This window comes from Chiloscyllium punctatum, chromosome 34, assembly GCF_047496795.1.
Source record: "Chiloscyllium punctatum isolate Juve2018m chromosome 34, sChiPun1.3, whole genome shotgun sequence".
Taxonomy (NCBI): Eukaryota; Metazoa; Chordata; class Chondrichthyes; order Orectolobiformes; family Hemiscylliidae; genus Chiloscyllium; species Chiloscyllium punctatum.
Genome location: NC_092772.1, coordinates 18,919,040 through 18,991,128, shown reverse-complemented (window position 1 = coordinate 18,991,128; position 72,089 = coordinate 18,919,040). Strand labels below are relative to the sequence as shown.

General features: G+C 48.1%; 1 long non-coding RNA gene across 1 annotated transcript; it reads right to left on the bottom strand.

The window, feature by feature from the left end:
* Positions 1 to 30,727: 30,727 nt before the first annotated feature.
* Positions 30,728 to 61,323, bottom strand: LOC140458772 (uncharacterized). Its single transcript, XR_011953678.1, has 4 exons — positions 58,473 to 61,323; positions 51,956 to 52,225; positions 37,269 to 37,398; positions 30,728 to 31,870 (listed from the first exon to the last, which is right to left on the bottom strand). It is a non-coding gene; the product is annotated as an uncharacterized lncRNA (long non-coding RNA).
* Between the last annotated feature and the right edge of the window lie 10,766 nt (positions 61,324 to 72,089).

Sequence of the window (72,089 nt, the reverse complement as noted above, 5' to 3'; positions counted from 1 at the left end):
TAGAGAGTAGAATGCAAGGCTGGAGAAGTTACAGTGATAGGAAAGCAAGACAGGAGATGTAACAGAGAGAGGAAAGCATGGCCGGAGATGTTACAGAGGGAGGAAAGCAAGGCTGGAGATGTTACAGACAGTGGAGAGCAAGGCCGGAGACGTTACAGAGATAGGATAGCAATTTTGCACATGTTACATAGAGAGGAAAGCAAGGCTAGAGATGTAACCCTAACCCTAACCCTATCGCAAGGCTGGAGATGTTAGAGAGAGAGGAAATCAAGGGACGAGATGTTACAGAGATAGTAAATCAAGGCTGGAGATGTTACAGAGAGAGGAAAGCAAGGCTGGAGATGTTTCACAGAGAGGAACGCAAGGCTGGAGATGTTACTGAGATAGGAAAACAAGGCTGGAGATGTAACCGTGAGAGGAAAGCAAGGCTTGAGATGTTTCAGAGAGTGGAAAGCAAGGCTGCAGATATTACAGACAGAGGAATGCAAAGCTGGAGATGTTGTCGAGAGTGGAAAGCAAGGCTGGAGATGTTACAGTGATAGGAAAGCAAGACAGGAGATGTAACAGAGAGAGGAAAGCAAGGCCCGAGATGATACAGAGATAGGAAAGCAAGTTTGCAGATGTAACAGAGAGAGCAAAGCAAGGCTAGAGATGTTACAGAGAGTGGAAAGCAATGCTGGATATGTTACAGAGAGAGGAAAGCAAGGCTGGATATGTTACAGAGAGAAGAAAGCAAGGCTGGAGATGTTACTGAGAGAGGAAAGCAAAGCTGGAGATGGTTCAGATAGTGGAAAGCAAGGCCGGAGATGTTACAGAGATAGCAAAGCAAGTTTGCAGATGTAACAAAGAGAGGAAAGCAAGGCTAGAGATGTTACAGGTATAGGAAAGCAAGGCTGGAGATGTTACAGAGAGAGGAAAGCAAGGCTGGAGATGTTATAGACAGTGGAAGCAAGGTTGGAGATGTTGCATACAGTGGAAAGCAAGGCTGGAGACGTTACAGAGATAGGAAAACAGGGCTGGAGATGTTACAGAGATAGGAATGCAAGGCTGGAGAAGTTTCAGAGAGTGGGAAGCAAGGCAGGAGATGTTACAGAGATAGCAAAGCAAGTTTGCAGATGTTACAGAGAGAGGAAAGCAAGGCAGGAGATGTTACAGAGAGAGGAATGCAAAGCTGGAGTTGTTACAGTGAGTGGAAAGCAAGGCCGGAGATGTTACAGAGATAGGAAAGCAATTTTGCAAATGTTACAGAGAGAGGAAAGCAAGGCTGGAGGTGTTACAGAGAGATGAAAGCAAGGCTAGAGATGTTACAGAAATAGGAAAGCAAGGCTGGAGATGTTACAGAGATAGCAAAGCAAGTTTGCAGATGTTACAGAGAGACGAAAGCAAGGCTGTAGATGGTTCAGATAGTGGAAAGCAAGGCCGGAGATGTTACAGAGAGAGGAAAGCAAGGCTGGAGATGTTACAGAGAGACGAATGCAAGGCTGGAGATGTTACAGAGAGACGAAAGCAAGGCTGGAGATGTTACAGACAGACGAAAGCAAGGTGGAAGATGTTACAGAGAGAGGAAAGCAAGGCTAGCGATATAACTGAGACAGAAAATCAAGGCAGGAGATGTTTCATAGAGTGGAAAGCAAAGCCTGAGATGTTACAAAGATATGAAAGCAAGGCTGGAGATGTTACAGAGATAGGAAAGCAAGGCTGGAGATGTTACAGATAGAGGAATGCAAGGCTGGAGATGTTACCGTGAGAGGAATGCATAGCTGGAGATGTTGTAGAGAGTGGAAAGCAAGGCTGCAGATATTACAGACAGAGGAACGCAAAGCTGGAGATGTTGTAGAGAGTAGAATGCAAGGCTGGAGAAGTTACAGTGATAGGAAAGCAAGACAGGAGATGTAACAGAGAGAGGAAAGCATGGCCGGAGATGTTACAGAGGGAGGGAAGCAAGGCTGGAGATGTTACAGACAGTGGAGAGCAAGGCTGGAGACGTTACAGAGATAGGATAGCAATTTTGCACATGTTACATAGAGAGGAAAGCAAGGCTAGAGATGTAACCCTAACCCTAACCCTATCGCAAGGCTGGAGATGTTAGAGAGAGAGGAAATCAAGGGACGAGATGTTACAGAGATAGGAAATCAAGGCTGGAGATGTTACAGAGAGAGGAAAGCAAGGCTGGAGATGTTTCACAGAGAGGAACGCAAGGCTGGAGATGTTACTGAGATAGGAAAACAAGGCTGGAGATGTAACCGTGAGAGGAAAGCAAGGCTTGAGATGTTTCAGAGAGTGGGAAGCAAGGCTGCAGATATTACAGACAGAGGAATGCAAAGCTGGAGATGTTGTAGAGAGTGGAAAGCAAGGCTGGAGATGTTACAGTGATAGGAAAGCAAGACAGGAGATGTAACAGAGAGAGGAAAGCAAGGCTGGAGATGTTACAGAGAGAAGAAAGCAAGGCTGGAGATGTTACAGAGAGTGGAAAGCAAGTCGGCAGATATTACAGACAGAGGAACGCAAAGCTGGAGATGTTGTAGAGAGTGGAAAGCAAGGCTGGAGATGTTACAGTGATAGGAAAGCAAGACAGGAGATGTAACAGAGAGAGGAAAGCAAGGCTGGAGATGTTACAGAGAGAGGAAAGCAAGGCTGGAGATGTTACAGAGAGAGGAAAGCAAGGCTGTAGATAGTTCAGATAGTGGAAAGCAAGGCCGGAGAAGTTACAGAGATGGCAAAGCAAGGCTGGAGATGTTACAGAGAGAGGAAAGCAAGGCTATCGATATTACTGAGACAGGAAAGCAATGCAGGAGATGTTACAGCGAGTGGAAAACAAGGCTGGAGATGTTACAGAGATAGGAAACCAAGGCCGGAGATGTTGCAGACATCGCAAAGCAAGTTTGCAGATGTTACAGAGAGAGGAATGCAAGGCCTGAGATGTTACCGTGAGAGGAATGCATGGCTGGAGATGTTGTAGAGTGTGGAAAGCAAGGCTGCAGATAATTCAGACAGAGGAACGCAACGCTGAAGATGTTGTAGAGAGTGGAATGAAAGTCTGGATATGTTACAGTGGTAGGAAAGCAAGACAGGAGATGTAACAGAGAGAGGAAAGCAAGGCTGGAGATGTAACAGAGAGAGGAAGGCAAGGCCTGAGATGTTGCAGAGAGAGGAAAGCAAAGCTGGAGATGTTACAGAGAGAGGAAAGCAAGGCTAGAGATGTTACAGAGAGAGGAAAGCAAGGCTGGAGATGTTACAGAGATAGGAAAGCGAGACTGGAGATGTTACAGAGGGAGGAAAGCAAGGCTGGAGATGTTACAGAGAGAGGAAAGCAAGGCTGGAGATGTTACAGAGATAGGAAAGCGAGACTGGAGATGTTACAGAGGGAGGAAAGCAAGGCTGGAGACGTTACACGGATAGCAAAGCAAGTTTGCAGATGGTACAGAGAGAGGAAAGCAAGATCGGAGATGTTACAGAGAGAGGAAAGCAAGGCTGGAGATGTTACAGAGAGAGGAAAGCAAGGCTGGAGATGTTACAGAGGGAGGAAAGCAAGTTTGCAGATGCCACAGAGGGAGGAACGCAAGGCTGGAAATGTTACCGAGAGAGGAATGCAAAGCTGGAGTTGTTACAGTGAGTGGAAAGCAAGGCCGGAGATGTTACAGAGATAGGAAACCAATTTTGCAGATGTTACAGAGAGAGGAAAGCAAGGCTGGAGACGTTACAGAGATAGGAAAGCAGGGCTGGAGATGTTACAGAGATAGGAATGCAAGGCTGGAGAGGTTTCAGAGAGTGGGAAGCAAGGCAGGAGATTTTACAGAGATAGCAAAGCAAGTTTGCAGATGTTACAGAGAGAGGAAAGCAAGGTGGGAGATGTTACACACAGTGGAAAGCAAGGCTGAAGATGTTACAGAGAAAGGAATGCAAAGCTGGAGTTGTTACAGTGAGTTGAAAGCAAGGCTGGAGATGTTACAGAGATAGGAAACCAATTTTGCAGATGTTACAGAGAGAGGAAAGCAAGGCTGGAGATGTTACAGAGAGAGGAAAGCAAGGCTGTAGATGGTTCAGATAGTGGAAAGCAACGCCTGACATGTTGCAGAGATAGGAAAGCAAGGCTGGAGATGTTACAGAGATAGGAATGCAAGGCTGGAGATGTTACAGAGATAGCAAAGCAAGTTTGCAGATGTTACAGAGAGACAAAAGCAAGGCTGTAGATGGTTCAGATGGTGGAAAGCAAGGCCGGAGGTGTTACAGAGAGACGAAAGCAAGGCTGGAGATGTTACAGAGATAGCAAAGCAAGTTTGCAGATGTTACAGAGAGACGAAAGCAAGGCTGTAGATGGTTCAGATAGTGGAAAGCAAGGCCGGAGGTGTTACAGAGAGACGAAAGCAAGGCTGGAGATGTTATAGAGAGAGGAATGCAAGGCTGGAGATGTTACCGTGAGAGGAACGCAAAGCTGGAGATGTTGTAGAGAGTAGAATGCAAGGCTGGAGATGTTACAGTGATAGGAAAGCAAGACAGGAGATGTAACAGAGAGAGGAAAGCAAGGCTGGAGATGTTACAGAGAGAGGAAAGCAAGGCTGTAGATACTTCAGATAGTGGAAAGCAAGGCTGGAGACGTGATAGTGATAGGAAAGCAAGTTTGCAGATATTACAGAGAGAGGAAAGCAAGGCTGGAGATGTTATAGAGAGAGGAACGCAAAGCTGGAGTTGTTACAGTGAGTGGAAAGCAAGGCCGGCGATGTTACAGAGAGAAGATAGCAATTTTGCACATGTTACATAGAGAGGAAAGCAAGGCCTGAGATGTTACAGAGAGAGGAAAGCAAGGCTGGAGATGTTTCAGAGAGTGGAAAGCAAGGCTGCAGATATTACGGACAGAGGAACGCAAAGCTGGAGATGTTGTAGAGAGTGGAAAGCAAGGCTGGAGATGTTACAGTGATAGGAAAGCAAGACAGGAGATGTAACAGAGAGAGGAAAGCAAGGTGGGAGATGTTACAGAGGGAGGATAGCAAGGCTGTAGATAGTTCAGATAGTAGAAAGCAAGGCCGGAGAAGTTACAGAGATGGCAAAGCAAGGCTGGAGATGTTACAGAGAGAGGAAAGCAAGGCTATCGATATTACTGAGACAGGAAAGCAAGGCAGGAGATGTTACAGCGAGTGGAAAACAAGGCTGGAGATTTACAGAGATAGGAGACCAAGGCTGGAGATGTTACAGAGATAGCAAAGCAAGTTTGCAGATGTAACAAAGAGAGGAAAGCAAAGCTGGAGATGGTTCAGATAATGGAAAGCAAGGCCTGAGATGTTGCAGAGATAGGAAAGCAAGTTTGCAGATCTTACAGAGAGTGGAAAGCAAGTTTGCAGATGTTACAGAGGGAGGAACGCAAGGCTGGAAATGTTACCGAGAGAGGAATGCAAAGCTGGAGTTGTTACAGTGAGTGGAAAGCAAGGCCGGAGATGTTACAGAGATAGGAAACCAATTTTGCAGATGTTACAGAGAGAGGAAAGCAAGGCTGGAGACGTTACAGAGATAGGAAAGCAGGGCTGGAGATGTTACAGAGATAGGAATGCAAGGCTGGAGAGGTTTCAGAGAGTGGGAAGCAAGGCAGGAGATTTTACAGAGATAGCAAAGCAAGTTTGCAGATGTTACAGAGAGAGGAAAGCAAGGTGGGAGATGTTACACACAGTGGAAAGCAAGGCTGAAGATGTTACAGAGAAAGGAATGCAAAGCTGGAGTTGTTACAGTGAGTTGAAAGCAAGGCTGGAGATGTTACAGAGATAGGAAACCAATTTTGCAGATGTTACAGAGAGAGGAAAGCAAGGCTGGAGATGTTACAGAGAGAGGAAAGCAAGGCTGTAGATGGTTCAGATAGTGGAAAGCAACGCCTGACATGTTGCAGAGATAGGAAAGCAAGGCTGGAGATGTTACAGAGATAGGAATGCAAGGCTGGAGATGTTACAGAGATAGCAAAGCAAGTTTGCAGATGTTACAGAGAGACAAAAGCAAGGCTGTAGATGGTTCAGATGGTGGAAAGCAAGGCCGGAGGTGTTACAGAGAGACGAAAGCAAGGCTGGAGATGTTACAGAGATAGCAAAGCAAGTTTGCAGATGTTACAGAGAGACGAAAGCAAGGCTGTAGATGGTTCAGATAGTGGAAAGCAAGGCCGGAGGTGTTACAGAGAGACGAAAGCAAGGCTGGAGATGTTATAGAGAGAGGAATGCAAGGCTGGAGATGTTACCGTGAGAGGAACGCAAAGCTGGAGATGTTGTAGAGAGTAGAATGCAAGGCTGGAGATGTTACAGTGATAGGAAAGCAAGACAGGAGATGTAACAGAGAGAGGAAAGCAAGGCTGGAGATGTTACAGAGAGAGGAAAGCAAGGCTGTAGATACTTCAGATAGTGGAAAGCAAGGCTGGAGACGTGATAGTGATAGGAAAGCAAGTTTGCAGATATTACAGAGAGAGGAAAGCAAGGCTGGAGATGTTATAGAGAGAGGAACGCAAAGCTGGAGTTGTTACAGTGAGTGGAAAGCAAGGCCGGCGATGTTACAGAGAGAAGATAGCAATTTTGCACATGTTACATAGAGAGGAAAGCAAGGCCTGAGATGTTACAGAGAGAGGAAAGCAAGGCTGGAGATGTTTCAGAGAGTGGAAAGCAAGGCTGCAGATATTACGGACAGAGGAACGCAAAGCTGGAGATGTTGTAGAGAGTGGAAAGCAAGGCTGGAGATGTTACAGTGATAGGAAAGCAAGACAGGAGATGTAACAGAGAGAGGAAAGCAAGGTGGGAGATGTTACAGAGGGAGGATAGCAAGGCTGTAGATAGTTCAGATAGTAGAAAGCAAGGCCGGAGAAGTTACAGAGATGGCAAAGCAAGGCTGGAGATGTTACAGAGAGAGGAAAGCAAGGCTATCGATATTACTGAGACAGGAAAGCAAGGCAGGAGATGTTACAGCGAGTGGAAAACAAGGCTGGAGATTTACAGAGATAGGAGACCAAGGCTGGAGATGTTACAGAGATAGCAAAGCAAGTTTGCAGATGTAACAAAGAGAGGAAAGCAAAGCTGGAGATGGTTCAGATAATGGAAAGCAAGGCCTGAGATGTTGCAGAGATAGGAAAGCAAGTTTGCAGATCTTACAGAGAGTGGAAAACAAGTTTGCAGATGTTACAGAGAGCGGAAAGCAAGGCTGGAGATGTTACAGACAGAGGAAAGCAAGACTGGAGGTGTTACAGACAGGGGAAAGCAAGACTGGAGGTGTTACAGACAGGGGAAAGCAAGGCCCGAGATGTTACAGAGATAGGAAAGCAAGTTTGCAGATCTTACAGAGAGTGGAAAACAAGTTTGCAGATGTTACAGAGAGCGGAAAGCAAGGCTGGAGATGTTACAGACAGTGGAAAGCAAAGCTGGATATGTTACAGAGAGAGGAAATCAAGGCTAGACATGTTGCAGAGAGAGGAAAGCAAGGCTGGAGATGGTTCTAATAGTGGAAAGCAAGGCCGGGTATGTTACAGAGATAGGAAAGCACGTTTGCAGATGTTACTGAGAGTGGATAGCAAGTTTGCAGATGTTACAGAGTGAGGGGAAAACATGGCTGGAGATGTCACAGAGAGTGGAAAGCAAGTTTGCAGATGTTACAGAGAGAGGAAAGCAAGGCTGGAGATGTTACAGATACTGGAAAGCAAGGCCGGAGATGTTACAGAGATAGGAAAGCAAGTTTGCAGATGTTACTGAGAGAGGAAAGCAAGGGTCGAGATGCTACCGAGATAGAAAAGCAACGCTGGAGATGTTATGGAGAGAGGAACGCAAGTTTGCAGATGTAACAGAGAGAGGAAAGCAAGGTTATAGATGTTACAGAGATAGGAAAGCAAGGCTGGAGATGTTACAGAGTTAGGAAAGCAAGGCTGGAGATGTTACAGAGTTAGGAAAGCAAGGCTAGAGATGTTACAGAGAGAGGAAAGCAAGGCTGGAGATGTTACAGAGAGAAGAAAGCAAGGGTGGAGATGTTACAGAGATGGGAAAGCAAGGGTGGAGATGTTACAGAGAGAAGAAAGCAAGGGTGGAGATGTTACAGAGATGGGAAAGCAAGGGTGGAGATGTTACAGAGAGAAGAAAGCAAGGGTGGAGATGTTACAGAGAGTGGAATGCAAGTCTGGAGAATCTGTACTGGGTGGGCCATTTCAAATCCACCACCCAGAGGGTATCAGCAGCAGCACTGCTAATCGACATGGTTGTGTCCAAAAGGTCATAGCTGCTTGACTGGGTCTGCACCGGGTCGGGAGGGAATGACTGACAGGGAGAAATATACTTTACCTCATCTTCTCCAATCTACTGGCTGCGGACACATTGACGATGGCCATATTGGGAACAGTGACTACTGCACACAGTATTTCTGGAGACAAAGCTCCACTTTCACATTGTGAATAGTGTGTGTGTGTGTGTGTGAGAGAGAGATGCTATCACCATTCTCAACGGAACAGATTTCAAAGAGATCTAGAACTCAGCACTGGCCTGTGTGAGGTGAGGTGGGTCATTACCTATAGAAGCAGATTTGTACTCTTGCATAATTTTCACTGTCCATGCCTGGCATATGCTCCACTTTACCCTGACCATCAGGGCAGGGGATAAACCCTTGTTCAATGGGGAATACAGGATGACGATCCAAGAGCAGCACCAGGTACACCTCACAATGAGGTGACTTTACCAAACAGGACCACTTACTCACCAAATAGCATAAAGAGCTAGTGACAGACATATCTAACCAACAAATCAGACCTAATCTCTGCAATCCTGTCACATGCAGTCAGGTTGAATTGTGTGGTCATCAAATAACTCAATAGAGAAAGAGGATCCCCACATACAACTTCCTCAATGATGGAAAAGCCTAGAACAGCAATAGAAAAATTTAGGCCCAATCATTCACAATAATTTTCAGACAGAAGTATCAATGGGATGATCTATTTTAGTCTCCTCCATATGGCATTCTTCAGCTAATTCGATTCACTGTATGTGATATCTACAAACGGCTGGAGGGATTGGAGAATTCAAAGGCTGTGGGCCCTGATAACATTCCAATCGAGCTGTTCCTGCTGGGATACAGCACTGGGAACTACCTGACAATGTGGGAAACTATCCGGGTGTGGGTTCAACGATATGGTCAGTCCAGTTCTGGATAACGGTAATCCCTGGGATATTACTAGGTGGGTGTTCAGTGATGGTGGCATTGAAGATTGGAAGATATGGGTGTGTCCTGTACACACACAGACAAAACATCAGACAATCTATGACTTACCCATTGCTCTAATCCCAATCATTAAAAAGTGATGAGGATGTCATCTACAGTGGGATCAAGCAGCACTTCCTCAACGCCAACCTGATCACTGAAGGTCAGTTTGGGCTCTCATCCCTTGGGCTCATTGAACCCTGGGTTTAATGATGCACAACAAGAAAACACAGCTGAAATCTAGAGGGGAGGCGACAGTGGCTGCACTGAACATCATCATAACTGCATTTGACCAAATGTCATATGCAGGATTAACGGCAAAACTGGAGCAAATAGGAATCATCTACACTGGCTGAAGTTATACCTGAAAGAAGGGTGATTGGGGTTGGTGGGAAGCAGACATTTCAGCTCCAGGACAGCTCTGCAGCAGTTCCCCGGGAGAGGGATTTCTGAGTAAACCTGTAGATCAAAATTGGAAAGGTAAGGCAGCGTACTCCTACAGGATGATCGGGCTGATCTCTCGTTAGACGGAGACGGCTGGTGGCAGTTTAACTGGACAGTCATCATGCCTCAAATAAGGGAGAGGTTGAGTAGGACAGTCCCTTAGTCATTCCAGTCAGTGAAGGAATTAAATCCACACTGTTAGCATTAATATCTAGCCGTCCAATTGATTGAGCTAACCAAGTCCTCCCTCAGCTTCATGGGGAAGATACTGTAACATTATTCTGCTCAGATATGTTGTTAGACACCTCTGGAGCAGGTGGAACGAGAAGCAAGCTTCCTAGCTCAGAGAGAGGGACAGTATCAGTGAGCTCTCAGAGTGCTCTCTGCCCCAGGCCCAATCATAAATGACCATCCCTACACTGTAAAGTCACAACTGGGAATGTTTGCCAATGATTGGACAATGTTCAACACCATTCGTGATTTACTCAGATACTGAAGCAATCCTTATCCAAAAGCAACAAGGACCTGGAAATATGCAGGTGTGTGCTTAACAGTGACAAGTACCATTCCCATTACACATGTGCCAGACAATAATTACCTCTGACAATAGAAAACTGAACCATACCTTCCAATGTTCAATGCCACCACCATCACTGAATACCCACCTAGCAATATCCCGGGGATTCCCATTATCCAGAACTGGACTGACCATATAATTTCATTACCCATTCCTGTGAAGGGTTTATACTAAAACGTCGACTCTCCTGTACCGCAGATGCTGCCTGACCTGTTGTGCTTTTATCCAGTGCCACAATTTGCTACACATAAATTGATTGGCAACAAGAATATGTCAGGAGCTAGGAATCCTGCAGAAATAACTACCTTGTGGTTTCCGAAAGCCTGCACGCCATCTATAAGACACACATTGAATGTGTGTGTGATGGAATAGCCCCTTTTGCCTGTGTGAGTGCAGCTTCAACCCTCATCCACTGGCATTCAGTAGCAGAAATGTCTGCCATCTAAACGGTGCGCTGCAGAAATTTACCAAGGCTCCTTACAATGTACCTCCAAAACCAAGACCATCAAGAAGCACAAGGGAAGTAGACACATGGGATCATCACCATGTTCACGTTCCATTCCAAGCCACCCACCATCCTGATTGGGAAGCATACTGCGGTTCTTTCAGTGTCACTGTTTCAACGTCCCTCCATAATGCACATCTACAACACATGGACTGCAATGGGTCAATGCAGCAGTAACCCCCACTTTCTCAAGGGCAATACGGGATGGGCAATAAATACCATCCCAATCATATTCTATGAATAAATTAAAATGAAAAATATTGTCATGCCCAATGCTGGACACTGTGCTTTGGGTTTTGTCTGCTCAGGTTGGTGAAGACCAGGCAGTAACTTGGTTTTCATGAACAGCTGAAGGAAAATGATGTTTGAAACAATCTGTCCATCTCTCAGATGCATGGTCCACATACCGAGCATCACACAGACACAGACATTCATATCCCACATTACTGAGCTCTGAGATAGACAGAAGCAATTCAAAATGTACGCCTATCAGACTGTAACATGTTTAAACACACAGTGATATTGTTGCCATGAGAATGATTATGAGTGTGCATTAACAGGGAGAAAGTGAGCACTGCAGATGCTGGAGATCAGAGTCAAAAAGTGTGGTTCTGAAAAAGCACACCCGTTCAGGCATCATCTGAGGAGCAGGAGAGTCAACTATTTGTTCACAATATTAATATAAGAGAAAATAGTTGTATATTTTCAAAGTCCTCATACTTAATGATAATGTGGTCTTGGTAGTGGTAATGAGACTCATCATTTCAATGTTCCTTACTGTGAGTTGGGCACTGTTTTCATCATATTGTTGTTATAAAAGTGAACTGAATAAAGGGGGGGGGGTATATAATGTTTATTGGACAATCTAAAAGTTGGTATTAATAAAGGCTATCGAAACTTCAGCAAAGAGACTTTACTGTTCAATGTGAGAACAATGCTGCAAACATTTACACAGAGATTTCCAGCTCAAATCACACACAAGAATGTTGGGCTGGGATCATACTGTCCATTAATGGAGCTGCACAATTCTGTTTGGATACTGACATTGTAGGGCTAACATACACTGGATATGGTTTATGAGGGATTCAATGTAAGATGCCATGTGCTGCAGGAGCCTTTATAACACCTTCATTCAGGATCGGGTCTAAGGTGTAGTATTACAGAATTTAGGTGGCACACAGAAGAGATATATTTGCAAGACATCGTTGTTTACAGGTCATTGTTACAAATGGTGGACTGCGTCTGGACCAGCGCCATGTGCTAGTCCATTGACCAGTTTTCCCCACTCATATCTCCCTGTTGTTCAGGTATGTCTCTCACCAGTCTATTGTGAGGCATTGTGTGAGTAACAGCCCAGCTCCAGTTTGGAAGCTCTCTGAACAGATTATGAAGATGGCCAGTGTTTTGGAGGTCATGATGAGGCTCAATAACACTGTGTCTGAATTCAGGCTTTTTTCTCAAAGTCATTTTCGACAGCTTTGCTGCCTGCAAGATGGTGTGTTCATTGATCTGAAAATGAATCGGCTGTTTACTACAGTCACTGAATTGTGTAATAGTTAGGTGTGCACTCTGGTAATTCGAATATTCAACGGAAAAACAATGATGTTTGGTTTATTTTAAAATATGTAAGAAATAAAGTGATATTAACTCTTCATTACACAAAATGTAAAAGTGACCTGCAATATATTTCCCTCAGACTAATCAAGCAAAGGTTAACTATTGCCTCTGAAGCAGGATTCTGTGAACAGGACTATGTCCCAGGCAACTTCACCATCTTCTCTGGTAGGGTCTGTCCCACTGACAGGACACAGCCAGGCTGAGGGGGCAGCTCATTGGTATACAGTCAATACAGTGCTCAGCATTGATGCTGGATCCTATGGCTGCTAGACTGCTCTGTGGCAGGCTATGGGGAAATCAATAAAAGGGAAACATATCATTGAAAACATCAACACCGATCTGCCTGCTGCAGATACACTTCTACATTTCATATACCGGTAAGAATGGATACTGCACAATGGGAAGCAAGGGCACATTTTGCAGACACTCCTTATGATAGGAAGCCCTCAGGGCAATGACTGGGACAAACTTTAAACAAATTGAGCAACAAATGAAGAGGCATCCATGAGATGCAATGGGCCATCGGCAGCAGAAGAATCGCGCTCTGTACAACTCATACAGTCTGCACCGCCATGGCGCAACATACCGTCTAGTGTATAGTATCGATCTTGGGTCGACCTACCACCATCAGTACAATAACCACCATGGCCCGACATACCTCTCACTGTCCAATAACCATCACAGCCTGAAATACCTCGCACTGTACAGTAACGACCACAGCCTGAAATACCCCCCACTGTACAGTAACCAACACAGCCTGAAATACCTCCACTGTACAATAACCACCACAGCCTGACATCCCTCCCACTGTACAGTAACCATCAAGGTCCGACATACCTCCCACTGTACAGTAACCATCACACCCAGACATACCTCCCACTGTACAGTAACCATCACACCCTGAAATACCTCACACTGTACAATAACTACCACAGCCCGACATACCTCCCACTGTACAGTAACCATCATACCCCGAAATACCTCTCACTGTACAGTAACCATCACGGCCCGACATTCCTCCCACTGTACAGTAACCATCACACCCCGAAATACCTCTCACTGTACAGTAACCATCACGGCCCGACATTCCTCCCACTGTACAGTAACCATCACACCCCGAAATACCTCTCACTGTACAGTAACCATCACGGTCCGACATACCTCCCACTGTACAGTAACCATCACACCCAGACATACCTCCCACTGTACAGTAACCATCACGGACCGACATACCTCCCACTGTACAGTAACCATCACGGACCGACATACCTCCCACTGTACAGTAACCATCACGGCCCCAAATACCTCCCACTGTACAGAAACCATCACGGCCCGACATACCTCCCACTGTACGGTAACAGTCACGGCCCTAATACCTCACACTGTACAGTAACCATCACACCCCGACATACCTCCCACTGTACAGTAACCATCCGGCCCGACATACCTCTCACTGTACAGTAAACATCGCAGTCCGACATACCTCCCACTGAACAATAACCATCACGGCCTCAAATACTTCCCACTGTACAGAAACCATCACGGGCCGAAATACCTCCGACGGGACAGAAACCATCACAGGCCAACATACCTCTCATTGTACAGTAAACATCACGGCCCGATATACCTCCCACTGTACGGTAACAGTCACGGCCCCTAATACCTCACACTGTACAGTAACCACCACACCCCGACATACCTCCCACTGTACGGTAACCGTCACGGCCCGACATACCTCCCACTGTACAATAACCATCACACCCTGACATACCTCCCACTGTACAGTAACCGTCACACCCCGACATACCTCCCACTGTACAGTAACCATCACGGCCTGATATTCCTTCCACTGTACAATAACCATCACGGCCTGACATACCTCCCACTGTACAGTAACCGTCACACCCCGACATACCTCCCACTGTACAGTAACCATCACGGCCTGATATTCCTTCCACTGTACAATAACCATCACGGCCTGACATACCTCCCACTGTACAGTAACCATCACGGCCCGACATCCCTCCCACTGTACAGTAACCATCACGGCCCGACATCCCTCCCACTGTACAGTAACCATCACGGCCCGACATACCTCCCACTGTACAGTAACCATCACGGCCCGACATCCCTCCCACTGTACAGTAACCATCACACCCCGACATACCTCCCACTGTACAGTAACCATCACACCCCGACATACCTCCCACTGTACAGTACCCATCACACCCCGACATACCTCCCACTGTACAGTAACCGTTAAATCCCGGCATACCTCCCACTGTACAGTAACCGGCATGGCCAGACTTACCTCCCAGTATAAAGTAACCACCACACCCCGACATACCTCCCCCTGTACAGTAGCCATCACGGCCAGATATACCACCCACTGCACAGTAACCGTCAAAGCCTGACATACCTCCCACTGTACAGTAACCATCACGGCCCAACATACCTCTCACTGTACAGTAACCATCACGGCCTGATATTTCTCCCACTGTACAGTAACCATCAAACCCCGACATACATCCCACTATCACAGTAACCATCACGGACCGACATACCTCTCACTGTACAGTAACCATCACGCATGACATACCTCCCACTGTACAGTAACCATCACAGCCCGACATACCTCCCACTGTCACAGTAACCATCACGGACCGACATAACTCTCACTGTACAGTACCCATCACGGCATGACATACCCCCCATTGTACAGTAACCATCACGGATCGACATACCTCCCACGGTACAGTAACCATCACGGCTTGACATACCTCCCACTATACAGTAACCATCACACCCCGACATACCGCCCACTGTACAGTAACCATCACGGTCTGACATACCTCTCACTGTACAGTAACCATCATACCCCGACATACCTCCCACTGTACAGTAAACATCGCATTCCGACATACCTCCCACTGAGCAATAACCATCACGGCCCCAAATACCTCCCACTGTACAGAATCCATCACAGGCCGAAATACCTCCCACTGTACAGAAACCATCACAGCCCGACATACCTCCCACTGTATAGTTAACATCACGGCCCGACATACCTCCCACTGTACAGTAACAGTCACGGCCCCTAATACCTCACACTGTACAGTAACCACCACACCCTGACATACCTCACACTATACAATATCCATCACGGCCGAACATACCTCCCACTGTACAGTAACCATCACACCCCGACATACCTCCCACTGTACAGTAACCATCACACCCTGACATACCTCCCACTGTACAGTAACCATCACAGCCCGACGTACCTCTCACTGTACAGTAACCATCACAGCCCGACATACCTCCTACTATAGAGTAACCATCATTCCCCGAAATACCTCCCACTGTACAGTAACCATCACGGCCCGACATACCTCCCCCTGTACAGTAGCCATCACGGCCAGACATACCACCCACTGCACAGTAACCGTCAAAGCCTGACATACCTCCCACTGTACAGTAACCATCACGGCCCAACATACCTCTCACTGTACAGTAACCATCACGGCCTGATATTTCTCCCACTGTACAGTAACCATCAAACCCCGACATACATCCCACTATCACAGTAACCATCACGGACCGACATACCTCTCACTGTACAGTAACCATCACGCATGACATACCTCCCACTGTACAGGAACCATCACACCCCGACATACCTCCCACTGTCACAGTAACCATCACGGTCTGACATACCTCCCACTGTACAGTAACCATCACAGCCCGACATACCTCCCACTGTCACAGTAACCATCACGGACCGACATAACTCTCACTGTACAGTACCCATCACGGCATGACATACCCCCCATTGTACAGTAACCATCACGGATCGACATACCTCCCACGGTACAGTAACCATCACGGCTTGACATACCTCCCACTATACAGTAACCATCACACCCCGACATACCGCCCACTGTACAGTAACCATCACGGTCTGACATACCTCTCACTGTACAGTAACCATCATACCCCGACATACCCTCCACTGTACAGTAACCATCATGGCCCGAAATACCTCCCACTGTACAGTAAACATCACACCCTGACATACCTCCCACTGTACAGTAAACATCGCATTCCGACATACCTCCCACTGAGCAATAACCATCACGGCCCCAAATACCTCCCACTGTACAGAATCCATCACAGGCCGAAATACCTCCCACTGTACAGAAACCATCACAGCCCGACATACCTCCCACTGTATAGTTAACATCACGGCCCGACATACCTCCCACTGTACAGTAACAGTCACGGCCCCTAATACCTCACACTGTACAGTAACCACCACACCCTGACATACCTCACACTATACAATATCCATCACGGCCGAACATACCTCCCACTGTACAGTAACCATCACACCCCGACATACCTCCCACTGTACAGTAACCATCACACCCTGACATACCTCCCACTGTACAGTAACCATCACAGCCCGACGTACCTCTCACTGTACAGTAACCATCACAGCCCGACATACCTCCTACTATAGAGTAACCATCATTCCCCGAAATACCTCCCACTGTACAGTAACCATTACTCCCAGACATACCTCCCACTGTACAGTAACCATCACGGCCAAACATACCTCCCACTGTACAGTAACCATCACACCCCGACATACCTCTCACTGTACAGTAGGCATCAAACGCCGACATACCTCCCACTGTACAGTAACCATCACAGCCCGACATACCTCCCACTGTCACAGTAACCATCACGGTCTGACATACCTCCCACTGTACAGTAACCATCACAGCCCGACATACCTCCCACTGTCACAGTCACCATCATGGACCGACATAACTCTCACTGTACAGTAAGCATCACGGCATGACATACCTCCCACTGTACAGTAACCATCACAGCCCAACATACCTCCCACTGTACAGTAACCATCACGGTCTGACATACCTCCCACTGCACAGTAACCGTCATAATCCCGGCATACCTCCCACTGCACAGTAACCGTCATGGCCAGACTTACCTCCCACTGTACAGTAACCATCACGGCCAGACATACCACCCACTGCACAGTAACCGTCAAAGCCCGGAATACCTCACACTGTACAGTAACCATCCCGGCCTGACATACCACGCACTTTACAGTCACCATCACGGCCCAACATACCTCTCACTGTACAGTAACCATCACGGCCTGATATTTCTCCCATTGTACAGTAACCATCACGGCCAGACATACCTACCACTGTACAGTAGCCATTACTGCCCGACATACCTCCCACTGTACAGTAACCATCACGGCCCTAATACCTCACACTGTACAGTAACCATCAAATCCCGACATACCTCCCATTGTACAGTAACCATCACACCCCGACATACCTCCCACTGTACAGTAACCATCACACCCCGACATACCCTCCACTGTACAGTAACCATCACGGCCTGACGTACATCTCACTGTACAGTAACCATCACACCCTGACATACCCTCCACTGTACAGTAACCATCATGGCCCGAAATACCTCTCACTGTACCGTAAACATCGCAATCCGACATACGTCCCACTGAACAATAACCATCACGGCCCCAAATACATCCCACTGTACAGAAACCATCACGGGCCGAAATACCACCCACTGTACAGAAACCATCACAGCCCGACATACCTCCCACTGTATAGTTAACATCACGGCCCGACATACCTCCCACTGTACAGTAACAGTCACGGCCCCTCATACCTCACACTGTACAGTAACCACCACACCCCGACATACCTCCCACTGTATAATAACCATCACGGCCCAACATACCTCCCACTGTACAGTAACCATCACACCCCGACATACCTCCCACTGTACAGTATCCATCACAACCCGACATACCTCACACTGTACAATAACCGTCACGGTCCGACATACCTCCCACAGTACAGTAACCATCACGGTCTGACATAGATCCCACTGTACAATAACCATCACAGTCCCAAATACCTCTCACCGTACAGTAACCATGATAGTCCGAAATACCACCCGCTGTACAGTAACGGTCAGGGCCTGACATACCTCCCACTGTACAGTAACCATCACGGCCCGATATACCTTCCACTGTACAGTAACCGTCAAATCCCGGCATACCTCCCACTGTACAGTAACCGTCATGGCTAGACTTACCTCCCACTGTACAGTCACCACCACACCCCGACATACCTCCTACTGTACAGTAACCATCACGGCCTGACATACCTCCCACTGTCTAGAAACTGTCACGGCCTGACATACCTCCCACTGTACAGTAACCATCACGGCCTGACATACCTCCCACTGTACAGCATACATCACGGCACGACATACCTCTCACTGTACAGTAAGCAATGTGGCCTGACATACCTCCCACTTTACAGTAACCATTACGGCCCGACATACCTCCCACTGTACAGTAACCATCACGACCCGACATACCTCGCACTGTACCATAACCATCACGGCTTGATATTCCTCCCACTGTACAGTAACCATCACGGCCCGACATATCTCCCACTGTACAGTAACCATCAAACCCCGACATACCTCACACTGTACAGTAACCATTACAGTCTGACATACCTCCCACTGTACAGTAACCATCACACCCGGACATACCTCCCACTGTACAGTAACCATCTCAGCACCAAATACCTCTCACTGTACAGTAACCATCACGGCCCGACATACCTCCCACTGTACAGTAACCATCACGGCCCGACTTACCTCCCACTGTACAGTAACCATCACACCCCGACATACCTCTCACTGTACAGTAACCATCACACCCTGACATACCTCACACTGTACAGTAACCATCACAGCCCAACATACCTCCCACTGTACAGTAACCATCACCGTCCGACATACCTCCCACTGTACAGTAACCATCACACCCTGACATACCTCCCACTGTACAGTAACCATCACGGCCCGACGTACCTCTCACTGTACAGTAACCATCACAGCCCGACATACCTCCTACTATAGAGTAACCATCATTCCCCGAAATACCTCCCACTGTACAGTAACCATCACGGACGGACATAACTCCCACTGTACAGTAACCATCATACCCCGACATACCTCACACTGTACAGTAACCATCACAGTCTGACATACCTCCCACTGTACAGTAACCATCACACCCGGACATACCTCCCACTGTACAGTAACCAAATCAGCCCCAAATACCTCTCACTGTACAGTTACCATCACGGCCCGACATACCTCCCACTGTAAAGTAACCGTCACGGCCTGACATACCTCCCACTGTACAGTAACTATCACACCCTGACATACCTCCCACTGTACAGTAACCATCACGGCCCGACATACCTCCCACTGTACAGTAACCATCACGGCCCGACATACCTCCCACTGTACAGTAACCATCACGCCCTGACATACCTCCCACTGTACAGTAACCATCACACCCTGACATACCTCCCACTGTTCAGTAACCATCACGGCCCGACATACCTCCCACTGTTCAGTAACCACCACGGCCCGACGTACCTCTCACTGTACAGTAACCATCACAGCCCGACATACCTCCTACTATAGAGTAACCATCATTCCCCGAAATACCTCCCACTGTACAGTAACCATCACGGCCCGACATACCTCCCACTGTACAGTATCCATCACAACCCGACATACCTCCCACTGTACAGTAACTATCACACCCCGACATACCTCCCCCTGTACAGTAGCCATCACGGCCCGACATACCACCCACTGCACAGTAACCGTCAAAGCCCGCAATACCTCACACTGTACAGTAACCATCACAGCCCAACATACCTCCCACTGTACAGTAACCATCACGCCCTGACATACCTCCCACTGTACAGTAACCATCACCGTCCGACATACCTCCCACGGTACAGTAACCATCACACCCTGACATACCTCCCACTGTTCAGTAACCATCACGGCCCGACATACCTCCCACTGTTCAGTAACCACCACGGCCCGACGTACCTCTCACTGTACAGTAACCATCACAGCCCGACATACCTCCTACTATAGAGTAACCATCATTCCCCGAAATACCTCCCACTGTACAGTAACCATCACGGCCCGACATACCTCCCACTGTACAGTATCCATCACAACCCGACATACCTCCCACTGTACAGTAACTATCACACCCCGACATACCTCCCCCTGTACAGTAGCCATCACGGCCCGACATACCACCCACTGCACAGTAACCGTCAAAGCCCGGAATACCTCACACTGTACAGTAACCATCCCGGCCTGACATACCTCCCACTGTACAGTAACCATCATGGCCTGATATTTCTCACACTGTACAGTAACCATATCGGCCCGACATACCTCCCACTGTACAGTAACCATCACGGCCTGATATTTCTCCCACTGTACAGTAACCATATCGGCCCGACATACCTCCCACTGTACAGTAACCATCACGGACCTACATTCCTCTCACTGTACAGTAACCATCACGCATGACATACCTCCCACTGTACAGTAACCATCACGGCCTCACATAGCTCCCATTGTACAGTAACCATCACAGCCCGACATACCTCCCACTGTATAGTTAACATCACGGCCCGACATACCTCCCACTGTATAGTAACAGTCACGGCCCCTAATACCTCACACTGTACAGTAACCACCACACCCTGACATACCTCCCACTGTACAGTATCCATCACAACCCGACATACCTCACACTGTACAGTATCCATCACAACCCAACATACCTCACACTGTACAATAACCATCACGGCCCAACATACCTCCCACTGTACAGTAATCATCACACCCCGACATACCTCCCACTGTACAGTATCCATCACAACCCTACATACCTCACACTGTACAGTATCCATCACAACCCAACATACCTCACACTGTACAATAACCGTCACGGTCCGACATACCTCCCACAGTACAGTAACCATCACGGTCTGACATAGATCCCACTGTACAATAACCATCACATTCCCAAATACCTCTCACTGTACAGTAACCATCATAGGCCGAAATACCACCCACTGTACAGTAACTGTCACGGCCTGACATACCTCCCACTGTACAGTACCCATCACGGCCCGACATACCTCCCACTGCACAGTAACCGTCAAATCCAGGCATACCTCCCACTGTACAGTAACCGTCATGGCTAGACTTACCTCCCACTGTACAGTAACCACCACACCCCGACATGCCTCCTACTGTACAGTAACCATCACGGCCTGACATACCTCCCACTGTACAGAAACTGTCACGGCCTGACATACCTCCCACTGTACAGTAACCATCACGGCCTGACATACCTCCCACTGTACAGTAACCACCACACCCCGACATGCCTCCTACTGTACAGTAACCATCACGGCCTGACATACCTCCCACTGTACAGAAACTGTCATGGCCTGACATACCTCCCACTGTACAGTAACCATCACGGCCTGACATACCTCCCACTGTACAGCATACATCACGGCCCGACATACCTCTCACTGTACAGTAAGCATCCTGGCCTGACATACGTCCCACTGTACAGTAACCATCACGGCCCGACATACCTCCCACTGTACAGTAACCATCACGACCCGACATACCTCTCACTGTACCATAACCATCACGGCTTGATATTCCTCCCACTGTACAGTAATCATCATGGCCAGACTTACCTCCCACTTTACATTAACCACCAAGGCCCGACATACCTCCCACTGTACAGTAACCATCACACCCTGACATACCTCACACTGTACAGTAACGATCACGGCCTGACATACCTCCCACTGTACAGTAACCATCACGGCCTGACATACCTCCCACTGTACAGTAACCATCGAAGCCCGACATACCTCCCACTGTACAGTAACCATCACACCCTGACATACCTCTCACTGTACAATAACCATCATTACCTGACATACCCTCCACTGTACAGTAATCATCACGGCCCGACATACCTCCCACTGTACAGTAACCATCACGGTCTGACATAGATCCCATTGTACAATAACCATCACGGCCCGAAATTCCTCACACTGTACAGTAACCATCACACCCCGACATACCTCCCACTGTACAGTAACCGTCACGGTCCGACATACCGCCCACTGTACAATAACCATCGCGGCCCGACATACCTCCCACTGTACAGTAACCGTCACGGCCTGACATACCTCCCATTGTACAGTAACCATCACGGCCCGACATACCTCACACTGTACAGTAACCATCATACCCCGACATACCTCACACTGTACAGTAACCATCACGGCCCGACATACTTCCCACTTTACATTAACCACCAAGGCCCGACATACCACCCACTGTACAGTAACCATCACAGCCCAACATACCTCCCACTGTACAGTATCCATCACGGCCTGACATACCTCCCACTGTACAGTAACCATCACACCCTGACATACCTCCCACTGTACAGTAACCATCACGGCCTGACATACCTCCCACTGTACAGTAACCATCACACCCCGACATACCTCACACTGTACAGTAACCATCACGGCCTGACATACCTCACACTGTACAGTAAGCATCCTGGCCTGACATACGTCCCACTGTACAGTAACCATCACAGCCCGACATACCAACCACTGTACAGTAACCATCAGACCCCGACATACCTCCCACTGTACAGTAAACATCACGGCATGACATACCTCCCATTGTACAGGAAACATCACGGCCCAACATACCTACCACAGTACAGTATCAATCACACCCCTACATACCTCCCCTTGTACAGTAACCATCATACCCCGACATACCTCCCACTGTACAGTAATCATCACGGACCGACATACCTCCCACTGTACAGTTACTATCACGGACTGACATACCTCCCACTGTACAGTAACCATCACAGTCTGACATACCTCCCACTGTACAATAACCATCACAGCCCCAAATACCTCTCACTGTAGAATAACCATCATGGCCTGACATACCCTCCACTGTACAATAACCATCACGGCCCGACATACCTCCCATTGTACAGTAACCATCACGGCCTGACATACCTCCCACTGTACAGTAACCATCACAGTCTGACATACCTCCCACTGTACAATAACCATCACAGCCCCAAATACCTCTCGCTGTACAATAACCATCATGGCCCGACATACCCTCCATTGTAAAGTAACCATCATGGCCTGACATACCTCCCACTGTACAATAACCATCACGGCCCGACATACCTCCCATTGTACAGTAACCATCACGGCCCGACATACCTCACACTGTACAGTAACCATCACACCCCGACATACCTCCCACTGTACAGTAGCCATCACGGCCAGACTTACCTCCCACTGTACAGTAACCATCACGGCTTGACATACCTCCCACTGTACAGTAACCATCATGGCCCGACATACCTCCCACTGTACAGTAACCATCACGGTCTGACATAGATCCCACTGTACAATAACCATCACGGCCCGAAATTCCTCACACTGTACATTAACCATCACACTCCGACATACCTCCTACTGGACAGTAACCATCACAGCCCGACATACCTCCCACTGTACAGTATCCATCACACCCTGACATACCTCCCACTGTACAGTAACCATCACGTACTGACATACCACCCACTGTACAGTAACCCATCTCGGCCTGACATACTCTCCACTGTACAGTCAACATCACACCCCGACATACCTCACACTGTACAGTAACCATCCTGGCCTGACATACCTCACACTGTTCAGTTACCATCACGGCCCGACGTACCTCCCACTGTAATGTAACCATCACGGCCAGACTTACCTCTCATTGTACAGTAACCACCATGGCCCGACTTTCTCCCACTGTACAGTAACCGTCACGGCCTGACATACCTCCTACTGTACAGTAACCATCACACCCCGACATACCTCCCACTGTACAGTAACCATCACGGCCTGACATACCCTCCACTATAGAGTAACCATCACAGTCTGACATATCTCCCACTGTGCAGTATCCATCACACCCCGACATACCTCCCACTGTACAGTATCCATCACACCCCGACATACCTCCCACTGTACAGTATCCATCACAGCCCGACATACCACCCACTGTACAGTAACGCATCATGGCCTGACATACTCTCCACTGTACAGTCAACATCACACCCCGACATACCTCACACTGTACAGTAACCATCCTGGCCTGACATACCTCACACTGTTCAGTTACCATCACGGCCCGACGTACCTCCCACTGTACAGTAACCATCACGGCCTGACATACCCTCCACTATAGAGTAACCATCACAGTCTAACATATCTCCCACTGTGCAGTATCCATCACACCCCGACATACCTCCCACTGTACAGTATCCATCACACCCCGACATACCTCCCACTGTGCAGTATCCATCACACCCCGACATACCTCCCACTGTACAGTATCCATCACACCCCGACATACCTCCCACTGTACAGTATCCATCACAGCCCGACATACCTCCCATTGTACAGTAACCATCACACCTCGACTTACCTACCACTGTACAGTAACCATCACACCCCGACATACCACCCACTGTACAGTAACCCATCACGGCCTGACATACTCTCCACTGTACAGTCAACATCACACCCCGACATACCTCACACTGTACAGTAACCATCCTGGCCTGACATACCTCACACTGTTCAGTTACCATCACGGCCCGACGTACCTCCCACTGTAGAGTAACCATCACAGCCAGACTTACCTCCCATTGTACAGTAACCACCAAGGCCCGACAGACCTCCCACTGTACAGTATCTATCACCCACCGACATACCTCCCACTGTACAGTAACCATCACGGCCCGACAGACCTCCCACTGTACAGTATCTATCACCCACCGACATACCTCCCACTCTATAGTAACCATCACGGCCAGACTTACCTCCCACTGTACAGTAACCATCACGGCCCGACATACCCCCCACTGTACAGTAACCATCACACCCCGACATATCTCCCACTGTACAGTAACCATCACACCCCGACATACCCCCCACTGTACAGTAACCATCACACCCCGACATACCCCCCACTGTACAGTCACCATCACGGTCCGACATACCTCCCACTATACAGTAACCATCATGGCCCAGCATACCCCCCACTGTACAGTCACCATCAAGATCTCAGTGCTTTGCACTGCTTCCTCACCTAAGTCCTAGGTTCCATTCTGGCCTTGGGTGTCTGTCTTTGTGGAGTTTTCACATTTACCCTGTGTCTGCATGGATTTCATCCGGGTGCTCCTGTTTCCTCCAGACAGTCCAAAGATGTGCAAATCAGGTGAATTGGCCATTCTAAACTGCCCATAGTGTTTCATGCATTAGTTAGGGTTCAATATCGTGCAGGGGAATGGGTCTGGGTGGGTTACTCTTCTGAGGGTTGATGTAGACTGGTTGGGCTGAAGGGCCTATTTCCACACTGTAGGGAATCTAATCTAATCTCCAAGGTTCAAGTCAGGAATGTGATGGAATTAGCACTTGTCTGAATGAGTGCAGCTTCAACAGTATTCTAGTATGGACTTACTAGCAACAGGCAACACAGTTTTGTGGGGAATATCCTGTCTTACAAACTTGATTATTTTGGGGAAGTGAGACAATTGATTGATGAGGGCATGGGGCTGGATGTTGGCCGTTTAGGACATTAGCAAGGCCTTTGATATGGTTCCTTATGGCAGGCTCATACAGAAGGTGAAGTGAAATGGGATCAGCGGTCAGTTAGTAAGATGGATAGAGAACTGCTTCGTCATAGAAGACAGAGTAGTGATGGAACAGTGTTTTTGTGACTGGAGATCTGTAAATAGATTGGCGCAGTTGCAGGTTGTGAGGATGATTGCCAGAGAATACAGCGGGATATAGGTCAGCTGCAGACTTGGACAGAGAAAACACAGATATCACTTTATCTGGACAGTTGCAACGTGATGCGTTTTAGAAGGTCGAATGCAGGAGAGAAGTACAAAGTGGAACGAAAAACTACTGATTGCATCAACATCCGAAGGGATCTTGGTGTACAGCTCCACAGTTCCCGGAAAGTGGTAACCCGGGTGGATAGGGTGATCAAGAAGACGGACGGCAAACTTGCAGACAGGCATCGGAGCATGCAGTATGAACATTACCAGGTCACATTGCAGCTGTAGAGAAACTTAGTTCGGGTACATTTAGAATATTGTGTACAGTACTGGTTGCCACACCAGCAGAACGATGTGGAAGTGTTGGTGAGGGTTTGGAAATGTTTTGCCAGGATGTTGTCTGGTTTGGAGGGTATTAGCCAGAAGGAGAAATTGAACACACATGGTTTGTGTGCAGCTGGGCATCATTGGCTATGGGGCTACGTGATAGATATTTACAAAATTATCAGAGACATAGAGAGAAGGACAGTTAAAGACTTTCCCAGAGTAGAAATATCAATTACTCAGGACCGTAGGTTTTAGGTAAAGGAGAAAGTTCAGGAGATATACTCGGCAAGTTTTTTTATTGCTTTTCCAGATAGAATGTGAAAGTGACTGGAATAGACTGATAAGAGGGGAAGAAGCTAACATAGCAAGGTTTAAGAGGCATCTTGTCATAGAGAAGAGACAGCAACAAATAGAATTACATAGAATGTGTCGAAGCAAAAATCTATGTTTTAACTTTAGAAGGGCATCATGTGTCAGTGCAGGCTTGCTGGGCTGAAGGGCCTGTTCATGTACTGGACTGTTCGTTGAGTCAAGATTTGTATGCAGCAGTGGCGAGATGCTCACTGAATGATTACTGATGATCAATAACCACATTATTGTTGATCTCTCGTCATCAACTTGCAGGTTCATGTCCTCCCTTCCACTGTCGGGGAACTCAATATGGAGAATTTGACGTGAAAGTCTGAGCTGTTAACTGGTAACTCCATCTCGCCCCTCGCTCCTACGGCCTTCTATCTTGGACACCAATGTCTCAGGGGACACTGCACTAACAGAAGCTGCACGTATGCCACATCCCCGTCGTTGGCATCTGTCACATGCCAGCCTCACCATGCCATCTCAGCACATCTCTGACCCACTGATAGTACACGTGTACTTCAATGCTGCAGTTCATGGTGCACTGACAACTCTCATTGCAATGCTGCTGCAAGGACACTGTGCTCAGGGACCCACACCCAGCTCATGGTCTGCCCCTCTGGGCCTGCTCACTCCGTGTTTGTACACAGTCAATGCTGTTGCAATGACACTGTGCTCAGGGACACACCCCCAGCTCATGGGCTGCTCAGTTCTTGTTCGTACACATTCACTTTGAGCTGACTTGAATGCTCAAAGAATTATTGCCTTGCCTGACCCTGCCCTCAGCGGTGTTTCTCCTCAGCCAGAGCTACCAGGCTCACACGCCTGCTGTATTGTCATGGTGTGTAGCACAGACACAAACCAGGAAGCTTGATATCATTGTCCACAGTCAGTTACGGTGCCCCGCACAGTGAGGTGGGGGAGTCTCAGATCCCAGTCTGGGAGCTTGGACGTGGTCAGTCACAGTGCCCAGCACAGTGTGTCAGGGGAAGTCCCAGATCCCAGTCCGGGAGCTTGGACACGGTCAGTCAGCCTCTCGTGGTTGTTAGTGTCAGGATCCTTCCCCTGCGATGGGGTGAGGAGATGAATGTTGGAGAACCCTGAATCATCTTGGCTCTTTCTCTCCTCTTGTGGGATGGTTCCATCTGGAATGTGAAAATTAGCAAGAGATATTAAGGGAGATGGAAAAGGTTGGTACAGCTGTTAGTGCTGGGACAGCTGAGGGAAAGGTGGGGAGGTGCCCTGAGTGAGTGAGTGGGCAGCACTGACACCAGGCAGAGTTGGGGAGAGGGACTGAGAAGAGGTTAGAGAGAGACCGAGAGAAGGTGCTGCATTTAGGGAGAGTGGGAGAACATGCACCTTGGTGGGAGGTGGGTGCAGTAACAGAGAGAGAGTAAGGGAGAGGGCACGAAGTGCAGATGGTTTCACGTACCCTGGTGGAGGGGAGGTCACTGACCTCCTTCCTACACTGCTGGGCATTCACCCAGAAGGCTGGCACCTTACTGACCCAGGGGTCAGCCTCGGACCAAGCCGGCAGGGTGTGGTGTTGTGGCCTCCCCTGCCAGTCCTGGAGGAAGATAATGTCCCTCTCCTGCACCATGCAATCGACCAGAGCCTCAGGGGCTTGGGCACAAAGTGGGGCCCCAGGTTTACCGTGTCTGCCATGTCGAGGCCAGTTTTGGCTTGCCAATCTAAGATTGTACTGTCATTTTAATAATGGGCCCTGGAGCAGGGAGGCCGGTGCATTCTGGGATATCCAGGCAGTGGGCAGTTGTTATGATGAAGGGGACAATCATCGTGTTCGTGTCAGTTGAGAAGATAACCACGCAGGCAGGGAGGGTCGTTCATGAGGCAGATTGGGGATGGTATCATGAGAAAATGCACTTCACCTTGTGGAGAGAAACCCTCCATGAAACTGGACTAAAATGAGACTTGGGGAAAACCTTTGATTATCCAGTTCTCAGTCGTGGTCACACTGCAGCCACATCTCCACAATCCCAGTTCCATCTGACCTAGCTATTTAAAGCTACAATTTCACTGGCCTTGTTGACAAGTTCCCAGCTTCATTCTTGCCTTATTGAAGGCTGCTCTCAGTCAACTAATGTTTCTCACTCTCAATTATTGCATATCATTCTCTCCCATCATACTGAACTTTACAAAAGAAAAATGATCGCTGCACCCCAAAACGTTCCCCGACTGACACTGGATCCACTTGCCCCACCTCTTTCCCAAGGACCAGGTCCAACAGTACATGCTGTCTTGGGCTGAACACATCCTCCTGAAGTGAGCTCTCCTCCATATAATCCAGGGATACTGGCCCCTCATGACACTGCACCACAATAACCCAGTCAATATTTGGATAAATTAAGTTTCTCAGTATAACTAATCGGTAGTATTATCATCGCTGTCAAATGACCCTGCATATTTATTCTCTCCATCCTTTCCAATGGTGGCTGGCTGATACACTGTACCTCACAGTGTAAGTGTACAGTTTTTGTTCTGTAGCTCCAGCCAAATTCATTCTGTCCTTGGACAGATCCTCTTTCTCTTGGACCCCTTAACTAATGCTAATCTCAACCAGTACTTCTACCTTCATCCTTTCTCTTCCCTTCCATCATTTTGAAATCCTTTATCCCCAGCAATATTTAACACCCAGTCCTGCTATTACTTGAGCCAGCTCTTGGTGATCAGTCCATCAGATTTCCACACACCAAACTTCACCTGGAACTTCCCACACTCCAAGTATTCATGTCTATGCAGAATACCTCAAATTAAGGCTTTCTGTCTTACTCCATCTTCCACTGATAAACTTGTTGTTGTAAATTAGTACCAACTGTATCTCCCATTATTTTGAGAATCCTGGTAGTCTCCTCCACTATTCCTTTTTGGATCCCATACACACACCAAGTTAGTTTCAATTCCACCCACACACCCCAGAAGGAATTCAGTCCCAGCTCTGTCACATGTTAGCCCATCCAGTTTGTCCAGTTGCTGCCTTCAGTCCCAATGACCCAGGAATCTGAAGCCCTTCCTGCTGCACCATCGTTCCAGTCACACTCTCATCTACCTAAAACTCTGAGTCCTCTTCTCACTTGGACACGCCCTGGGAGTATTCCAGGGATTGATACATTTGATTTCCCATTTGCTAACCATCCACCGAGCTCCCTAAATTCTGATTCCCAGACCACTTCACTCTTCCTACCCATGCCATCCCTACCAACGTGGACATGATCTTTGACTGCTCACTGGCCACCAGACGAGTATCGTGCAGACACAGTAACATTCTTAACCCCACTATCCTGGAATTACAGACATGCTGACACCTTCTTCACTTTCCTGACTCCCCTGTGCCTATTGCTCCTCCTTCCTTCTCCCTCCACTCCTATACAGTTAGACTGTTTGTGGGGCCACAGACATGGCTCTGACTGCACCTTCATCAGCTTCCGAAATGGGAAACTGAATTGGGAGGGAGACGTCAGGCTATACCTGGATTCCCTGGCTGTTTCTCTTTGATTGCCTAGACCCCATCCCTTACTTATTCCAGGCTGTCAAGTCTGCAGGGTGGTCTGTTCTGTGTGTGTGCTATCCCCATAACTCTCAGCATGACAGAGTGTCTCGTCACTGTTTGAGCTCCACAACCCAGTGTTCAGAGGACATGAGCAGGTGCTCTGACTTCCCAATGTAATAGAACACAGTTTCCATTTGACAAACATGCCTTGCCATGTCTTAAAATGCAACATGTCTAGAGTAATTTACTTAATTACTTAGAATTAAGTTAACATCAGGGACATCATAATATGTTAAGTCCCTTATTACACTGTGGCTTACTGAGCGTAATTTATTATACTGGCTCAGAATTTTACATCCCCCTCATATTTCTGAGATCAATCTTTACTTCAGAAGTTAAAAAATAAATTTGCTGACTTACAGCAATTAGCTGACAGTCACTAATAATGGTGTATTTATTAGCCAATGAACATACAGCCTTTTCTGTGATGGCTCTTTGCACTTCATTCAAACTCGGTGCAGGCATGTCCCAGCAGCAGAAGGTTTTCTCCGTGACTCCCAGATCCGTGCAATCCTTCAGCTCCCACTCCACTCTGCTCCCTCACAGGGTCACCGTCTCTGTGACTCGCAGGGGCTGCAATCCTCCAGCTCCCCCTCCAGTCTGCTCCCTCACAGCGTCACAATCTCTGTGACTCACAGGGGCGTGCAATCCTCCAGCTCCCCCTCCACCCTGCTCCCTCACAGGGTCACCGTCTCTGTGACTCCCAGATCCGTGTAATCCTCCAGCTCCCCCTCCACTCTGCTCCCTCACAACGTCACCGTCTCTGTGACTCCCAGGTACGTGTAATCCTCCAGCTCCCACTCCACTCTGCTTCCTCACAGGGTCACCGTCTCTGTGAACTCCCAGGGACGTGTAATCCTCCAGCTCCCCCTCCACTCTGCTCCCTCACAGCGTCACCATCTCTGTGACTCCCAGGGACGTGTAATCCTCCAGCTCCCCCTCCACTCTGCTCCCTCACAGGGTCACCATCTCTGTGACTCCCAGGGATGTGTAATCCTCCCGCTCCCACTACACTCTGTTCCCTCACAGGGTCACCGTCTCTGTGAATCCCAGGCATGACTAGGCCTCGATCCTCAGTGCTGATTTATATCGTCCCATATTGGTGCATTCACCTCCTAGACCTGAGTGAGCCTCAAGCTCCGGCTCCATGTTGCTCCCTCACATGGTCACTCCTTCTGTGACTCGGTATTGATTTCAAGCCTCCTGCTCTGCTGTTTCTCCAACTCCAAGTCCCAGTTGGCCTTGATCCTCACTGCTGATTAATATTCTACAGCTCGCTCTCAGGGTCTCTCCCCTTGTGACTCAGAGGTCATGGTAGGCCTCAAGCCTCAGCTGAGATTTATAACAGCCCGTTCCGCACTGCTCTCTTACAGGATCGCTGTTGTGCTGGAAGACAGTGGAAAAAAGGAGGATTAGACAGAGCAGAGGATGTTAAAGTAATTGAGCGAGCTGTATGGGATGGAACAGGTTATCGGGGAGCTAGGGAGACCTGCAGCAACTAAAGAGGTTTACTGGAATATAGTGTGAGAGTTGAATACACAGAAGGCGGCAAAGGTAAGAGAAAGATAGTGGCTTGTTCATGATGGAGCTTTGTGGAGTCTAAAGGCTTTTTCTGAGCTGCTTACAGAGATGTGTAGACTTCAACAAATGCAAATTGATAGCCAGCAAGTGTTGTATGGTACTGGAGACTGTTGGATGTTACAGAGTTAGAAGACTTGCAGTAACCGGGCGGAATATAAACATTCAAGCACTGGTGTGTTCAAGGACCCTCAGGACATGAGGAGGTGCAGAGAATGGAAGCATTCCAAATAGTGGGATTGTGGGGGCTGGAAGTCATAAGATGGATAAGGAGGACGAAAAGTGCCAATTTAGCGCAGGCTACCATTGTAACAATAGAGATTTAGGAAGGGGATCTGTGCTGTCATTGATTACAGTTATATGGAGTGTTCCAGAAGCTGGAGGGGTGATAAATTTTAAAAGGGAGAGATTTTAGGTGATCAGAATTTCCAACGACTGGGGAAGTGGCTCAGGAAGGCAGCTCACCACCTTCTCAGAAACAACACAAAATCAACAAGAACTGCTGACTCCGCCATCAAAGTTCATGTCCGTGAATGAATGAAGGAATAAAAGATCTACAAGTCGCACTGAGGTCACTCAGGCAGGCCCTTTCAACAGGCCTTCACAAACCAGGAACCACTATACCCTGGAAGGACAGGAGCTCCGGGTGCACGGAAACACCAACATTTCCAAGGTGCCCTCCAAGCCATGCTCCATCCTCCCAGCACTGTGTCTGTCCCTACACCCAAAGGACTGCAATGGGTCAGGAAGGCAGCTCCCCACCACCTTCTCCAGGGAATTACAGATGGGAAGGTAATGGGGAAACTCTGCTGTTGACAGCCAGACAGAAAAATAAATCCAGCAGTGGTTGTGAAATGAAATTTCCCTGTCACAACAACATGCTGAGCATGGATAGAGGATTTGTCTGATTGGCACAAGGCAGAGAGTGTGAAGAAAAGAGTCTTTTCACGATGGGAACTGGTGATGGGGGGAGCTCCGCAGGGGTCAGTGTTGGGACTACACTCTACACGTTATTCATTAAGAGTCTGGACAAAGGTTGTGAAGGGGTACGAGAAATGGGTTTCCAAGAAAGATCTCAGGGATGGAATTCGTGTCATATGAGGAGCAGGTGAAGTCTCTGGGTCTGCACTTGATGAAGTTTCAGAGGCGGCAGGAGAATATCATTCAAACTTACAGAATACGGAGGGGCCTGGAAGGTGTGGGCAAGATGTTTCCAAGAGCAGGAGAGAACAGGTGCCAAGGGCACAGCTTCAGAGTGAAGGGAATACCCTTTAGAATAGAGATGTGGAGGAATTTATTCAGCCAGAGGGTGATGGATCCATTGAACTCACTACCTCATGGGTCTGTGGGTGCTAAGTGATTGAACATATCTAACTCAGAGATAGCCAGGATCTTGATGAGTAAGGAGATCAATGGTTACAGGGAGTAAGTGAGAGAATGGGGTTGAGAAACAATTCAGCCATAATCAAATAGTGGAATAGACCCGATGGACCGAATGGCCTAATTCTACTCCTATAAATGGACTGCACTTTTCCACAGGTTTTTAACTGTCCAGTTATCATTTCTGGCAGATCGTTTACCACACATTCCAGTACTTTCCTGATTATTGCAGTCACCTCTTGGTTTCAGATCAACTGCAGAAAGCTACACCACGGAGTAACGTGGGAATCCTGGTGGATAAATCTCAGAAAGGTGGCAAACAGGGCCAGCAGGACATAGAGAAGGTGAATGGAATGCTGGCATTGATTTCAAAGGGAATGGAGAAATAAATTAGGAAGGCTTGTAACAACTATAGAGGACTCCAATCAGCCCACACTGAGAATACTGTGAAGAGGTTTGGTCCCCTATCTGGAGGGAAAATGCCCTTGCATTGGAGGCAGCCCAGAGAAGGTTCACCAGGCTGGTCTTCAAAATGGAGGGATATTGATGAGAAGAGGTGGAGAAGGTTGAACTTGCAGTCGTTAAAATTTAGAAAATGACGCAAATTTATTGATACACCAAGGATTCTTGTGTTCTTACAGATTCGGTACTGAGATATTGTTTCCCTGAGCAAGGATCTGTCACCAGAGATAAAGGGGAATACAGACACCAGAGAAGCTAACAGAGAAAAGCTGGGCTGTAGAGACTGGAGGATGTTACAGAGTTTGGATGGTTTGACATCACTGTTGGTGGTTAGAGCTCAGGTAGGTTGTCATGCTGAAAGATGTCAGGGAGAGTTACAGGGTTATCAGTCCTGAAGGAGTTACAGAGATCAGGAGGAATATAGGGACTAGAGATTACACAGATGGGATGGTCATTGGTGCTACAGGAGATACATAGAGGGGGGATTGTCAGGTCTGGAGATTACAGAGATATTGGTGGTAGTTGGAGCTACAGGACTTTATAAAGACTGGGAGGATTGGACGGACTGGAGATTACACTGATTTGGGTGGTAGTTGGAGCTGCAGGAGTTTATTGAGACCGGGAGGATTGTTGGTGCTGGGAATTACACTGACATGGACAATAGTTGGAGCTGCAGGAGTAAGATAGGGAGGGTTGAAGAAGTTGGTTCAGTTCACACAGCCAGGGAGAAGTGTCAGGATTGGAGGAGCCAGAGATGCTGAGGGTTCTCGGGCTGCAGTCGATCAGAGAGCTAGGGAGGACTGTGAAGGCAGGTTTGCAGCATTCCCATCAGTTACACAGAGATGTGGAGTGCTGTTCTGGAGGAGGATACAGAAATCGACAGGGTTGCAGTTACTGGAAGATATTACAAAGACAGTGAGCTGTAGTATTTGAGGATGTTACAGCAACAGGAGATATTGAGGAGTTGGAGGCTGTTACAGGTGTTAAACATGCTGCAAGGGATAAATAACCTTACATCGATCAGGGGGATTGGAAGCTCGGAGACACAGAATGAGAATTGGAGTAACTGAAGAATATCACAGAGATGGGGAGTAAAATATGAGTTAGAGGAGTTATAACATGAGATGGGCTGTATTCAACGGAGGTAAAAACAATGACTGCAGATGCTGAAAATCAAATACTGGATTAGTGGTGCTGGAAGAGCACAGCAGTTCAGGCAGCATCCAACGAGCAGCGAAATCAACGTTTCGGGCAAAAGCCCTTCATCAGGAATAAAGGCAGTGAGCCTGAAGCATGCTTCAGGCTCACTGCCTTTATTCCTGATGAAGGGCTTTTGCCCGAAACGTTGATTTCGCTGCTCGTTGGATGCTGCCTGAACTGCTGTGCTCTTCCAGCACCACTAATCCAGTATATGTATTCAACGGAGTCAGGAAAGATACAGGGAGATCCAAAGAGACTACAGGTGATTAAAATGACAGTGAGGCTTCACAGGGTAGGATTGGGGTAGTTTACACAGACAGGGAGTATTTTATGCAATGTTGCTATTTACAGAGATTATGAAGTTGTATGGAATTGAGGAACAAACAAAGATATGGAAGGGTCTAGTTAATGAAAACACTTGCTGATGTCAGATGCTGAGGTTCTGGAAATTATATGGACCGAAAAGCTGGACAATCTGTCAGAGCTTACAGAGACAGGAACAGCAATACAGCCCGGAGACACTAATACAGATAGGGAGCATTGCACGCACTGCTTTAGGGATGGTAGTAAGGGAGTGTAACGTTTACACAGATAGGGGTGTAAGCGCTGGAGAAGGTTATGGAGATGATTAGATTGATGGAGAGACTAGAGGAGCTTACATTGACAGGGCTGGTGATAGCGACGGCAGAATGTTACATAGATAGTAAGTCTTGTAGAAACTGATTGGGAGAGTCACAAGCATTGGAGTTGGTTTCACGGATCGGGGGTGTTGCGGGGACCTGAGAGGATTACGCAGTTAAGGAGGATTGTAGGATGCCCATATTTTCAGAGTGTTTCAGGACTGGAAAAGGTTACACGGTTAAGGGGGGATCTTGGAGCTGTGGGCGTTCACAGAGACTTGGAGGTTTTAAGGGTTTGGGGCTGTTAATGGATAGAGGGATACATTTAGGGAAAGTAAAATGGAACGCAGAGGGAGAGTTTAGATTAGATTCCTTACAGCATGGGAACAGGTACTTCGGCTCAACAAGGCCACACCGACTCTCCAAAGGGTAACACACCCAGACCCACTTCTCGCTGACAATGCACCTAACACTATGGGCAATTTAGAATGACCAATCCACCTGACCTGCACATCTTTGGACTGTGGGAGAAAACCGGAGCACCCAGAGGAAACCCACGCAGACATAGGGAGAATGTGAAAACTCCACACAGACAGTCACCCAATTCTGGAATCGAAGCTGGGTTCCCTGGCACTGTGAGGCACCATTGCTCACCACTGAGCCACCGTGCTCCCCCAGATTGCAGAATTACATGAAGAGATATTGTTTGAGGTGCTGGGAGCGCTATCGGGAGTGGAGGAGCGAACAGAGATGTGGAATGCTGTTGCGGCTTAAAAAGGATCTGGAGGTGTTAATACAGATAAGGAGGTCTGTAGGGATGGGAGAAGTTTACTGAGGTCGTGTGGTGCTATGGGCCAGGAGTGCTTTAGTGCCTGCAGAAGGTTACAGTGATATCATGTTTTCTTGGGGATTAACGAAGGTACACAGGTGGTACTTTGATCCAGGTTGGAGGATTTTACAGTGACGGGGGCACTGTAAGTATTGTGCAAGATTACAGAAATTGGGATTATTGTACAGAGATTAGTGAGATTGGGCATGTTATCGACACTGGAGCAATTTACACATAGGGAGAGTCATCAGCATTGGAATAGGTTTCAAATATACAGCGGGAATATGGGAGGGGCAGAGGTTACAGAAATAGGAAAATTTCTGGGAATAACAAGCATTCAAGACAACAAGTTAGACCAAAAGGCATTTTTCCATGCTGTATAACTGCATCACACGACAAGAGACAGTGTGAGAGAGGGAATATAGAACAGAAAGATCCCAGGTTTCAATACCATCTCATTGAGGGAGGCCTGCTTTCCCCTGTTGAACTGATCCTCACTAAGACAGCACAGGCCTGGACTGATAACTGTCAACTTCCTATATTGTCAGAGGAAGGCTCAGTACAGCAGAGATGAAAATTAACAAGACGGTGGGGATTGAGCCTGGGACCATCATGCTCTGTGTTCATTCTTCAACACCGTATCTATGTCATGTCTTCTGGACCAAAGTTCGATCCCTTAAATACACTCTGCTCTGTCCACTGTGAGTGATCTTACCTCACTGCAGGGTTTATTGAAGGCTTCAGATCTCTCTCTCTCCATCTCTCTGGCTGTCCGACTGTCTTCAATGTGGTGATGAAGGAAACAGGAATTGGGAGTTCTGCTGAGTGAGGAGCATCCTGAGTACCTACAGGAGTCAGAGAAATGAACAGAATGGGAAATTAGACTGGTGCAGTCAGGATTACACATGGAGAATGGCACTGAGTACAACAGAGATCTGGAATATTTCAGTCTCCATCCGTGGCTTGCGCTGCCCGTCTCCCTGGAGTGGACAATTCTGTTGCCTCAGGATCTGGAGTAGCTGCAAAAGGTGCAGTCACCGGCTTCAATTAGACCCTCACAGTGAGGGATACCACATGGAGAGAGACTGTGTGATAGCACCAGAGTGCAGAAAGGCATCAGGATCAAACCACGGTAAAGAAGAATGTGCACTTGGAGCAGTACTCAGGGATGAGGGAGCTATCAGTGGGCCTGGCAATGGCCTAGTGTTACTATCACTCGACCCTTCATCCAGAATTTATTGCCTGTAGCAGGGATACCCATCCGACTGCTTAATACCTTTTAAGTAAGGAAATCTGTTATGTGCTGCCGGTCTGGGCTACGTATGAATCCAGGCCCAGAGCAAGGAGGTTGATTCTCAACTGCCCACTGGAATGATCTGCAAGCCACTAAGCTCAAGGGCAGCTCGGTGTGGGCATGAAAGGCTGGCCAGCCAGAGACAGCAACATCCCACGAGTGAAATAATAACAACACTGCAGGGAGCAGTGTCCTGACCAATCATGTCGGTAGGTTTATGGACAGGGCTTTAAACTGACAGAGAGGATGCAGGGACAGGGTTCAGGTGAAAGAAGCTTTCCAAATCCAAAGAGAAAGGTGAAGCATCAGAACAGCATAAGGATGTGACTGAATACAAGCAGAAGGGAACGGGAATGGGTCAAAGTTTAACTAAAACTGCAAACTAGTGAATTAGGCTGTGACAGCAATTTCTGGGAAAAAGTCAATTACAGTTTTTTTTGGAATTGTCAAAGTATCAGCAATAACTTGTGACACAGGAATAAATAAGAGTTGGTCACCAGAAATATTTTTTACAAGAGAAACTGTGCTGTGTTCTAAACAGGGAGGCTTACAGGAAGAAGTTTCAGGAGGCTGAAGAGGATGAGATCTGAACGAATAGACACAATTAGGAAGATTTGCTCGAAGTGCCAGAGGTAACAGAAACACCAATGTCCTGATCTGAAACAGATGGCCCAGACTGGGATGGGTGTGGAGATTGAAGATGGTTTCACAGGGAGGGTTTGGGGGCGGGCGGGGTGCTCTGTTAGAGGCGGGCGGAGGGTGATGCTGGATGAGTTTGGGGGCGGACGGGGTGCTCTGTTAGAGGCGGGCGGAGGGTGATGTTGGATGGGTTTTGGGATGGGTGGGGTGGAATGTGGAGGGTTGCGTTGTACGGTTTTGGAGGCAGGGCGGTGTGGGTCGGTGTTGGATGGATTTGGGGTTGGGGGTGAACTGCTGGAGTCGGGCGAAGGGTGAAATTGGATGGGTTTGGGACGGGCGGGGTGCTCTGTTGGAGGCGGGCGGGGAGGTGATGTTGGATGGGTTTGTTGTTGGCGGGGTGCTCTGTAGAAGGTGGCAGAGGGTAGTGTTGGATGGGTTTGGGGCGGGGGGTGCTCTGTTGGAGGCTGGCGGACGGTGATATTGGATGTGTTTAGGGGTGGGTGGGGTGCTCTGTTGGAGGTGGGCGTAGGGTAATGATTGATGGGTTTGGGGGTGGGGTGGGTGGCAAGTGGAGGGTGGTGTTGGACGGCTTTGGAGGCGGGTGCGGCGTGGGCCGGTGTTGGATTGGTTTGGGGTTGGGGTGAACTGTTGGAGGCAGGCGGAGGGTGAAGTTGGATGGGTTTGGGGGCGGGTTGGGTGGCAAGTGGAGGGTGGCGGTGGGCGGTTTTTGTGGCGGAAGGCTGGCGTGGGTTGGTGTTGGAAGGGTTTGAGAAAGGGTGGGAGGCGATGTTGAGGTGTGGGTGGGGGCGTTGTTGGAAGGGTTTGGGGCCGAGCAGCGGGGTGTTTTCGGGAGTTGGCGGTGCATGAGGGCTCACGCATGGTTTGCTGCTGCCTAGTCACCTCAACGGGGACTAGACATTACCAAAAACGCCGAGCCCCAGAGGAAAGGCATGGAATCAATTAATCGAATAACCAATTATCTGAATGTACTATTGCCCGCCCATCTTGTTCAGATAAGCAAGGTTCCTGTGGAAACATCTGGATGTTAACCTGGTGTTATGTGATTTATACCTTCACCCAATCAACCCCTGCTCGATCCTTCTGAATGGCCCCAATGTTGACCCTGTTCCAGTTTAAGACCTGAATCTGTGGACCTGTCTGATCTTTTTCCATAACTATGTTAAAATGAAGACAGTTGTGGTCACTGGACCCAAAGTGCTCTCTGACTGATACTTCAGTCACTTGCCCGACTTCGGTTTCTGAGGGGAGGTCCAGTGTTGCATCCACCTGAGTAGCATGGAACCCTGTACATCTTGATTTAGGAAACATTCTTAGACATATTTGACAAATTCCACCCCGTACGGTCCTTTTACAATCTGGGTGACCCAGTCAATCCATGGGAAGCTAAAATCTCCATCCAATACTACTCTATTATTTTTACAGGTACCGGCAATCTCACTACGCATTTTCCCCTCTTGTGCCCACTGGCTATTTGGGGGACTAGAACACCATCCCAGCAGACTGACCATCCCCTTTTTGTTTCTAACTTTTAAAAAATACGGCCTCATTTGATGACCACTTAACAATATTGTCTCTCAGCACTGTTTTTCTGTCCTCCCTAATCAAAGGGACAACTTCCCCTCCTCAATTACTTGTCCTTCTGTCACGCCTGTAGCTTCTGTATCCTGGAACACTGAGCTGCAAGTCCTGCCCTTCTCTCAGCCATGTTTCTGTTATGGCTATAATATCCCAGTCCCCAGAGCTAATCCATGGTCTGAACTTGTCTGCCTTACCAGTCAGACCTCGTGCGTTGAAATTAATGCCTTTTAAACCAGAAGTCTTTTCCCTCCCTATACTGTGCCCCGGATATCCTGGATAGGAAATTTGCTCTCGATGGCTCATGTATTTTCCCCTGTCTTATTCAGAGTCTCAACTCCCTGCCAAACTAGTTTAACTCCTGCTGGGTAACACTAGCAAATATCTTCCCAGTGATACTGGTGGCTCTCTGCTTCCAGTGCAACCCATCCCCCGGTACACGTCCCCTCTACCCCAGAAGAGATCCCAATGACCTAAGAACTGAAAACCCTACCCCCTATACCAGCGCCTCAGCGCCTCAGCCACACATCCATCTGGGCGATCTTTCTAATTCTATCCTCACTGGCACGTGGCATGGGAGTAATCTGGAGATCATTAACCTCAATATCCTGTTTTTTAACTTCTTACCTAACTCCCTGTATTTATTTCACAGGGGCCCATCCCTTTGTCTACCTCTGTCACGTGGGCCGATGTGCACAATGACCTCTGGATGTTCACCCTCTCCTTCAGAATGTTCAGTCACCGCTCAGAGACATCCTTGACCCTGGTACCCGGGAGGTAGCACACCATCCTGTGGTCTCTTCTGCAGCCACACAGTCTCCTGTCTGTTCACCTCACAACTGAGTCCCTGATCAGTATTGCGATCATTAGAGAGGATCTGGCAAACAGAGACAGGGAGGAACTCCCTGCAGTTGGGTTGATATTAGGAAGGTGGAGTATTTAAAGGTGATGCTGTGAAAACTCGGGGCCAGTGTGTTCCTTGAAGAGTGAATAGTAAAGGCAGCAAATCCAGGGAATACTGATCAAGCAATATCATGAGTTTGATAAAGAAAATACAGTTCAATAAAATCACGAGAAGCCATTCACAAGTATAGAGAGGGCAAGGGGATTGTAGAAAATGAGGGACAAACAATGGTCATGAAGTACATTTGGCAGATACAACTGAGGAAAAACCACAAGGTGTTTCATCACCATCGTTAGCATAAGAGGCTTCCCAGCGAAAGAGTGAGGCCTGTTAGAAACCAAAGGGAAAATCTGTGCAAGGAGCCAGAGGATGTAGGTGAGGTCTTCATTGAATACTTCCCATCTGTATTCACACAGGAGAAAGGCATTGTCGCCGGGGATTTCAGTCGTGATGGTGAAGTTCTAGAACATGGTAAGATCAATAAGGAGGGGGTATTAAATGCTTTCACAAGCATAAATAGGTGGAGAAATTCAGGAGGTGCTGAAGGCTTTCAAACACATTAAAATTAGAAATGTATCCCACGCAGCTATGGGAGGTAAGGGAGGAGGTTTCTGGGGCCCTGGTGGATATATTTAATACTTTGCTGGCCACAGATGATGTGCTGCATGACTGGAGGATCGCTAATGTGGTTCCTTTGTTCAAGAAGGGCAGCAGGGATAGGCCAGGTAATTACAGAGCAGATAGTCTGACAGCAGGGGGAGGGAAATTATTGGAAACAATTCTGAGGGACAGTTTGAATTCATAACTGGAAAGGCAGGGATTGATTAGGGTTAGTCAGCACGGATTTGATACAGGAAGATTTATCTGGTGAAATCAGTTCAGTTTTTTGAAATGGTGTCTGAAAATATTGATGAAGGCAGTGCAGATGATGTGGGTTCCATGGAGTTCATTAAGGCCTTTGACATGGTCCCACATGGAAGGCTGGTCCAAAAGGGATGGGCCCATGGGATCCAAGGCAAGTTGGCAATTTGGATCCACAATTGCTGGAGCGTTGGTTTTGTGATTGAAAACCATTGCCCAGCGAGTGTACCACAGAGTCCTGTGCCTTTGCTGTTCCTTAGGGGCATTAATCACTCGGATATGAAAACAGAAGGTATCATTATTAGGTTTGCAGATGACATGAAAGGTGAGGGTGTGGTCCACGGTGAGGGGGATGGACTCAGGCTACAGTCTGAAGGTTGAGGCTGGGACAGAATTTCAACAGAGTAATTTCAATTGATAATCAGGCTAGAGCACAGCAGGCAATGAGGGAAAACTGATGAATTAAGTTGCATTTATTTTGATGTAAAATGCCTGACAGGTCAGGCAGATGAACGCACGGCAGAGATGGGAACATGGGACTGGGAAATGACAGGAATTACAGAAACACAGCTGAGGGAGGGACAGGGCTCACAGATCATTGTTCCAGAGGACAGATTCAATAGGAAGGATAGAAGGGGAGGCAAGGGAGGAGGGGGAGTGGAGTTTTTGATCAGTGAAAACATCACTGCAGCACTGAGAGAGGATATTCCTGGGCATCGCCGAGTGAAGCTGTTATGGAACTGAGAAATAAGAATGAATAATCAGTTTGATATGACTGTACTACAAGCCCGCAGTCGTCAGCGGGAAATTGAGCAGCAAATATGTCGGAGATCTCAGATATCTGTAAGAAGTATAGGGATGTTAATGGTCGGGGATTTAAACTTTCCAAACCTAGACTGGGACTGCCATAATGTTTACAGGTTGGATGGGAGGGATTTGTTCAGTGTGTTCAAGAAAACTGTCTCAATCAGGACGTAACTGGCCCGACAGCAGAAAAGGATAAAACCTGACCTCCCTTCGGGAAACAAGGTAGAGAAAAGCGCTGAAGAGTTTGTGGGGGAGCACTTTTTTTTTCTCTCTCTTCACAAAAAGAGCGGGAGCAGCAGAGGAAGTAACGGCAAACAGAGGGGCAGCCGGGAAGGAGAACTGAGTATAAATACTCACCCTTTAATCACCAACGGTCATTTGAGTGGGAGCAGCGGCCGAGGAAAAGCGAACCCGGGAGACTACAGCTAAGGTAAGACAGTTTGTTTCAAAATTACTTACCTGTAGCGGGCAGCGGAAGTGAGGTTGGAGCGCATAGCTGGGCGGGAAGGTAAGTGATTAGTATTTGAGTGGGTGTGTTCTAGACCCCAGGTCCTACTTTCGTAGGGCCTCCTCTAACCGAACTTTAAAGTCCACAGGTAAGTGACTAAGTGTTATTGACTCAGTGTTCTTGTTTTTGGAGACAAAGTGTACAGTCATGGCAGCGCAGGCGGTGGAATGTTCCTCCTGCAGGATGTTTGAGGTAGGGGTGACCACCGATACTCCTGCCGACTTCGTCTGCAGGAAATACAGTCAGATCCTGATCCTCACCGAACGAGTTAGGGAACTGGGACTGGAGCTGGATGAGCTGAGGATTATTCGAGAGGCTGAGAGGGTGATCGATAGAAGCTACAGGGACATAGTTACGCCGGAGAACAGAGGTAGCTGGGTAACAGTTAGAGGTGGGAAGGGGAAGAAGCAGGCAGTGCAGGGTTCCCCTGTGGTCGTTCCCCTAAAAAATAAGTATACAGCTTTGGAAACTGTTGGGGGGGACAGCCTTGCAGGTGTAAGCTGCAGTGAAGGGGTCTGTGGCTCTGAGACTCAGAAGGGAAAGGGGGAGAGGAGGAGAGCGCTAGTTATGGGGGACTCTCTAGTTAGAGGGACGGATAGGCGGTTCTGTGGACATGGGCGAGACTCTCGGATGGTTTTGTTGCCTCCCGGGTGCTAGGGTCTGAGACGTCTTGGACCGTGTCTTCAGAATCCTTAAGGGGGAGGGTGTGCAGCCAGAAGTCGTGGTACACATTGGCACCAACGACACAGGTAGGAAGAGGGGTGGGGAGGTCATTCAAGAGCTCAAGGAGTTAGGCTGGAAGCTAAAAGCTAGGACAGACAGTGTCATCATCTCTAGGTTGTTGCCGGTGCCACGTGACAGTGAGGCAAAGAATAGGGAGAGAGTGCAGTTGAACACGTGGCTGCAAGGATGGTGTAGGAGGTAGGGCTTCAGATATTTGGACAATTGGACTGCATTCTGGGGAAGGTGGGACCTGTACAAACAGGACGGGTTGCACCTGAACCAGAAGGGCACCAATAACCTGGGGGGTAGGTTTGCTTGCACTCTTCGGGGGGGTTTAAACTAATTTGGCAGGGGGATGGGATCCGGACTTGTAAACCAGCAAGTAAGCTAGCTGTGTGTCAGGATGCCCAAGACTGTAGGGAGGCTGTGGAGAAGGTAGCACTGACAGGGACTACTTGCGGACACAGAGATGGGCTCAAGTGCGTATACGTCAACGCAAGGAGTATCAGAAATAAGGTGGGTGAACTTAAGGCGTGGATCGGTACCTGGGACTACGATGTTGTGGCCATCACGGAAACATGGATAGATGTGGGACAGGAATGGCTGTTGGAGGTTCCTGGTTACAGATGTTTCAGTAAGATTAGGGAGGGTGGTAAAAAAGGAGGGGGGGTGGTATTGCTAATTAGAAATGGTATAACGGCTGCAGAAAGGAAGTTTGAGGGGGATCTGCCCCTGGAGGTAGTATGGGCTGAAGTCAGAAATAGGAAAGGTGCAGTCACCTTGGTGGGTGTTTATTATAGGCCCCCCAGTAGCAGCAGAGATATGGAGAAACAGATTGGGAAACAGATTTTGGAAAGGTGCAGAAGCCACAGGGTCGTAGTCATGGGCGACATCAACTTCCCAAATATTGATTGGAAGCTCTTTAGATCAAGTAGATTGGATGGGGCGGTGTTTGTGCAGTGTGTCCAGGAAGCTTTTGTAACGCAGTATGTAGAGTGTCCAACCAGAGGGGAGGCCATATTGGATTTGGTACTCGGTAATGAACCGGGACAAGTGGTGGGCTTGTTAGTGGGTGAACATTTTGGTGATGGTGACCACAATTCTGTGACTTTCACCGTGGTTATGGAGAGAGATAGGTGCGCACAACAAGGTAGATTTTACAATTGGGGGAAGGAAAATTACGATGCTGTAAGACAGGATTTGAGGAGCATACGTTGGGAGCATAGGCTGTCAGGGAAGGATGTGGTGGAAATGTGGAACTTTATCAAGGAGCAGATACGACATGTCCTTGATATGTATGTACCTATCAGGCAGGAAAGAAATGGTCGTGTGAGGGAGCCTTGGTTGACGAGGGAGGTTGAATGTCTAGTAAAGAGGAAGAAGGAGGCTTACATAAGGTTGAGGAAACAGGGTTCAGACAGAGCAGTGGAGGGATACAGGATAGCCAGAAGGGACCTGAAGAAAGGGATTAGGAGAGCTAAGAGAGGGCATGAAAAATCCTTGGCGGATAGGATTAAGGATAACCCCAAGGCATTTTATGCGTATGTGAGAAACCTGAGAATGACGAGAACGAGGGTAGGTCCGATCAAGGACAGTAGTGGGAGACTGTGTATTGAGTCGGAAGAGATCGGAGAGGTCTTGAACAAGTACTTCTCTTCAGTATTTACGAACGAGAGGGACCGTATTGTTGAAGAGGAGTGTGAAACGGACTGATAAGCTCGGAGAGATACCTGTTAGGAAGGAAGATGTGTTGGACATTTTGAACAACTTGAGGATAGACAAGTCCCCCGGGCCTGACAGGATATATCCTAGGATTATGTGGGAAGCAAGAGAGGAAATTGCAGTCCCGTTGGCAATGATCTTCTCGTCTTCACTGGCAATGGGGGTGGTACCAGGGGACTGGAGAGTAGCGAATGTTGTGCCCCTGTTCAAAAAAGGGAATAGGGATAACACCGGGGATTACAGGCCAGTTAGTCTTACTTCTGTGATAGGCAAAGTAATGGAAAGGGTACTGAGGGATAGGATTTACGAGTATCTGGAAAGACACTGCTTGATTAGGGACAGCCAGCACGGATTTGTGAAGGGTAGGTCTTGCCTTACAAGTCTTATTGAATTCTTCGAGGAGATGACCAAGCATGTGGATGAGGGTAGAGCAGTGGATGTAGTGTACATGGATTTTAGTAAGGCATTTGATAAGGTTCCCCATGGTAGGCTTATGCGGAAAGTCAGGAGGCATGGGATAGAGGGAAATTTGGCCAATTGGATACAAAACTGGCTAACCGGTCGAAGGCAGTAAGTGGTGGTAGATGGTAAATATTCAGCCTGGAGCCCAGTTACAAGTGGAGTTCCGCAGGGATCAGTTCTGGGTTTTCTGCTGTTTGTAATTTTTATTAATGACTTAGATGAGGGAGTCGAAGGGTGGGTCAGTAAATTTGCAGATGATACGAAGATAGGTGGAGTTGTGGACAGTGAGGAGGGCATTTGTCGGCTGCAGAGGGACTTAGATATGATGCAGAGCTGGGCTGAGGAGTGGCAGATGTAGTTCAACCCTGCCAAGTGTGAGGTTGTCCATTTTGGAAGAACAAATAAGAATGCGGAATACAGGGTTAATGGTAGGGTTCTGGGTCAGGTGGAGGAACAGAGGGATCTTGGGGTCTATGTACATAGATCTTTGAAGGTTGCCAATCAGGTGGATAGATTTTGTAAGAAGGCCTATGGAGTATTATCGTTCATTAGCAGAGGGATTGAATTCAAGTGTCGTGAAGTGATGTTGCAGCTGTACAGGACTTTGGTTAGGCCACAGTTGGAGTACTGTGTGCAGTTCTGGTCGCCTCACTTTAGGAAAGATGTGGAAGCTTTGGAGAGGGTGCAGAGAAGATTTACCAGGATGTTGCCTGGAATGGAGAGTAGGTCGTACGAGGATAGGTTGAGAGTTCTCGGCCTTTTCTCGTTGGAACGGCGAAGGATGAGGGGTGACTTGATAGAGGTTTATAAGATGATCAGAGGAATAGAGAGAGTAGACAGCCAGAAACTTTTTCCCCGGGTACAACAGTGTGTTACAAGGGGACATAAATTTAAGGTGAAGGGTGGAAGGTATAGGGGAGATATCAGGGGTGGGTTCTTTACCCACAGAGTGGTGGGGGCATGGAATGCGCTGCCCGTGGGAGTGGTAGAGTCAGAATCATTGGTGAGCTTTAAGCGGCATTTGGATAGGTACATGAATGGGTGCTTAATCTAGGTTAGATGTTCGGCACAACATCGTGGGCCGAAGGGCCTGTTCTGTGCTGTATTGTTCTATGTTCTATGTTCTAAAAGTGGGCTTCCCCCGTCCAGAAGGTATTAGGCAAGACTGTCCAAAAATGGATTTGTGAAGGCTATTTGCAAGTAAAGGAATGTCGGGCAAGTGGGACTCATTCAAAAGAGAAATAAATTAATATTTCAGGGCCAGCATATTCGTGTTAGTGTGAAGAACAATGCTGACACAATTGGGACACACTGGATGACTGGGGATATTGAGGCTCTGGTCAAGACAAAAGGGGGCACATGTCCTATATAGCCAGCTGGATTAAGTCAATCCCTTGAAGAACATTGTGGGTGTAGTAATACTCTTAAGAGGGAAACCATGAGGACGTAAAGGGGAACTGACAGAGCTTTGGCACAGAAGGTACAGGAAAATCGAGAGAGATTCTACAAGTATATTAACAACAGAAGATTAACCCGGGACAGAATGCGACCCCTTAAAGTCATCTATGTGTGAACCCACAGGAAATGGGTGAGATTCAAAACAAACACTTCACGTCAGAACGTCCTGTGGAAAACACTTCACGTCAGAACTTCCTGTGGAAAACACACTGGGGAAGCAGGGAAATAAACAGTGATATTTTCAAACGAGTCCACATTGGAGAACAGGAGGTGCTGAAGGCTTTCAAACACATTAAAATTAGACAAGTCCCTGGGAACTAATCAAGTATATCGCAGGACATTGGGGTAAGTTAGGGAAGAAAATTACAATGATATTTCTATCACTGACAGCCACAGGTGGTGAGCTCAGAGCCTGGAGGTTGCCTAATGTTGGGCCAGTATTTAGGATTGGCTGCGACGGAAAGCTGGGGACATAAACACCAATTAGCTTGATGTCAGTGGTGCAAATGTTGTTGGAAGCAATTCCGCGGGACAGGACTTGCATACATTTGGAAAGGCAACGATTGATTAGGGAGAGTCAGCACAGCTTTGTGCATATAAAGTCGTGTCTCTCAAATTTGATAGTTTGTTGAAGACGTGACCAAGAAAATGGATGAAGGCAGAGCAGTAGACGTTGTCTCAGCATGCTCCTGCCCCACTGAACTCATCTCGACCTACCTTGACACTGTCCTATCCCCCTAGTCCAGGAACTCCCCACATACGTTCGAGACACCACCCACACCCACCACCTCCTCCAAGACTTCCGTTTCCCCGGCCCCCAATGCCTTATCTTCACCATGGATATCCAATCCCTCGACACCTCCATTCGCCATGACCAGGGCCTCCTTCTTCCTCTCCAGACGTCCCCAATAGTACCCTTCCACTGACACTCTCATTCGTTTGGCCGAACTGGTCCTCACCCTTAACAATTTCTCCTCTGAATCCTCCCACTTCCTCCAGACCAAAGGCGTAGCCATGGGCACACGTATGGGCCCCAGCTATGCCTGTCTCTTTGTTGGCTATGTAGAACAGTTGATCTTCCGTAATTACACCGGCACCACTCCCCACCTCTTCCTCCGCTACATTGATGACTGCATTGGCGCCACCTCGTGCTCCCGCGAGAAGGTTGAGCAATTCATCTACTTCACCAACACATTCCACCCTGACCTTAAATTTACCTGGACTATCTCTGACACCTCGCTCCCCTTCCTGGACCTCTCCATCTCCATTAGTGACGACCGACTTGACACTGACATTTTTTACAAACCCACTGACTCTCATAGCTACCTGGATTACACCTCTTCCCAACCTATCTCTTGCAAAAATGCCATCCCGTATTCCCAATTTCTCTGCCTCCGCTGTATCTGCTCCCAGGAGGACCAGTTCCACCACAGAACACACCAGATGGCCTCCTTCTTTAGAGACCGCAATTTCCCTTCCCATATGGTTAAAGATGCCCTCCAACGCATCTCGTCCACATCCCGCACCTCCGCCCTCAGACCCCACCCTTCCAACCGTAACAAGGACAGAACGCCCCTGGTGCTCACCTTCCACCCTACAAACCTTCGCATCAACCAAATCATCCACCGACATTTCCGCCACCTCCAAAAAGACCCCACCACCAGGGATATATTTCCCTCCCCACCCCTTTCCGCCTTCTGCAAAGACCGTTCCCTCCGTGACTACCTGGTCAGGTCCACACCCCCCTACGACCCACCCTCCCATTCTGGCACTTTCCCCTGCCACCGCAGGAACTGTAAAACCTGTGCTCACACCTCCTCCCTCACCTCTATCCAAGGCACTAAAGGAGCCTTCCACATCCATCAAAGTTTCACCTGCACATCCACCAATATCATTTATTGTATCCGTTGCTCCCGATGTGGTCTCCTCTACATTGGGGAGACTGGGCGCCTCCTAGCAGAGCGCTTTAGGGAACATCTCCGAGACACCCGCACCAATCAACCAAACCGCCCCGTGGCCCAACATTTCAACTCCCCCTCCCACTCTGCCGAGGACATGGAGGTCCTGGGCCTCCTTCACCGCCGCTCCCTCACCACCAGACACCTGGAGGAAGAACGCCTCATCTTCTGCCTCGGAACACTTCAACCCCAGTGCATCAATGTGGACTTCAACAGCTTCCTCATTTCCCCTTCCCCCACCTCATCCTAGTTTCAAACTTCCAACTCAGTTACTGTCTCCTTGACTTGTCCTACCTGCCTATCTTCTTTTCCACCTATCCACTCCACCCCCTCCTCCTTGACCTATCACCTTCATCTCCTCCCCCACTCACCCATTGTACACTATGCTACTCTCTCCCCACCCCCACCCTCCTCTAGTTTATCTCTCCATGCTTCAGGCTCACTGCCTTTATTCCTGATGAAGGGCTTTTGCCCGAAACGTTGATTTCGCTGCTTGTTGGATGCTGCCTGAACTGCTGTGCTCTTCCAGCACCACTGATCCAGTATTTGGTTTTCAGCATCTGCAGTCATTGTTTTTACCTTGTTGTCTATCCTGACTTCAGCAAGGCCTGAGACAGGGTTTATCGTCGTTCACTTGTTAGTAAGGTTAGATCACATGGGATCAGGGAGAGCAAGACAAACAGACACAAAATGGGCTTGACAGTAGGAGACAGGATGGTGGGAGAGGGTTGTTGTGCAGACTGGGGGCCTCTGACCAGCGGTGTGCCATCAGCATTGGTGCTGGAGTCACGCATGTGTATTATTGACATAAACAAGCATATATAAATTATTGTTAAGTTTGTGGATAGTAAAATAAGTGTTATATTGGGCAGTGAATACAGTTATCAAAAGTGCTCTTAACCAACTGAGCCAGTGGGTCAAGAAATTAAAGATGGAGCAGAATTCAGGTATTGGATTTTGTTAAGATAACCCAGGGACGATGAACACAATTAATGGCAGAGCTCTAGACAGTGTTGTCTAACAGAGAGAGACCAAGGGCTGCATTTACATTGTTCCTTGGAAGTGGTGTCACAGGTGGGCAGGATAGGGAAAACAACAGTTGGCACACTGGCCCTCATGGGTCACAGCATTGAGTACATGGGTTGGTCCATCATGATCCGGCTGTATCAGACATTGCTGGGACTCCAGTTGGAATACTGTGGAGAATTCTGATCTGCCTGCTTCAGGAAGCATATTCTGAAACTGTAAATGGAGCAAAGGTTGACGAAGATGTTACTGATACTGGAGCATTTGACAGAAACAGAGGGGCTGGATAAGCTGGAAAACAACATGGGTGGAATGAGATAGAGTTGGCAGATAAGGTTAAGGAGAATCCAAAGAGATTCTACAGCACACAAGTACAAAAAATCTACTAGAGAGATAATGGGGCCCCTCAAAAATCAATAAGGCCATCCATGCCTGGAAACACAGGAAATGGGAGCGACCTGAAATCAATTTTACATGTCAGAACGTACTATTGACAAAGACTAGGAAACAAACGGAAATAAATAGTGATGTCTTGAAAAGAGTCCCCATTACAGAAGAGGTGGTGCTGGAGGTCTTAGAACACAAAGGTAGAGAAAGCCCTAGGTCCTGAACAAGTGTATCCCAGAACATTGAGGCAAAGTCGCAGTGGGGACCGTGGCAGAGATATTTGTATCAATATCCTTCATATTTCCATTGGGTGTAGGTGGCTGAGGGCTGACTTTATAAAGGTTTATAAAAACATGAGAGCTTTACATAGGTTTAACATTGAAGGTCTCGACAGCAGGGTAGGGGAATCCATACCTCGAGGGCAAAAATATGAGGTGGGAGAGGAAATACTTAAAAGCAACCAATGGAGAACATTTCTACACAGAGAATGGTGCACATATTGAATGAGCTGCCGCTGAAGTGGTAGAGAAAAGTACAATTCCATCATGGAAAAGACATTTGGGCAGGTAAATGGAGAGGAGAAGGTTTGACGAGACCGGGACTAAACTCAGGCAAATGTGACTCGTTCAGGAACCGTGGTCAGCATGGACTAGTTGGATCGAAGGAATCGTTTCTGTTCTGCATGGCTCTTTCTCCAGTTATTGGAGGAGGAGACGACTGAGATAAGGCACGTTGTAGGCACTGAAGCAAGTTCCAGCAATGGATATGGTAGTATGGAATGCAGTATATTTCAAATCTGTGGAGGGACTATCAGGAAGGGAGGAGGTTACAGGGACAGGAACTGTTATAGGAGTTAAAAATTATTGAAGACACTGGTCCACGAGACATTGTATATGTACTGTTGGGGAACATAGAGCAGAAAGATCCCAGGCAGCATTCCCTCACACTCATGAGAAACTTGCTTTCCCCTCTGTCATACTGATGATCGCAAAGACATCACAGGCCTGGATTGATAATTGTGACAGTCCCGATGCTGTTTCAATGCAACAAAACTTACAGTAGGGCTGGTGATTGACCTGGGGTGTGTCTGTACTGTGCTCCCCCTCCAGAACTGTATCTAAGTAATGTCTTGTTAGCCGATGTTTGGAGCCCTCTCATTGCTCTCTGCTCTGTTCACTGTGAGTGATCTTATCTCACTGCAGGATTTATTGAAGATTCCAGATTTCCCTGCCCTTTGTCTGTCTGGCTGACCGACCACCTTCAGTGTGGTGATGGACGAGACATCCTGTAGTTGGGAAGTCGATTGAGTAAGGAACTTCCTGATTCCCTGCAGGAGACAGAGAAATAGACAGGATGGGAAATTAGACTGATGTAGTGAAGATTACACATGGAGAATGGCAGTAATTCCCACAGAGATCTGGAAAATTCCCGTCTCCATTCCTGGTCTGTGCTGCTGTGTCCCTCTGGAGTGGAGAATTCTGTTGGTTCAGGATCTGGAGCAGCTGCAAGAGTGAGAGACACTGACAGAGGCATGAATTGGACACCCACAATGAGGGATACCACATGGAGAGATACTGAGTGACATCACAAGAGTGCAGGAAGGTATCAGGATCAAACAATCATGAAAGAGAAACAGGTTTGTCTCCATGATGCACTGGTATCAGTGTTCAGGGATGAATAGCCTGTAAGCAGGTGAAGTGAAAGCCTAGTGGTGTTATTGTTAGAGCATGTATCGAAATCCTCAGCTAATGTTCAGGGGAGGAAGGTTTGAACACCACCATCTGAAATGGTGGAATTTGAAATAGATTATTTTAAAACAGTAATTGTCAATCCATCAATACCATTACTGATGTACAATAAATCCAAAAACTTCGCCTTTCAAGAAAGACATCTGCCCTTCCTCACGTGGTCTGCACGACATACCCACAACAAAGTGTTTGCCTCTCAATAACCCTCTGAAATGGTCGAGCAGGTTACTCAGCTCAGGGGCAGCTAGGGCTGGGCAAGAAAGTTTGGTCAGCCAGTGACACCCATAACCCATACTTGATTTTTTTTAAAAATCCATTCCGATGGTCCCACTGGAGCTGTGCTGGGATCAGTGTCCTGGCCAATCATGTCGGTAGGTTTATGGACAGGGCTTGAAACTGACAGAGAGGATGCAGGGACAATGTTCAAGTGAAATGAGCTTTCCAAATCCAAAGAGAAAAGGTGACGCGTCAGAACAGCATGGGAATGTGGCCGGAGACAAGCAGAAAGGAAAGATCAGTGCAACGTCGAGGGCCGAAGGGCCTGCACTGCGCTGTACTGCTCTATATTCTAAATAAGGAGGCTCACAATGGCACAAAGGGGTTTCAAAAAGCTGGAGAGATGGGATCTGAATGAAGAGACACAAACAGGAAGGTGTGCTAGGATTGTCAGGATATAACAGACAGCAATGGCCTGATCTGGAGCAGACGACCCAGACTGGGAGGGGTGTGAGGACTGGAGGTGGTTTCACAGGGAGGGAGGACCAGAGAGCCACAAGGTGTTACAGAAATGTGGAAAGCTGTAGGGTTTACAGGAGTTCATGGAGATGGGGAGGTGGGGAGGGATGCAGCAGTTACAGGCATAAGGATGTTGGTAGGATGGGGTGGTTTGCACAGACAGGAATGTCTTAGGTGAATGGAGCAGATTACAGAAATCTAGACAGTTTTATAAATGAAAAGAACAAGCAGATATGTGGAGGGCAGTCGTGACTGAAGATGTTTATAGTTATTGAAAGGCTTAGGTTCTGGGGGTTATTTAGGTATAGAGGGGGTGGTGTCTGACAATTTGACCGGGAGATAAGGACATCCATTTTGGTTGGAGACATTTTCACAGATAAGGGAGCATTAGTAACTCCTGCAGTTTGGTCAAAGTGGAAATTTTGAAGGGGAAGGTGACATTTACACAGATAGGGGTGTAAGGGGTGGAGAAGGTTATGGAGATGAGTAGATGATGGACAGACTGGAAGACCCGACATTGACAGGATGGGTGATAGGCAAGGGAGGATGTTACACAGATAGGGAGTCTTTTCGGAACTGGATCAGATAGTCACAGGCATTGCAGTGAGTTCTACAGATCAGGAGTGCTGCAGGGACCTGAGATTGATCATGTCTTTAGGACTGGAAAAAGATATGAATAGTTTAAACTCTATGTATGCTGTTTTCTTTTTCCTGAACAGAGCCTCAATATCCCTCATCAGCCAGGGATCCCTTAACCTGCCAGATTTTCCCTTCACTCTAACAGGGACATACTGGCCCTGGACTCTTGAGATCACACTTTTAAAAGCTTCCCGTTTGCCAGTCATTCATTTTCCTTCAAACAGACTCGCTCAGTTGATGGCAGTCATAATGTAGAGGAGCCGGTGTTGGAATGGAATGAACAACACTAAAAATCACACAACACCAGCCTACAGCCCAGCAGGTTTATCTGGAGGTACTAGGTTTTGGAGCGCTACTTCATCAGGGGGTTGTGGAGCACGATCATAAGGCTCAGAATTTATAGCAACAGGATAGCAGTGTCATGGAATGTAATATCAAACACATTTAGTTTAAGCCTTTCATCTTTTAGGATGATCACCTGTGCTTCGAAAGCTAGTGCTTCAAATTAAACCTGTTGGACTATAACCTGGTGTTGTGTGATTTTTAATTCACCCAGTCGACCTCGCTCGATCCTGCCTCATGGCCCCAAATCTGATCCTGCTCCAGTTTCACACTTTAATCTGTCAGCCTGTCTGATCTTTTTTCCATAACAATGTGAAAACAAAGACAGTTGTAGTCACTGGACCCAAAGGAAAGGCCAGGTAATTACAGAGCAGAAAGTCTGACAGCAGTGGGAGGGAAATTATTGGGAACAATTCTGAGGGACAGTTTGAATCAATAACTGGAAAGGCAGGAAACAATTCGGGGTAGTCAGCACGGATTTGGTAAAGGAAGATCCTGTCTGATGGATTCAGCTGAGCTTTCTTTGAAATTACGATTGAAAATGTTGATGAGGTCAGTGCAGATGATGTGGGTTCCAGGGAGTTCATTAAGGTCTTTGACAAGGTCCCACATGGAAGGCTGGTCCAAAAGGGAAGAGCCACTGGGATCCAATGCAAGTTGGCAAATTGGATCCAAAGCTGGTGGAGGGTTGTTTCTGTGATGAGAAGCCTTTCACCAGCAGATGTACCACAGGGATCTGTGCAGGAACCATCGCTGTTTATTATGGACATTAATGAGTTGGATGTGATAGCAGAAGGTTTACAGATGACATGAAGGGTGAGGGTGTTATCCACAGTGAGGGGATGGTCTCAGGCTACAGTCTGAAGGTTGAAGTTGGGACTGAATTTCAAAGAGTCATTTCAATTGATAAGGCAGACAAGAGCAGAGCAGGCAATGAGGGAAAACCGATCAATTAAACTGCACTTACTTTGATGTAAAAGGCCTGGCAGATAAGGCAGATGAGCGCATGGCATAGGATGGGAACATGGGACTGAAATATCACAGGTATTACAGAACAACAGCTGAGGGAGGGACAGGACCGGCAGCTCAAGGTTCCAGGGACAGATGCTATAGGAAGGACAGAACAGGAAGCAAAAGTGGAGGGAGAGTGGAGTTCTTGATTAGTGAAAAAAATCACTGCAGCACTTAGAGAGGATATGCCTGGGGATCGCAGTGAAATTCTCTTAGTGGAACTGAGAAAAAAGAATGAGTCATCACTTTGATATGACTGTATTACAGGCCCCCAATAGTCAACGGGAAATAGAGCAGTAAATATATCAGGAGATCTCAGATATCTAACAATAATAGGGCTTTAATGGTTGGAGATTTTAACTTTCCATACCCAGACTGGGACTGCCATAATGTATACGGCTTGGATGGGAGGAATTCATTCAGTATGATCAAGAAAACTGTCTCAGTCAATATGGAAATGGCCTGACTGCAGTAAGGGATAAAACCCGACCGCCCCTTGGGAAACAAAAGTAGGGAAAGGGACTAAAGTGTTTGTAGGGGAGCACTTTGGCAAAATCCCCATACTTCTATTAGTTTGAACATAAATGTCATGTCAGGACTTACTGTGGAGAAACTCCGGGGAAGTCAGGGAAATAAACAGTGATGTCTTCACAAGAGTCCCCATTGGTGAACAGGAGGTGCTGAAGGTTTTAAATCGCATAAAAAGTAGACAACTCTCTCGGAACTAATCAGGTGGATCCCATGGCATTCTGTGGGGGGGGGGGGGGGGAGGGAAGAGTTAGGGAAGAAATTGCGGGGTACCTTAGAGAGATATTTCTATCAAAGACAGCTACAGGTAATGAGCTTGGAGTCTGGAGAGTGACTAATGCTGTGCCAGTATTTAAGAAAGGCTGTGAGGGAAAGCCAGGGACCTAAAGACCAATTAACTTGATGTAAGTTGTGCGAATGTTGTTGCAAGCGATTCTGCGGGACAGCAGTTACATGCATTTGGAAAGGTAATGATTGATCAAGGATCGTCAGCACAGCTTTGTGCATACAAGGTAGTGTCTCACAAACTTGACTGAATTTGTCAAAGAGGTGATTAAGAAGATAGACGAAGACAGAGCAGTAGACATTGTCTATCCTGACTTCAGCAAGGCCTTTGACAGGGTTTATCGTGGTGCACTGGTTAGTAAGGTTAGATCACATGGGATCAGGGAGAGCGAGACAAACGGACACAAAATGGGCTTGACAGTAGGAGACAGAGGGTAATGGGAGAGGTTTGTTGTGTGGACTGGAGGCTCTGACCAGCGGTGTGCCATAAGGATTGGTGCTGGGGCCACATGTGCATTATTTACATAAATAAGAATGTAGGAATCATTGTTAGTAAGCTAAATAAGTGTTACAGTGAGGAGTGAAGACAGTTATCGAAGAGGCTCTTGATCAACTGGACAAGTGGGTCAAGGAATGAAAGATGGATTTTAATTAATGGATTTAGTTAAGACAAAACAGGGACGACTAACACTGTTAATGGTAGGGCCCTGTTCAATGCTGTCGAACAGACAGTGAGACCAAGGAGTGCAGTGACATTGTTCCTTGTAAGCGGTGTCACGGGTGGACAGGGTGGTGAAAGCGGATGAGGCACACTTGCCATCATGGGTCAGAGCATTGAATACCTGAGTTGGTCCATCATGATACGGCTGGACAAGACACTGCTGGGTCCCCAGTTGGAGTACTGTGGAGAATTCTGATCATCCCGATTTAGGAAGCATTTTCTGAAACTGTACACGGAGCAAAGATTGACGAAGATGTTATTGATACTGGAGGGTTTGACTTACACGGATAAGGTGGATAAGCTGGAATGCACAAGTGGGAATGAGATAGCTTTGGCAGATAAGGTTAAGGAGAATGCAAGGAAATTCTACAGCATACAAGCACAAAAAAAGCAACGAGAGAGACAATAAGGCTGCTCAGGTGTGGAACCACAGGAGATGGGCAAGACACTAAATGAACATTTCATGTCAGAACATACTGTGGACAAAGACTAGGAAACAAAGGGAGAGAAACAGTGATGGCTTGTAAAGAGTCCCCATTACAGGAGAGGTGGTGTTGGATGTCGAAGAACTCAAAAGTAGAAAAAGCCTGAAGGTCCTGAACAACTGTATCCCAGAACATTATAGCAAAGTAGTGGCAGGGAAACGAGCAGAAATATTTATATCATTGTCATGCGTATTTCCATTTGGCATAGGTGGCTGAGGGGTGACCTTAAAAAGCTTTATAAACCATGAGGGGTACAGGTAACGTGAATAGTGAAGGTCTCTACCCCAGGGTAGGGGAGTCCATAACTGGAGGGCAGAAATATGAGGTGGGAGAGGGAAGACTTAAAAGGGATCAGAGAAGGACATTTTTCACAGAGACCATGGTGCACATATTGAATAAGTTGCCAGGGGAAGTGATGGAGAGAAGCACAATGACAACATGGAAAAGACATTTTAGGTAGATACATGGAGAGGAGAAGGCTTGAAGGGATATGAGCCAATTGCAAAGAAAGGTGACCCGTTCAGGAACCATCTTCAGCATCGACTAGTTGGATCAAAGTAAAGGTTCTGTTTCTGTTCTGCATGACTCTGTCATTGGAGGAAGAGACTACAGAGATAAGGCACACTGTAGACACTGAAGCAAATTACAGTGATAGGGATGATAGTCTGGAATGCAATACATTTCAAATCTGTGGAGGGACAATAGGGAAGAGAGGAGGCTACAGGGACAGGAACTGTTACAGGAGTTAAAAATTATTGAAGACATCGGTCTTCACCATGCCATAGATACAGTGTTGGAGAGGGAAATACAGAACAGAAAGATCCCAGGCAGCATTCCCACTCTCTCTTGGGAAGCCTGCTTTCCCTTCTGTTGTACTGATGCTCACTAAGACAGCACAGGCCTGGATTGATAACTGTGACACCCCGATGCGGTCTCTGTACAACAAAACTTACAGCAGGGGTGGTGATTGAGACTGAGGTGTGTCTGTACTCTGCTCCCCCTCCAGAACTGTATCTATATCATGTCTTGATAGCCGATGTTTGGAGCCCTCTCATTGCTCTCTGCACTGAGTGATCTTACCTCACTGCAGGATTTATTGAAGGCTCCAGATCTCCCTGCCCTTTGTCTCTCTGGCTGACCAACCATCTTCAATGTGATGATGGACGAGACACCCAGCAGTTGGGAAGTCTATTGAGTCAGGATCTTCCTGAGCACCTACAGGAGACAGACAAATAGACAGAATGGGAATTTATACTGATGTAGTGAGAGTTACACATGGAAAATGGTCCTGAGTAAAACAGAGATCTGTAAAATCCCAGATTCCGTCCCTGGCCTGTGCTGCTGCATCTCTCTGGGGTGGAGAATTCTGTTGATTCAGGATCTGGAGTGGCTATAAGAGCGAGGGGCATTGACAGAGGCAGCAATTAGTCCCATACAGTGAGGGATACCATATGGGGAGATACTGAGTGATATCACCAGAGTGCTGGAAGGTATCAGGCTCAAACAATCATGTCAGAAGGTTTTAGAATCAAACAATTGTGTAGGAAGAAGGGGTTCTGCTTCATGACGGTATAACTGGTCAGGAATGAGCAACCAGTGAGCAGGTGAAGTGATGGCCTAGTGGCATTATTGCTAGAGCATGTATCCAAAACCTCAGCTAATGTTCACGGGAGACAAGTTTGAATCACACCATCAGAAATCAATAATTTTAAAGATAATAATTAATAATCCATAAATAACTATGAGACAATTGCCAATGAACAAAAAATCCAAACATTTGTCATTTCGAGAAGAACATCTGCTATTCTCACGTGGTCTACACGACATACCAACAGCAAAGCGTTTGCCTCTTAATTACCCTCTAAAATGGCCAAGCAAGTTACTCAGCCCAAGGGCAGCTAGGACTGGGCAAGAGAGGCTGGTCAGCCAGAGACACTAACATCCCACGAGTTAATAAAAGCAATCCCGTTACACTGGGCCCCACTGGAACCACGATGGGACCAGTGTCCTGGCCAATCATGTCGGTAGGTTTATGGACAGGGCTGTAAACTGACAGAGAGGATGCAGGGGCAGGGTCCAGGTGAAAGGAGCTTTCCAAATCCAAAGAGAAAAGGTGACGCATCAGAACAGCGTGGGAATGTGACTGAAGACAAGCAGAAAAGGAACGGGAAAGTTTAGTTAAAACTGTACATCAGTGAATCGGGTTGTGACAGGAAATTGTGAGAAAGAGTAAATTATGTTTTGTTTGGAATGGACAAAGTCTCTGCAATAAGGTCGATGGATTTGTGACACAGAGATAAAAGGGATTTAGACAGCAATGAGACATGGTTACAGGGCGAACAGAAGGTGGAGCATAAATATTCAATGGTTCACAAGCTTGTGGAAACTCAGGCAAAATGGGTAACACTAACAATAATGGATACCAAAGGCATTACAGAGAAAGCATTTGGCATCAGATTTTGAAGTAGAGTAAAGTCTGAATGTAAATTCTGGCTACTACTTGCCAAGGACACAAGCAGCAGAACAGTTTTAGCCACCGAACAGCATTTCATTGTTCATCACTGCAATAAACAGGAATCAATTAGAATTTTTAATAAAAGCATTGTGATAACTTAGGGAAACATCAATATTCCCAAAATCTAGGACATTCACACTGACAAGAGTGATATTGGAAGAAGAGTTCAGAGAATTTTTTTTCAGTGTTTCTTTGAATAACACATTGTGCAACTGACTAGGGACGTAACTATTTCAGAGCGACTGTTGTGTGATGTAACTTAGTGAATGAGTAATGTCACCTGGAGAGATCCTCTGGGAAATTGTGAGAAAGTGCAGTTTAAATAAACATAAAGTTTTAGAGTGAATCACAGAAAGGACAAGCTACAACTAGAAACAAAAATAGTCAATTACATGAGTTTGAGAGAACTGACCAAGGTGAACACGCTAAACAGAGTGAAACATGTGTCTGTAAATGGACAGTGGAAAACATTTAAAGGAACAGTATAAAACACTCAACAAAAGGACACTCCATTGAAACAGTAAAAACCTCAGCAAGAAATCCCCACTAGTCCCTCACTCAGGACAAAAGGGATCATACTTGATTATGAGGCTGAGAAGATCACCATAAAATACTTAAATCCTGAAGTGAGAGTGCGCTTTCGGAGTAAATGTTAAATGGAGTGCAAAGGGTCTGCTCGCAGGAGGAGGGCTGTGGGAAGAGGAATCATTGTCAAGGTTTAATGACACAATAGGAACAGGGAGAGGTGAAGGTGCTGGAGGTGGTGAGAGTGTTACAGAGAATGCTCAGGGCCTGAATGGTGTTACAAAGCCAGTACGGATTTCTGCAGCTGGAGGGGTTTGCAGAGGTACGGAGGGACATATGTATTTTTTATTTATTCATTCATGGGATGTAGGTGTCACTGATTGCAACAACATTCTTTGACCCTACTGCTAATTACCCAGAGGGTAGCTCAGAGTCAGCCATATTGCTGTGGATCTGGAGTCACATGTCGACCAGACCAGGTTAGAATGTCAGATGTCCTTCACTAAATGAGGCAAGTGAACCAGGTGTGTTCTTCCTACTGAACAACAATGTTTTTATGATAGCCCCACCAATGTCTTTCCTACTCTCAATGCTCTGCTAATGAAGATAACCATCCCAAAGTCCTGCTTCACCAGCCTATCGCCCTGGGTCACTGACTGACAACACTACCCAGGGCCCGAACATTAAATGTACAAGTCCCACCCAGGTGTGTTTCACCAAAATGGAACACTTCACCTTTATCTAATTAAACTCCATCTGCTATTCTTCAGCTCACTATCCCAGCAGTACTGTTCATCCTGTTGGATCATATAATCTTCTCCACTAACCACTTTACCACCAATGTCAGTGACACCCAAGAAGCTTACTTACCAGGAAACCAATATTCCCATCCAATCCATTTATCCAAATGACAAACAACAGTGGACCCACTACACCGCTGGTCACATGTCTCCAGTCAGATAAACATGTCTCCCATCACCCTCTGTCTCCTACTATCAAGCCCAATTTTGTATCCAGGTGACTAGCTCCTCCTGAATGCCATATCCTTTTTACATTGATCTGAGCTTATTACCCAGTTTACCAGACAGAACGTAGAACACAGAACAGTACAGAACAAAACCCTTCGGCTATGATGCTATGACAACTTTATATCCGACTGTAAGATCAAACTAACCTACATACCGTTCATTTTACTATTATCCATGTGTCTGTCCAAGAGTCTATGAAATGTCCCAGATGTGTCTAATTTTACTACCACCATTGGCAGTCCATCCGACCACCTACCATTCTCTATCCTCTTATCCATCCTCCATTCACCTTAAAATTACACCCACTTGTAATAGCCATTTACGCGATAGGAGGAAACGTCTCTCACTATTCACTCACTCTGTGCCTCTCATCACCTTGTTCCCCTCTCCCCAGGTCGCCCCTCCCCCTTCTTCAATCCCAATGAGAAAAGCCTCAGCTCCCCCAACCTTTCTCCATAAGGACTGCCCTCCATTCCAGGCAGCATCCTGGGAAATCTCCTGTGTCCCCTCTCTAAAATTTACACATCCTTCCTGTAAAGAGGGGACCAGAACTGAACACAATATTCCACGGGTGGTCTCACCAGGACGCTATAAAGATGCAGTAAAACCTCATGACACTTCAAATCGATCCCCTTGCTAAGGAAAGCCAACACAACATATGACGTTTTAACAACCCTATCAACGTGCGTGGCAACTTGAGGGATCTATGGACACGGACACCATGATCTCTCTGTTCCTCCGCACTGCCAAGTACTCTGCTGTTCACCCTGTATTCTGTAATCAAGTTCGACCTTCCAGAATGAATCACTTCACACTTTTCCGGATTGGACTCCATCTGCCACTTCCACCCCAGCTCTGTGTCCTGTCAATGTCCCATTGCAATCTACAACAGCCCTCCACATTCCCCACCACTCAACCAACCTTCGCATGATTGGCAAACTTACTAACCCACTCTCCAACATCCACATCCAAGTCATTTACAAAAATCACAGAGAGCAGAGTCCCAGAGCCGATTGTTACAGAACCCCACTGGTCACTGAGCTCCAGGCTCAATACTGTCCATCTGCTGCCACCCTCTGTCTTCTCTGAGCCATCCAGTCCTGTATCCAGACAGACAGATTTCCCTGTATCCCAATCATCCTTCTTTTCTGAATGAGCCATCAACATATTCTGTCATATCCTCAAAGAATTTAATAAGGTTTGTAAGGCATGACCAGCCCCTCATAGTCATGCTGACTGTCTCTGATTTAACTATGGTTTTCCAAGTAGTCATAAATCCTGTCTTTAGAGTCCTCGCCAATAATCTGCACTTCACAGACATAAGACCAAATCTGTAAATCCCAGAATTCTACCTCCGTAATATGGTCCAGACGCGACAAATCTTCTCTCCTCTGCCATGTTCCCCAGAATGACACTGGAGGGTGGTGGGGGTTACAGAGATAGGGAGGGATATCAGGACACGAGGATTTTGTAGACATTAGGAGGGTTGCAGTGCCAAAAGGAGGTTTCAGTAATTGTGAGGTTTCATGGTGATGAAGGCATTTGAGGAGGGAGGGAGGGAGGATTGTAGGGAAATGAGAGGTTTCAAAGTTTCAGTGTTTTGTTAGGACTGCAAGAGGTTACTGAGATGGGGAGGGTGTAAGCACTGGTGAATATTACAGAAACATGTGGTTTTGGTTGCAATTAAGGAAGAGGATTCAGGAAGCTGGAGAGTATGGGGTCTGAACGAGGTTACACAAATGGGAAGAGTTGTCAGGAGTGGAGGTGTTTACAGAGACAGCAATGGTCTGATCTGGAGCAGAGCACCCAGATTGGGAGGGACGTGGGGACTGGAGGTCGTTTCACAGGGAGGGAGGACCATAGACCCACAGGAGGTTACAGAAATGTGGAGAGCCGTAGGGCTGTCAGGGGTTCATGGAGATGGGAATGTTGGGAGGGATGGAGAAGTTTACAGGGATAAGGATGTTTGTAGGACAGGGCTGGATCACAGACAGGGACTGTTTTAAGGAACTGAGCAGATTACAGAGATAAAGATGTTTGTATCGACTGGAAGAACAAACTGAGATATGCAGGGGAGTCGTGACTGAAGATGGTTATCGACATAGGAAGGCTTAGGTTCTGGGGGTTATGGAGGCTGTGGAACCTGGATTTCTTTTCAGAGACTGGGATAACAATTTCGGTCAGAAACAGTTTCACAGATAAGGGAGTATAGCACAAACAGGAGGAAGTTGTAGGGGAGGGTGACATTTAAACAGATAGTGGTGTAAGAGCTGGACAAGGTTATGGAGATGGGTAGATGGTGGAGACACAGGAGGAGCTTACATTGACATGGGGCTGATAGTGACAGGATGATGTTAAATAGATAGTGGGTTTTGTAGGGACTGGATTGGGAGAGGCACAGGCATGAAGTGAGTTTGACAGATCAGGATTACTGCAGAGACCTGAGAGATTACACTGATCGGGATGGTGGTCGGGTCTCCACACACTGTTGGTGTTTAGGGACTGGAAGAGATTTGGTAGATAGGGAGGGATGTAAGAGCTGCAGGAGCTTATGGAGAGATGAAGAGTTGGAGCAATTTGCAGAGGTAGGTTTCTCAGACAGGAGTAGGTTATAGATAGTGAGGGTTGTGGGGTCTGAGCAAGTCAAAAAGAGCAGAGTTTTCACGTCTGGAAGAGGTTACACTGACAGGGACAGTTGAAGAGACTGAAGCAAAAATGCATGGAGAAGGTTACGCAGATAGGGAGGTGAGTAGGGACTGAAGGTGAATACACAGACATGGAGGGTTGTATTGTTAGACGGAGCTGAGAGGGATAGGGACCGGTGTAGGGATTTACACAGATAGGGAAGGTTGTGTTTTTGGAGAAGGTTACACTGATACAGACAGTGTTAGGGAGTGTTTAGTGGACTACAGAGGAGCTCAGACAGAATGTATTATGGGGAGTGGAGGAGATTACAGACACAGAGATGGCTGTCGGGTTGAAAAGACCTTCTCCAGATCCTCAGTGCTGTAAGGCTGGAGGGAGATTATAACAGTGAGTGTTGCCAAGACTTAACTACTTCACTGATATAGAGCAGGTCTCAGCACGTAACTGTCAAAGGGAAGTTGAGACAGTCCAGATGAGTTTTCAGAGATAAAAATGTTTATGGGAGTTTCAAGAGGGAACAATGATTGGGAGTGCTGTACCAAATGGTAATAGTTATAGGGAGGGTTCTAAAAGCAGGAAGAGGTGACAGACATATCGATCTTTGAACGACTGGAGAAGGTTAAATTGACAAGGAATGTTTTCGAGTCTGGAGGAGATTACAGGTTAAGGAGAATATTGGGGATAAGGCAAGGTGTAAGAAATGGGGATGGTTGACAGGGCTGGACAATAACCTGAATAGAATCGCCATCGTGTCCAACCAGGCCATACACGCAGACACACAGTGAGGGAAGGACATGCACATACACACACAGTGAGGGGGATACACGCAGACACACAGCGAGGGAGGGACACACACAGCGAGGGAGGGACACGCACACACGCAGCGAGGGAGGGACACGCACACACGCAGCGAGGGAGGGACACGCACACACGCAGCGAGGGAGGGACACGCACACACGCAGCGAGGGAGGGACACGCACACATGCAGCGAGGGAGGGACACGCACACACGCAGCGAGGGAGGGACACACACACACATACAATGAGGGAGGGACACGGACACACACAGCGAAGTGGGGGACATGCATCCGCACACACACACAGACACAGTGAGGGAAGGACACACACATACAGTGAGGGGAGGACATGCACACACACAGTGAGGGAGGGACACGCACACACACAGACCGGGACACACATGCAGACAGCGAGGAAGGGACAAGCACACACACAGCAAGGGAGGGACTCACACCCACACACAGCGAGGGAGGGACACACACGCACACACCGAGGCAGGGACACACACGCACACACAGCGAGGGAGGGACAAGCACACTCACAGCGAGGGAGGGACACGCACACACACAGCGAAGGGGGGGACATGCATCCACACACACACACACACACACACACACACACACACACACAGCGAGGGAAGGACACACACACACACACACACAGTGAGGGGAGGACACGCACACACATAGCAAGGGGGGACGCGCACACACACACAAAGCGAGGGAGGGACACACGCACACACCGAGGGAGGGACACACACGCACACACAGTGAGGGAGGGACACGCAAAGAGATGCAGCGAAGGGACACACACACACACACACACACACACACACACACACACACACACAGCAAGAAAGGGATACGCACACACAACGAGGAAGAGACATGCACACACACAGCGAGGGAGGGACACGCACACAGCGAGAGAGAGGCTCACACACACGCATACACAAAGCGCGGGAGGGACACGCACAGACACGCAGCGAAGGGAGATACACACACAGACACAATGAGCGAAAGACATGCACACACAGCGAGGGAGGGACACGCTGAGACACGCAGTGAGGGAGGGGACATGCACATACACAGCATGGGAGGGACACGCACACACACAGCAAGGGAGGGACACGCGCACACACAGCGAGGGAGGGACACGCGCACACACAGCGAGGGAGGGACATGCACACACACAGTGAGGGAGGGACACGCACACACACAGTGAGGGAGGGACACACAGCAAAGGAGTGAGGGACACGCAAACACACACACAGTGAGGGGAATACAGACAGACACACGGCGAGGGAGGGACACAAACACAGCGAGGGAAGGATGCGCACATACACACAGCGAGGGACGGGGACACACACACGTAAAGCGAAGGAGGGACACGCACACATACACACACACACACACACACACACCCAGAGAAAGGGAGAGACGCGCACAAACAGCCAGGAAGGGACAAACACACACACTTATGGTGAGGGGAATACACGCAGACACACAGCGAGGGAGGGACACGCACATACACTGCAAGGGAGGGACACGCACACACCGCGAAGGAGGGACAAGCACACACATGTCGAGGGGGAGGGCATGTGCACAGAAATTGAGAGGGGGCACACACAGACATGGCAAGGGTGGGACACATGCACACATCAAGCTGGTCACAAACTCACACACAAAGCGAGGGACGGACACGCACACATACACACACACACACACACAAAGCGAGGGAGGGACACGCACAGATACACACACAGAGCAAGGGAGGGACACGTGTACGCACAGCGTGGGAGGGATACACGCACTACACACAGTGAGGGGGTTACCCGCAGACACACAGCAAGGGAGGGACACACACACACACACACGCACAGCAAGGGAGGGACACATACACATACACGCAGCGAGTGAGAGACACACACAAAGTGAGGGAGGGACATGCACACATACACACACACACCGAGGGAGGGACAGGCGAGCTCGCACGCGCGCACGCGCACGCACACACACACACACACGCACACACACAGTGAGGGAGGGAAGGACATACACACACAGCGTGGCAGGGGCACGCAAACACAGCGAGGGAAGGACATGCTCACACAGCGAGGGAAGGACATGCACATACACAGCGAGGGAGGGATATACACAAACACACAGAGCGAGAGAGGAACACGTACATAAACAGCAAGGGAGGGACACGCACACCCACAGGGAAGGATGGACAAGCAGACACACAACGGGGGGAGGGCATGTGCACAGAATTTGAGAGGGGGCACGCACACACAGCGAGAGGGGACACACACAGACACGGCAAGGGAGGGACACATGCACACACAGCAAGGGAGGACAGGCACTCACACGGTGAGGGGTGATGCGGTCACACAATGGTGGGGATATACACAAAGAGCAAGGGAGGGACACACGCACAGAGTGAGGGAGTGACACGTGCACACACAGCAAGAGGCGCACACACACACACGCACGCACAAAGCAAGGGAGGGACACATACACAGACACACACACATATACACAGCCAGTGAGGGACATGGACACACACAAACATACACACAGCAAGAGAGGGACACGTGCACACACAGAGAGGGGGGACACACATGCTTATACAACGAGGGAGGGCCAAACACACACACACACACACACACACACACACACACAGAGCAAGGGGGGAAACTCACGCATACACAGCAAGGGAGGGACACGCACACAGTGTGGGATTGACACGCAGACACATACACACACACACGCAGCGAGGGAAGGACACTCACATACACTGTAAAAGGTTCACACATACTCACAGCAAGAGGGGACATGTACATACAGCGAGGGATGGACACGGTCATGCTCACGCACACAAACACAGACAGACAGCGAGAGAGGGGCACGCACACACACAGTGAGGGAGGGCCATACACACACAAACACACACACAGCAAGAGAGGGACACGCGCACAAACAGAGAGGGGGGAGACACATGCACACACTGCGAGGGAGGGCCACAAACACACACACACACACACATGCAGAGCAAGAGGGACACACACACACACACACATACAGCAAGGGAGGGACACACTCTGTCTCACACACACACACACACACAGAGCAAAGGAGGGACACACACACACCCAGTGAGGAGGGACACACACACACACAGCAAGGGTGGAATGCACGCGCGCGCATACACACACACACACACACGCACACAGTGAGGAGGGACACACACACAATGGTGGGGATATGCACAAAGAGCAAGGGAGGGACACACGCACAGAGCGAGGGATTGACATGTGCACACACAGCAAGAGGCGCACACACACACACACACACGCACAAAGCAAGGGAGGGACACCCACACACACAGTAAGGGGGCACGTATACACATGCACAGCGAGGAAGGGACACACACACACAGCAACGGAGGGACACGCAACGAAGTGACACACATACACAGACACAGCGAGGGAAGGACATGCACACACAGTGAGGGAAGGACATGCACGTGCACATACACAGAGGGACACACGCACAGAGAGGGGGAGGGACACGCTGAAACACGCAGCGAGGGAGGGAGCATGGACACACACAGCGTGGGAAGGACACGCGCACACACACATCAAGGGAGTGACATGCACACACATAGCGAGGGCATGACACACAGCGAAGGAGGGACAAGCACACACACACACACAGCAAGTAGGGGAAACTCACACATACACAGAGAGGGAGGGACACACACAGACAGCGAGGGTGGGACCAAACACACACACACAGAGTGAGGGAGGGACATACACAGACAGACACACACACACACACACACAGACAGACACACACAGCAAGGGAGGGACACACACACACACACACGGAGGGAGGGACACACACAGATACAGCGAAGGGGGATATGCGCACACACAGTGAGGGGGACCCGCACACTCACAGCATGGGAGGGAGACACAATTACACACACACACACAGAGGACACGCACGTAAACACACGCGCAGAGTGAGTGAGGGATACGCACACATACAGCGAGAGAGAGAAACATACACACAATGCGATGGAGTGACACAAACAGCGAGTGAGGGACACGCAGTGAAGGGGGGACACATAAACAAATACAGTGAGGATGTGACACATACACACACACACACACACACACACAAAACGAGGGAGGGACACTCACATACACTGCAAGAGGGACACACATCCTCACAGCAAGAGGGGGACACGCACACACAACAAGGCAGGGACACACGCATGCGCAAGTGGACAAACACAGGCACACAGTGAGAGAGGGACACACAAATACACGGCAAGGGAGGGACACACACACACACAAAGACAGCGAGGATGCGAACACACACACACACACACAGAGCGAGGGAGACACACACACACATACACATAGTGAAGGGGCAACACATGCACACACAGCGAGGAGGGCCACGCGCACACACACACGCAGCAAGAGGGACACGCACACATACACACAGTTAAGGGGATACACGCAGACACACAGTGAAGGAGTGACACTCACATACACATCAAGAGGGACACATACTCACAGCAAGAGGGGGACACGTGCACACACACACACAGAGCAAGGGAGAGAAGGACACGCACACACAGCAAGGGGAGACATGCACTCACACACGCACAGCAAGAGGGACACACACACACACAGGACCTGACACATACACAGCAAGGGACACGCACACACACAGAGCGAGGGAGGGACACACACACACACAGACAGCGAGGGTGAGACCACACACACACACACACACACACACACACACACACACATACACAGCGAGGGAGAGGCACACACACACACACACACACACACACACACACACACACACAGAGCGAGGGTGAGACATGCACACAACAAGAGAGACACATACACACAAACAGCGAGTGAAGGTCACGCAGTGAAGGGGGACACAAATACATACTGTGACGGTGTGACTCGTACACACACAACGAGGAAGGGACACGCGCGCAGACACACATACACACACACACACACACAAACACACACAGACAGCGAGCGAGGGACACACACACAGCAAGCAAGAGGCTTGCTGAGACACGCAGCGAGGTAGGGATACACACATGCACAGCGAGGGAGTGACACGCTCCCACACAGCGAGGGGGGACACGCCCAAACAGTGAGGGAGGGACACGCCCACACGCAGCGAGGGAGGGACACGCCCACACACACACACACACACACACTCACACACTGAGGGAGGGACACACAGACATACAGTGAGTGAGTAATACGCATACACACACATACAGAGCGAGTGGAGGACACCCTCACAGACTGCAAGAGGGGCACACACACACACACACACACAGCGAGGGTGGGACATTCACACAAACAGCGAGGTTGAGACATGCAGACACAGCGAGGGTGGGACATGTGTTCAGAAAGCGAGAGGGGGGACACACACACACAGCGAGGGGACACACACACACACAAAGTGAGGGAGTGTGACAAGCAGACATACACACACAGAAACACACACACACACACACACACACACACACACACAGAGGGAGGGACACGCACACACACTGAGGGATGGACATGATCACACACAGCGAGGGAGGGACAAACATACACAGTGAGGAGAGTTACACACACACAGCGAGGGAAGGGGACATACACGCATACACACACACACAAACACAGAACAATGGAGGGACTCGTGCACACACAGGGATGTGCGTCCTCGGACGTGTAATCGTCCAGCTCTCACTCCAGTGTGCTCCCTCACAGGGTCACCGTCTCTGTGACTCCCAGACGTGTAATCGTCCAGCTCTCACTCCACTCTGCTCCCTCGCAGGGTCACCGTCTCTGTGACTCCCAGACGTGTAATTATTGTGGTTCTGTTCACAGAGTTGGGAATTTGTGTTGCAGACGTTTCGTCCCCTGTCTAGGGGACATCCTCAGGGAGCCTCCTGTGAAGCGCTTCTATGATCTTTCCTTCGCCATTTATAGTGATTTGTATCTGCCGCTTGCGGTTGTCAGTTCCAGATGTCTGCTGCAGTGGTCGATATATCGGGTCCAGGTCGATGTGCTTATTGATTGAATCTGTGGATGAGTGCCATGCCTCGAGGAATTCCCTGGCTATTCTCTGTTTGGCTTGTCCTATAATAGTAGTGTTGTCCCAGTCGAACTCACGTTACTTGTCGTCTGCGTGTGTGGCTACTAAGGATACCTGGTCGTGTCGTTTCGTGGCTAGTTGGTGTTCATGGATGTGGATCGTTAGTTGTCTTCCTGTTTGTCCTATGTCGTGTTTTGTGCAGTCCTTGCATGGGATTTTGTACACGACATTGGTTTTGCTCATGTTGGGTATCGGGTCCTTCGTCCTGGTGAGTTGTTGTCTGAGAGTGGCTGTTGGTTTGTGTGCTGTTATGAGTCCTAGTAGTCGCAGTAGTCTGGCTGTCAGTTCAGAAATGTTCTTGATGTATGGCAGTATGGCTAGTCCTTTGGGTCGTGGCATGTCTTCGTTCCGCTGTCTTTCCCTGAGGCATCTGTGGATGAAATTGTGTGGAGTTTGACCCCACCCCGCAGCTCACCAACAGGATAAACAAGACACTGAGAAACCTACAATAAAAACGGACAGATAACCATGTTTGACCTACAGAGAATGAAAACTGAAAGCAACAACATCCCCAGATTCTATGGACTACCTAATGTGCACAAACCAGACATCCCACTCAGACTCATATTATCACTACCAGGGACACCATCACACAAACTGGCTAAAGAACTACTGCAGAAACTGAAACACCTGATCAGTGGATCCAGACACTCTGTACAATCGACACAGGAATTCTTGGACATCATCAGAAATATACACAAAGACAAGGAAGAAACCATGGTCTCATTCGATGTAATGGCACTGATCACCTCCATCGACAAAACCCTAGCCAGAGAAACAATAGCCAACCTGCTGGACATACAGAACAGACAACAGGACGTTGAACCTATCAACAAAGACGGCATACTCAAACTACTGGACCTGGGCCTCACAACACACTTCACATTCAACAACCAAATATATGAACAAATCAACAGCACCCCCATGGGCTCACCCATCTCTGCACTCATAGCAGAAGCGGTAATGCAAAGATTAGAACA